The sequence below is a fragment of the Vitis vinifera genome, chromosome 10 (genome assembly GCF_030704535.1).
Source record: "Vitis vinifera cultivar Pinot Noir 40024 chromosome 10, ASM3070453v1".
In the NCBI taxonomy this organism is placed as follows: Eukaryota; Viridiplantae; Streptophyta; class Magnoliopsida; order Vitales; family Vitaceae; genus Vitis; species Vitis vinifera.
The window spans coordinates 16,886,527-16,958,420 of NC_081814.1; the positions used below are offsets into that span (position 1 = coordinate 16,886,527).

Consider the following 71,894-nt stretch of genomic DNA (forward strand, 5'->3'; position numbering starts at 1 on the left):
CTCAGAATCTTCTCCTACGCGTGTCATTGGCTTATTACATCTTCAACCCATTGTTGTGATTTCCTAATGGCCTCTCCAAAGATGACACGTGACCATCTAAAATCCTAACATCTAGCAAAAATAACCTGCAAAAATAAACCCCAAAATGGGGTTTACAATGATATAATTTTATCTTCATTTTTATTTTTATATCAATATTATTTAAATATATATAATAATAATTAAATATATAATAATATTTTTTAGTTTTTTATCACCCAATTAATAAAAAATTAATTCTTATGAATTAAGGGAGTTGGATTTATTTTGAATTCTAATTTTATAATATTAAATAACTAAAATTTAAGAAAAATCAATTTCAATATCCATCAATTAAAAATGCATTTTGATTTAATGCAATTATCAATTTTTTATACTTAAAATATTTGTTTATTATATAGAATAAATAAGGATAAAAAATTTAATTTAAAAAGATAAATTTCATAATAAAATTATTTAACAACAAGAGTCTTTATTTTATAAATTGGATAAATATGAAATAAAAAAAGTTATAAATTTTTTAAAATATAGGTGAAAGAAGGGCGAGCTAAGCAAAAAGATAGAAAGAGACTGAAAGAGTGAATGAGATAGAAAGAGACTGAAAGAGAGAATGAGAGAGGACTCGTCGGTTAGTTTTTCTAATTTAACAGCCAAGGGTATTTTGTGAAATTTTGAAAAGTAATATTCTTCATCACCTCAATTTGTGAGTTCAAGTATAAGTGAGAGGAGGATTTTGAGCCAATTATCAGTATCAACACAACTCAAAGCACAATTCTCCCATTAAATTTTGACCCGCAACTGAACCGGGGTGACGGTCGGTCCGAGTCGGATAACTATTCTGTCCACACACGTGCTCTATCATACTTAAGAACGTCAGATCCAAAACTCCATAATCAGAAGGAAGTTGATTTTGTTAAGCACCTTAAACGCAGCGTTTTGATGATCATTCGTGTAGATCTGGTGTGTCCCTTGCATACCAACTTATTCTCTCTCAGATCACATTGCGATCCAAATTGAGCTTGAGTGATTCTAGGGTTTTACAGAGCTGAGATTGATGCTGTATAGATCGTGAAAATGGATTCGCAGCCTTCCCAATCGGGAAGGTTCATGGCTGAAGCTGCAACCACCCTTGGCAATAGTGAAACCCGCTTTGGAAGAACCACTTCGTCGTCCACCAAATCTGTCCCGGACGGGAGTAGCCAGAGCTTGGCTTCCATTCTCAACAATCCTCTCGTCGGAAAATCCGGCGTTTACAGCTCCGATTCGTGGGTCGGGTGGTGGTCCTCGTCGACGGCGGTCAGTCCGCCGGAGTTCTCGCCGTTGGTGTCCGGCAAGGCCTCTTCGGAAGTTGCTCGATCCGATTTTCAGCCATACTTAGCCTCGATCTCGGAGCCGTATGGTCGTTTCGAGGACATTCGGAATCATAAGAGCAAAGAAAATGGAGAATTGGAAGGTTTTGGCATGTCGAAAAACGGGGAAATTCAAGGTCAGGGTGAGGCTCTCATGGCGTGTTTGAGAGAGGTACCGTCGCTGTATTTCAAAGAGGATTTTGCGCTGGAAGAGGGCGCGACGTTCCGGGCGGCTTGCCCGTTCACGACGGCGTCGGAGAATCTTGTTCTGCAGGAGAAGCTGTCGCAGTATTTGGATGTGGTTGAATTGCATTTGGTGAAGGAGATTTCTCTGCGGTCCAATTCGTTTTTTGAGGCGCAAGGGCAATTGCAAGACTTGAATGTGAAGATTGTGGAGGGGTGTAGTCGGATCCGAGAGCTAAAGGAGACTATAAGGCTCTTGGATTCGGATTTAGTAGATTCTGCAAAGCAAATTCAGGAGTTGAATGCGACTAGAAGCAATTTGCTGGCACTTCAACAGAAATTGAAGCTTATACTATATGTCAACCAAGCTCTCTCGGCTCTCAAACTGGTATTCTTCGTGCTGTCATTAACTATCTATATTACTGAGATATTAGTTATGAAAGCACGGATTACTTTATATTAGTAACAACTTATATGTAGAGCTTGCGTCCCGGACTTGGTTTACAATGCATGATTGAATTTAGGTCTGGAAAATGTGTAACTAATTCATGGAAGTTCAAAACTGAAAGATCAAGTTGCTAGAGGTTTTAAAAGTTTCCATTTGTTCATAGAACAAGTGGAATTAATTTTTCTAATTTGTGAAGTTGATAAAATTTCTGATCCGGGAAAGTATTTTCCATGACAGTCTAGTAAAGAATGTAGGTTAATTTCTTGGTATGTGAACAAAAATGATGTTAACAACCCCAATAAAAATGGCACACCAAAGTATTGGGACGAATTCACTGGCGCCAAACGACAAAAAAGAATAAAGAAATGTCGTTTTCGTACTCTCTACGTTTGTGCACTAAGAGGCCAATGGATGTGAATTCCATGTCTATTATAGATCTAGTTGAGTGGTTGGGATAACGACAACCTTCGTTAATGTCGTTGTGGAGGTGCACTGACGTGGGTGGAGAGAAACATTTGGCTTTTTGCCAATTGGCAATAGTGCTAACCATTCCTTTCTTTAGTATCTCAACAATGAACCATTCTTGACTATCTTTGGGTTGGAATCTTAGTGGAATTCCAATTCTAGCATTTGGAAATCCTAGGAATCAGTCCGTGGGAGCAAATTGCCATTCCCACTCTCATGTATGGCTATAACAAGGATTGATTCAAATTTTTTTAGCAGTTTTTCAATAATACCTTTTAAGCTTAATATGGATTTACTTGAAAATGTAAATGCATGATGAAATTGATTGTTAATAGAAAAGCTTAATATATATATATATATATATATATATATATATATATGGTATTATTTTTTAAAATTTTTAATATTCATAATGAATCATGCTAGTTGTTAATTTGAATTTTTAACATCATTATCCTTATTTTTAATAAAAGCATTTTTAAATACAATTTCTTGACATAAATTTCAATTGTATCTCAATAGTAATTACTTTTGCTTTTACTTCTAGTATTAAATGTGGAAGTTAAACACTATCCCAAACCGAGCTATAGTTTAAGTTAAAAAATTGAAAAAGCAAAAGATGAAAAATTGGAAGATTCCCAAAACTTTCATATAGACTAAATTCATGTACATGGATTCACAACATTCCTTCACTATAGCAATTACAAAATAATTGATACACTTCAAAAAGTTTAGTGATAGATAGATACAACTGATCAGGCTTTTAGTAATTTTTGAACCACAACTTATTCCTCAAACTAGTCTTATTAGAATGCTTACCAAACTGCAAATCACCATGGATATTGATCAATCACCATGGATATTGATCAATCACCAAAAGAAAAGCATACATAATTAAGACATTATACATTCCACTAATTCTATGATTAAGCCTCATTTATGGAAGAAAACACATACAAACATGTATATGTGTGTGCGTGTATATATATATATATATATATGTATGTATGTATGTATGTATGTACTAAGAGAAATTGTTTCATAAAAAGAAGTTCAAAATAAACATAAATTTTTTTGTATAATTTATAACAATTAATGCATTTGTAACTTCTACTATTCTAGGTACAAATAAGCAATCTCAAAGAAACTTTTTCATATCAGTTTTCTTTAAGCCTCCATTTATGTCCATAGATAGTTTACTAGGAAGCTTGAGTAAAATTCCCCATGTTCAATTACCTTTAGAAAAAGCTTTTACGTCATATTTAACTTTCTTGTGAAACCTTGCTAATCTTCTCAATCATTGAAGAGAGAGGTGAAGGGCCAATTCAAGGATCCAATTGGAGAAAGAAAAGCTAAAGGATTGGAATGGGCTTGTAGAAGGCAATTAGGAAAGTATGTGATGTTGTTAAAAGAAAATCTAGTTCCATATTGAGAGATGGAAGGTGATCAAGTTTGGAAGCATAAGTGGTGTGCTGAATTAACTTTTAATGGTTTTTTTTTCCGCATTTTTTGCTATTACTACTTTAAAGGACTCTTGGATGGTGCAGTTCTCATAGCCAATGAGATAGTGGATGAGAAAAGAAGATCAGGGGAGAAAGGAGTTGTATTCAAAATTGACTTTGAAAAGGCCTATGACCACGTGAGTTGGGATTTTTTGGATTATGTGTTGGAGATGAAAGGGTTTAGTCTTAGATGGAGCAAATGGATGAGAGGTTGCTTGTCCTTGGTTTCTTTTGCAGGCCTAGTGAACGGTAATGCGAAAGGGTGGGTTAAGGCATCTAGAGGTTTAAGACAAGACGACCCTTTATCACCTTTTTTGTTCACTATAGTGGCAGATGTTTTGAGTAGGATGTTATTGAAAGCTGAGGAGAGAAACGTCTTGGAGGGTTTCAGGGTGGGTAGGAACAGAACAAGGGTATCCCATTTACAATTTGCAGATGATACCATTTTCTTTTCCAGTACTCGAGAAGAGGATATGATGACCCTTAAGAATGTTCTGCTAGTGTTTGGGCATATTTCCGGTTTGAAAGTTAATCTTGACAAAAGCAATATCTATGGCATTAATCTTGAACAAAATCATCTTTCTAGGTTGGCCGAGATGCTTGACTGCAAGGCTTCTGGGTGACCTATACTTTACTTGGGTCTTCCTCTGGGAGGGAATCCTAAGGCATGTGGCTTTTGGGATCCTGTGATTGAGAGGATATCAAGGAGATTAGATGGGTGGCAGAAGGCGTATTTATCTTTTGGTGGCAGGATAACCCTCATTCAATCTTGTCTCACCCATATGCCATGTTACTTTCTCTCCTTGTTTATGATTTCCGCCTCAGTGGCAGCAAAAATTGAGAGAATGCAAAGAGATTTTTTATTGTCAGGCGTAGGGGAAGGCAAAAGAGACCATTTGGTTAATTGGGACGTAGTGTGTAAGCCGAAATCGAGAGGGGGATTGGGTTTTGGAAAGATTTCTATTAGGAATGTCGCTCTTTTAGGGAAGTGGTTGTGGAGATATCCTAGGGAGGGTTCAGCTCTGTGCATCAGGTTATCTTAAGCATTTGTGGATCACACTCCAATGGCTGGGATGTCAACAATATAGTTAGATGGTCTCATCGTTGTCCTTGGAATGCCATTGCACTAGTCTTCCAAGAGTTTTCCAAGTTTACTCGGTTTGTGGTAGGTGACGAGGATAGAATTCGGTTCTGGGATGACTTGTGGTGAGGGGATCAACCTTTGGGAGTCCAATATCCAAAATTACTTAGCGTAGTCACGGATAAAAATGCTCCTATTTCATCAATTATTGGATATTCCCGTCCTTTCTCTTGGAATTTCAATTTTTGTCGAAATCTTTTTGATTCTGAGATAGAAGATTTAGAAGGCCTTATGCGGTCTCTTGATCGTCTACACATATCACCTTCGGTTCCGGATAAGAGATCCTGGTCCTTATCTCCTTTAGGTCTTTTCACAGTCAAATCTTTCTTTCTGGCCTTATCCCAATATTCTGAGTCGCCTCCAGTTTTCCCTACCAAGTTTGTCTGGAATTCTCAAGTCCCCTTCAAAGTCAAGTCCTTTGTCTGGTTGGTGGCTCACAAGAAGGTTAATACTAATGACTTGCTACAATTGAGAAGACCCCACAAAGCACTTAGTCCCGACATATGTAAGTTGTGCATGAAGCATAGAGAAACAGTAGATCACCTTTTCCTCCATTGCTCTTTGACGATGGGGTTGTGGTACATATTATTTCAGTTAGCAAAGACGGATTGGGTTTCCTCAAGGAGTATCTCTGACATGTTATCTAATAATTTTAATGGTTTTGGATCTTCTAAGAGAGGGGTTGTTTTATGGCAAGACGCGTGCATCGCGTTAATGTGGGTGGTGTGGCGGGAAAGAAATGCAAGGATTTTTGAGGATAAAGTAAGGAATTCAGAGTATCTTTGGGATTCTATTCGTTTTCTTGCTTCTCTTTGGGCTTTTTGTTCTAAGGTTTTTAAGGGGATACCTCTTAACGTGTTACAACTTGATTGGTTAGCGGTGTGTAAATAGTGTGTTTGCTTATTCTCTCTTTGTAATTTCTTATATTTGATTACTTGTAGTCTTGTTTCTCTTTGGTGGGAGGATTCCTCATTCTTCTATTTGTACCTTCTTTTTTTCAATATATTCCTTTGTGGTTTCCTATCAAAAAAAAAAAAGGGACTCTTGGATGGTGTTGCTCCTTTTTGAGGCATTAGTCGCCTTATATACTCCCTGTATGCTTTGTGGCTTTTAGCCTCTTTTTAATGCATATCTTGTTTGCTTATCAAAAAAAAAAAAAAAAAAGGACTCTTGGATGGTGGATGTGTGGGAGCTGTGAGGGGAAATGGGATGTTGGAGCCCCTATTTTGTAAGATAACCACATGAGTGAGAGCTCAAAAGAATGGAGGAGTTGAGGATAGGGTGATCTAGTTAGAAACATAGATCAAAATGTCCTCAATAAAATCTCTATACTCCTTTTTGATGCCGAGGATATGCGATTCCCTTTCGAATGGTGTTATTTGGAACATGGGGCTGTGGGTGCCAATGAAAGGGAGATTATTTGTATGACAAACAACTTGAGATAGGATCCTCATCATAGATTAGCTTAAAAAGAGGGGTTAAGACCATGGTTAATAAATATCTATATATAGGTAAATAAGCAGGATATATTAAAGGCACTTGCCAAAAGGCACAACAAAGTACACATGGAGTATACAATTAAGACCAATAGGCAAACAGGAGAAGAGAAAAGAGAAACCCAAAACCCACCACCCTAACAACAAGCAACCACCAAAGGAACTGGGGTGTTAGATCAAAAACCACCCATTGCAACCCAAAATTGAACTACTAGACAATAGTGCTTCCTGAGCTCAACTCCAATCCCTTCCCTAAATCCCCAACACCCTTCCCCTTTTGCTTGATAGTGGATGGAGAGCTATTGTAGTTGACTGAACACTCTAACTTTCGGATTTCCCTGTCAAAACGGGAAGAAGACAAAAAAATTTTCTTTTCCCCTAACCTCTTTACCCCTCTCCTTTTTCTCGTTTCCAATTTCTTAAAAAGAGAACTGATTTCCTTCTCGAAACTCACAATTAACATCCTCAAACCGCTACTAAACTTGACAAAGCTACTGGGCAAGCTAACAACTTCTTCCTCATTTGCAGCACATTTGAAGCCCAAATAGGATTCATCTCCTCACCCTTGACCACCAACTCCTTACTTGAAGGGCCCTTCGCTGCCCTTCCTGGAAGCTCTGACAAACAGCCATCTTGAAGCAACGTCTTTAAGGGCTAGCATCCAGGACTCAAAAGTTCCAAAGGCGAGAGGGAAGGAGTCCTACCATGAGAATCCAACGTTGACCATGGGACTTGTCTCACATCGCTCCACCCCTTACGCCTCAGAGTCGCCACCTTTTACTTCATTTTACCAAACAAGAATCCTATGGACACTAGTTTTCTCTTTGTTTTGGTTGGATTGGATGTTGCTAACTTTAGTTAAATGAGCCCTCTTAAGTTGGTAGGGATCCTTTGTGGGGAAGAAACAAAAGAAAGCATGAAAGGACATCCCATTATTTATTTATTTTTGGATTGTTTAGAAGGAGAGAAATAGTAGGTCTTAGAAGATGTGGAACAAACAAGTCAAATGCTAAAACACTCCTTTTTACAATTCCTCTTGAAGTGGGTAAGGATGGACTCAATGATGTGAAAAAGTCTTTGGTAGACGTAGTTGATTGGATGGGTGTGTGTAAGTGGAGGGGTTATTGCTGCTCGTATATTGCTTTTTCTTTTTTTATGCTTTTACCTTTTGGTGCCCTTGCATACAATTTTTTGTATTCTAGTGCACCCTTTTTGATAGGCTTTGTTAATTTAATTTTTGCTTGCTTGTAAAAAAAAGAAAAAAAAAAAAAGAGGGCTAAGGGTAGTAGTTACCTATTAGGCTTTGGGGTAAGGGAGAGAGGACATGATGGGGAAGGAGGTGTTTCATTTGTTGTATATAGATGATACTCTTGTTTTTTGTGAGGCTTCTCGATATCAAATTGTTTATTTAAGTTGGTTGTTCATGTGGTTTGAAGTTATCTCAAGGTTGAAAATTAATCTTGAAAAGAGTTAATTAACCAGTGTTGGGAGATTGGACAATGTAGAAGAGTTGACCTTTGAAATGAGGTAGGCAATCTCCTAACTTCTTATTTGGGTGTTCCTTTAGGCACTCCTTTCAAATTAGTGGTGGCTTGGGATGGAGTGGAAGAGTCATTTAACAAAAGGTTGTTGTTGTGGGAAAGACAATATATTCCAAAATGAGGGAGGATTATTTTGATTCATGTCATTGTTTTTCACTTTGAGAAAAGTTAGATTAAGGCTTGTGAAGATTCAAAGAGACTTACTTTAGGGAAAAAAAAATATTTATTTAGTGAAATGGTCAATTGTTTGCATGAAGAACAGAAAGAGGGGTTTGAGGGTTAGAATTCTTGCTTTGCTCAATAAAGCACTTTTGTGTAAGTGGAGTTGACAATTTGCATTCGAAAGAGGAGCTTTTTGGAGAGAGGTTATAAGTGGGAAATAGGAGTAGGAAGAAGGGGGTTGGCGACCTTGTGATGTGAAAGATGAGTATGAGGTATGGTTATAGAAAGACATTAGGAAGAATTGGGCTACTTTTAATTATAGAATTTCCTTTCTTGTGGGAAGTGGGAGGAAGGTGGAGTTTAGGAAGGATATGTGGTGTGGGGAGGAGCCTTTGAGAGCATTTTGTAGAACTTAATACTTAATACTTAATACTTAATGACTTTAGATGACTTTAAGTTAAATTATGCTTATATAAAAAATAACTTTATGTCACATTAAGTCATTAAGTTGATTTACTAAAGTTAATTTTAACTTTAAGTTGCTATATTAAGTTATTTTACCAAGCATACTAAATATACTTAATAACTCAAATTAAGTCATTAAGTTGATTTACCAAACACCCTCTTCATGTGTTTCTTTTTCATCTTTGTTTTCTTTAGCCTTATCAAAGGTGGCTTAGGTGGTGGATTTGTGGGACTAGACGTGGGAGAGGGGTTATTAAAATCTTTGTTTTTGTAGTAGACATTTTAATAATTGGGAGCTTGGTAATGTTGAACAATTTTTTTTCTAGATTGCAAGGTAAGGTAGTGAAAAGAGAATCAGATTAGGAGTTGTTCTTGGGTCTTATAAGGCCTGGAAACTCATCTATTGAGTCCTAAGTTCAATTGCTTTGCTATCTCTTGTTATTTCTATTATTTTATTGCTGGAAATTTGTTAGGTTGATATTGCATTGATTGGAGCAACGACACTGCTGTCTTGAATCCTTTTTCATTAATAAATAAAATCATTTCTAGGATCTCAATAGACAGCATATTCTTATTTATGCAATTACGCCTTGGTTGCTTTGTTTTTATGCATGTTTTCCTCACTATTCAAACACTTTCTTTTCATGATTGGCTTGAATTTTGATCATTGCAAATTAGTTTATGTAATAGCTAGCAAGATTGGAACATTCTTATTGATGAAATTATGTGTAAATTGAGTTTGAAGAAATCAATTTAGTAGATTGAAGATCTAAATTGGTGGACTCTTGTTAGTAATTCAATAATTAGTTTTTAGGCAACTATTTCATTAATATCTGGGCATATATGTTGATCTATTTTTCTGTCATACAGCTTATTGCATCTGCAGATTGTGCTGGTGCTCTGGATGTCACTGATGATCTGCAACATTTGTTGGTATGTTCTAATTTTGCTCATGTCTTGGTGTAGTGCTTTAAAAAACTATCTGATTGTAGTATGTGAAAAAGTAAGAATGTTTAGAGAAAGAAATGTCCAAGGTGTTAATAAAGCAACTAATCAGTTGAAAAGAGATTCGAAGTCTAATGATTAACTAGAACAAAGAAAGGACCTTTATGAAACTTAATTGCAGAAGATCATGAAAGCAGAGTTGAATGATTTTGGCTTTCTTGGTATTCCAAGCTAGTCTCCTTTGTGGGAGGGAGAACGAAGATGTCTAGAGGAGGTAGAAGACGGTTTACTGTGGAATCTAAAGCTTATGATCTTGTGATTGATGAAGTAGGAGGAAAGCTGAGAGGATGCATTTGGGAGAGATGTAAAGGGCTATCATCTTGGATCAGATTTGGAGATGCAAGCCTCAGCAGTCTGCTGGTAGGTGTGGAGTCCTGCTGTAGAGATAGAGATGATAGTAATTGGTCCCTCGCATGGGAGGAGGAGAATAGGAAATATAGATTGGAGCGTCGTACAAATGAGGCGGGTAGATTCATTCTCTGTTCTGTTCGTGATTTGGAGGCAAAAAGGTTTTGCTTAATTTTTCCAGAAGGAAAGAGGCTATCTGGAGGATGGAACACCTTGGCTGAGAAGCTGAGAGAGGTTGGGGTAGCTCCATTTAGAGGGGTAAAGGACCCTCTTTCTCTTGAGGTGCTGAAGAAGGAAAAAGAGCCTGATCAAAGGACATATGCAGATGTAGTAAATCTGAGATTGGGGAGACTTGGGGACAAGGTTTGGCTGGAAGGGGGAGGGAGGGTGAAGCCTGGTAGATTAGAGCAGCTGGGTCGTTGCTTAGTGGGTAGATGGGATAAGGTGGAGAACCATCCTCCTGCGTTGGTTTTTCTGAAAAACTGGGCTGTCCACGCTTGGCTCCTCAAAGGAAAGCTGGACATAGCTGTAATGGGAGGTGGGCTATTGCTATTTGAGTTCGAATTGATGAGTGAGGCCGAGCGTGTTCTTGCTAGAGGGAAGAGAAAGGTTCTAGGCAGTGTTTTAATGATGGAAAGATGGCACCCGGAGGTGGGGTGTTTCAGCAATGGTGTTTTTGCTAGAGAGGTATGGGTGAGAGTGGTAGGTCTTCCCCTTCATTTATGGAATCGAGAGGTGTTTAAGTTGATAGGAGATGGTTGTGGTGGGTTCATTGCTGTGGACAACAAGACGGAATCAATGGCAGAGCTGCAATGGGCTAGATTGTTGGTGAAATCGGTGGGCAGGGACACACCTTCCTCCGTCCAGATTGCGGATGAGATGGGGTGCTTCTCAGTCCAGCTGTGGTGGGAATCCCCACCTTGGTTCTCTCAGGTGGTGCCGGAGGGAAGTGTTCTCGGGAAAGGGGATGCAGTGGCTGTAGAAGTTGCAGGGAGTGGGTCTCGTGAAGAGTGTAGAGGAGGCGTGATCGTGAAGGTTGGACAGCTGATGGAGCAGAGGGGAGCAGGTGAGCCGCCCTGTGGTAGTTCTTCAAAAGGGATTTCAGGCTGTCCACATGAGTTGGCTGGTAGGGGGCCTGGAAAGGAGGTGACTGATGGAGAAGACAGCTGCGGGATCAGCAGTCGAGGGGGAGGGAAGTTAGCAAACATGGGAGGTTTTAAATCTGGGCCAGCTGCTTGTGTTTTTGGGCCCGATTGGGAGGCCCAAGCCAGGAGCGGGCTTGGAGATGGTGGTCTTAAGTCAGAATTTGTGGGAGTCCAGACGTTTGGGCCAGATTGTGAGCCCAGGCCCATCACCTTAAAAGGGTGGGTAATGGGCTGCGAGGAAAGGCCTTTCCTCATAAAGGGGTTGATCGAGGGCTGCGAAGAGAGGGCCGACATAGGTTTTGAACCGGTGTTGGGGGGATTAAGAGAAAATAGGGCTTCTCCTCGTGCCGAGGTCGGGGGGATGGAGATTAGGGCTTCGATGGAAGCTTCGGGTGGCCAAGTTAAGGAAGACGGGGGGATCGCTTGCATCCTTGGAGGAGATTGGAGGGATTCCGAGTCTCTAATGGCGAAGGCGAGAGCGCGGATGTCCGAAGAAGCGCTGCTAGCTGAAGCATCCAGGTACGAGCCCGTCATCGATGTTCTTGGGGGGGTTCGGGTCCACTTCTCTTCTTCTTCTCTTTCTGGGTGCGATCGGGCTATGGTGGTGGGGGTTGTTAGGGATCCGGTAGTTATTGACGAAGAAGATGGGTATCATGCTCCGTTGCGAGCGTTGTTGACTGATGGCAGGCCGTGGGAGATGAGTACAGAGGGGGGAAAGAACAGGGGTGTCAGGTCAAAGGAGAGTGAGGATCTGGAGGAAGAAGAGGACCAGGGCAGCGGTTGGGATGACAGTAGCTTGGCTAAGTTCAGCAAGTCCTTGGGATTCTCGACAGTTGGTGTTGAGGGGGAAGTTCTTAAACTTCTGTTAAGGCTGAAATCAAGGAGGGATCAAGGCAAGAAGAAAGGAAGTTCAGGGATGACTAGGTTTGATAGGGAAGTGAAAAAATTGGAATGGTCGATTAATTATGAAGGAGAAAGCAGGAAGAAAGGCTCGGATAGAAGAAACGGGGACAGAGCCCTGTGCCTCAAATGAAGATTAAAATCCTATCTTGGAATGTCCGGGGGGTGAATGACAGAAATAAGAGGAGTTCAATTAAGGCCTTAATTAGAGCCCAAAAAGTGGATTTGGTATGCCTGCAGGAGACTAAAATGTCTCAGATGTCTCTAGGGGTGGTGAGAAGTCTTGGTGTGGGGAGATTTTTAGATTGGGGAGTTCTAAATGCGAGAGGGGCAGCTGGAGGGGTGTTGGTTTTTTGGGACAAAAGAGTGCTGGAGCTGGAAGGGATGGAGGTAGGTCTTTTCTCCGTCTCCTGCCGGTTCAAAAACTGTGAAGATGGTTTTAATTGGATTTTTTCAGGAGTGTATGGCCCTACAGTAAAGAGATATAGAGAGCTGTTTTGGGAAGAGTTAGGGGCCATCCGCGGGCTATGGAGCGATCCTTGGTGTATCGGAGGTGATTTCAATTTAATTAGATTCCCGAATGAGAGCAGAAGAGGGGGAAGATTGTCTTCTTCAATGAGAAGATTCTCGGAAGTGATTGATGAATTGGATTTGAGGGATCTTCCCCTTCAGGGGGGTCCTTTCACCTGGAGTGGAGGCCTGAATAATCAAGCTATGACCAGGTTAGACCGTTTCTTGGTGTCGGAGGATTGGGAGGATCACTTTAAGGGGGCGGTGCAGTGTTCCCTCCCTAGGCCTGTGTCCGACCACTTCCCTATTCTATTGGATGGGGGAGGGGTTAGAAGAGGTCCTGTTCCTTTTCGGTTTGAAAATATGTGGCTTAAGGAGGAGGGATTTAAGGATCTGTTGAAGGGGTGGTGGCAGAGTCTAAGCTTTAATGGCTCGTTTAGCTTCATCCTTGCTGAGAAGTTGAAGGCGTTGAAGGCTATTCTAAAGTCGTGGAATAAGGAGGTTTTTGGGCAGGTGGGTGTCAATAAGAAAGTGGCTCTGGACAAGGTAAATTTCTGGGATGGTCAGGAGAAGCTTCGTCCCTTATCTTTGGAGGAATTGGAAGCTAGAAAGGCAGCAAAGGGGGACTTCGAAAAATGGGCCCTAATGGAGGAGGTTTCTTGGAGACAAAAATCAAGAGAAGTTTGGCTTAGGGAGGGGGATAGAAACACAGGCTTTTTTCACAAAATGGCTAACTCCCATAGAAGGAGAAACTGCCTGTCCAAGATTAAAGTTGATGGTGTATGGCTAACTGAGGAGCAGGAGATAAAGAGGGGTGTGGTTAGAGCCTTCAAGGACCAGTTGACTGACCCGGGGGGCTGGCACCCCTCTATGGAAGGTCTGGATTTTAATAGAATTGGTGATGAGGATGCAGCTGGTCTGGAGGAGGTGTTTTCAGAGGAAGAGGTCCTCAAGGCTCTTTCAGACCTGAACGGGGACAAAGCTCCGGGTCCAGACGGCTTCCCCATTAGGTTTTGGCAATTTTGTTGGGATGTTGTCAAAGAAGAGATTATGGGTTTTCTGTTAGAGTTTCATGAGCGCGGCAGATTCGTTAGGAGCCTAAATTCGACCTTCCTGGTCCTAATCCCAAAAAAACCTGGAGCCGAGGACCTTAGAGACTTCAGACCGATCAGCTTGGTGGGCGGATTGTATAAACTGTTGGCAAAAGTGTTAGCCAACAGACTTAAGAAGGTAGTGGGCAAAGTGGTGTCTTCAGCTCAAAACGCTTTTGTTGAAGGAAGACAGATTCTTGATGCTGCCCTTATTGCCAATGAGGCAATAGATTCTCTGTTGAAACGAAACGAGTGTGGATTGTTATGTAAATTGGATTTAGAGAAGGCATACGATCACATAAATTGGAACTTTTTGATGGTTGTATTGCAAAGCATGGGATTTGGGGAGAAGTGGATTGGGTGGATATCCTGGTGCATCTCTACAGCAACGTTTTCAGTTTTGATCAATGGCACCCCGGAAGGCTTCTTCAACAGCTCAAGGGGGCTGCGGCAGGGGGACCCCATATCTCCTTACCTATTTGTGATAGGAATGGAGGCCCTTAGCAGGCTGATCCATAGAGCAGTGGAGGGAGGGTTCCTTTCAGGCTGTAGGGTTGATGGAAGGGGTGGGAATGGGGCCTTAGTCTCTCATTTGCTGTTTGCCGACGACACATTAGTGTTTTGTGAAGCTTCCGAAGATCAGATGGTCCATTTAAGCTGGTTGTTGATGTGGTTTGAAGCCATATCAGGTTTGAGAATCAACTTGGACAAAAGCGAAATTTTACCGGTTGGTAGAGTGGAGAATTTGGAAAATTTGGCTCTTGAGGCTGGCTGTAAAGTGGGTAAGCTGCCTTCTTCTTATTTGGGGATCCCTTTGGGGGCAAACCACAAGTCGGTGGCTGTTTGGGATGGAGTGGAAGAGCGATTTCGGAAACGACTGGCCTTGTGGAAGAGGCAATTTATTTCCAAAGGAGGGAGAATTACTCTAATTCGGAGTACATTGTCAAGCATGCCTATATACTTGATGTCCTTACTCCGAATGCCAAGAGTGGTGAGTCTAAGGTTGGAGAAAATTCAAAGGGACTTCTTGTGGGGAGGGGGTGCTTTGGAGAGGAAGCCTCACTTAGTTAACTGGGATACTGTTTGCATGGATAAGAGGAAGGGGGGTTTGGGAGTTAGACGTCTTTCCATCCTTAATAGGGCCCTTCTTTGCAAGTGGAATTGGAGGTTTGCGATTGAAAGGGAGAACTTTTGGAGGCATGTCATTAGTAGGAAGTTTGGGGAGGAAGAAGGGGGGTGGAGTTCTAGAGAAGTGAGGGAGAGTTATGGGGTAGGATTTTGGAAGGAAATAAGGAAGGAAGGTGCCCTTATGCAAAATAAAGTCGCTTTTTTAGTGGGGAATGGTAGAAGGGTAAAATTTTGGAAAGATATTTGGTGGGGGAATCTCCCCTTATGCAATTCTTTTCCCTCCTTGTATGCTTTTGCTTCCTCTAAGGAGGCTTGGGTAGAGGAGTTTTGGGACACTTCGGGAGTGGAAGGGGCTTGGTGTCCTAGATTTTCTAGGCCCTTCAATGATTGGGAGGTGGAGGAGGTGGAGAGGCTTCTTTTGACAATCCGAGGCGCAAGGCTTAGTCCTATTATGGAAGATAGAATGATGTGGAAAGTGACTTCGAATGAGAGTTTTTCAGTTAAATTGCTCTATAATGATCTATCTTCAAGAAGAGCTGGTCTTTTCCCTCATGGGTTGATATGGAACCCTAGTGTGCCGTCCAAAGTGAGTTTCTTTGCTTGGGAGGCTGCTTGGGGTAAGGTGCTTACTATGGACCAGCTTAAAAAGAGGGGTTGGGCTGTTGCTAACAGATGTTTTATGTGCTGTGAGGAAGAGGAGTCAATTGATCATATCCTTATTCATTGCTCTAAGGCAAGAGCCTTATGGGATTTATTGTTCGCCCTTTTTGGAGTGTGTTGGGTCCTCCCTTATTCGGCTAGAGAGACCCTTATTGAATGGAGGGGCTTTATGTTGGGCAAGAAGCATAGAAAGGTGTGGAAGGCAGCCCCGTTGTGCCTCTTTTGGGCGGTTTGGATGGAAAGAAACAGGATTGCTTTCGATAATGAGGACTTTTCGGTTCATAGGTTGAAGAATTCTTTTGTTTGTAATCTTTGGGTGTGGACAAAATCAATTGTAAATGTAGATCCTCTCACTTTACCTAGTTTTCTTGATTGGCTAGGCGCTAGATGAGGGTCGGGTTTGTTTTCCTTTCTCTTGGGTGTGCTTTAAGGGTCCTTTGTATACTCCCTGTATGCTTTGGGCTTTCCTTTTGGTGCCCTTTTCTAATATAATTCTGTTTTTGCCTATCAAAAAAAATGAAAGCAGAGTTGAATGAGTTTGTCATTTCTATAATTATCGCTTGAAATCTATGACAAAGTCATCATTGTTGAAATGATGGATAGAAGTGGAAATTCTGTATCTACTTGATAATGAACTAACACAAAAATTATAGAAGTGTTGTTATATATGCTGTCATTTATATTCAGATTTTGATATCTGTAAGTTTAAAATTGGAAATAAAATAAAAGTGGGTTCATTAAGGGGCTTTAGCACTATTTGTCAATTTGGATAACCTACATGTGCACTGTTTATTTGCACCTTCAGATTGGGTTTGCATCGAGATGGAGAATTGATAGGTGGAGAAGTTTTGAAATAGAAAATAAAGGGTACCGGTTTGAGTCGTTCTAGCTGTATTCAGATCAGCTGCTAGTATGTCACCTCTCTGCAATTGCAGTTTGGGTTTTCTTTCTCTATAGATTTTAAATATTGATACATTGTAAATAACCCATGGTGTAGGACATTTTTTCCTTGGATTTGGTTCACAGACTAGTTGTGAATATTATTTAGTCTCTCTCTCCATCTCCCCACTCTCTCTCTCCTCTTTGTGTATATATATATAATATATCTTTTGAATGATTGAAAGGTAGAAGTTAGCTTACTATTTTTCTTTCTGGAGATTTCAGAGTAGGCTGTTCATGATCAACTTTATTTGACTTTTCCTGTGAACACATGTATAAATTCAGTTTTCTGTAATGGTGGAATTTCTGTTACTACCATTACTATTGTCATCGCTCTTGATATTTGTTTCAGTAAGATATGTTATTGATATTACATTGCATGCGATTATGTTTTTTGGGTGAGCTAGACCTGTCTAGCTCTTTATACAGTTTGTGTTGACTTGTAAGAAATGATATCATGTGGAGGTACCAGGATGGAATATATTATATCCTTTTCTTTTGTGGACATGTCATTCTCCGTTTGGTTGGTTCTATCCAAATCTTATTGTTAATATGTAAAAGTATCCTTTTGGTTCTATCCAAAAGTATCATTCTTTTGTACTTCTTAATTCTATCAATATATTTCTTTGTTGTTTCCTATCAAAAAAAAAAAAAAAATGTATTTGTCTGCCTTGAAAGTTCTGTTATTTGAGATTTATTTCCAAATTTCTGTAAGATATCTTTTTTAGCAATTTTAAGCATACTTCAGCATGCAAGAGAGAGAGAGAGAGAGGCTCTATTAGAAATTATTTTCATAAAGGACTATAAATTTACTTTTTGACTTCTTTTATTTGGTAGGATGGTGATGAGCTTACTGGTTTGCATTGTTTTCGTCACCTTCGGGATCGTGTAGCAACTTCAATAGATTCTATAAACAGGTTTGTCTATTCAACTGAGGTGACATGATTTTTTATTTTATTTTATTTTTATTTTTTTAATATTTTAAAAAAATTCTGTGCTAACTTGAGCCTGTTAGGAGTCTCTGATATTTCTCTTTTACTTCATTTTTCCGTGGGATATTTTAATGCTATTTGCTAAAGGTAGGAAAGAGAATATTTGGTAGTGTTGGTAAGCAAAGTTTTGCATTATTATATTGAACCCTTGGGTTTTCTTTCTATTTATTTTTTATAAGAAACTTTGGTCAATAAGGATAAAATCTTGTCCAGTTTCTTGTTTTTCTTTAGAAAAAGCACTCTGTTTCTGTGTCAGGGAAATCAACCAGGGAAGCTATTTACTTGGTTGATGGCATGGAAAGGTTCATAAAGAAGAGAGGTCTTCATGTGGTTTTAAGTGCCCTGGAAAAGCCTTGTGATGGGGCCCCTAGGGAGATGATGCTGAAAATTTTATAAAAGGAAAATAGTAGTTGATCAATATATTGATGCAATCACTGTAGGCTTTTCTCAAGGTAAACATTGAGTCTTTTACACTTTGGTTACAGAAATGGGTGAACTTACTAGGCAATTTTCATGATGAAGTGTCTGTTGTTTGTTGACAACATTGTTTTAATTAATGACAGTTAAGAGAAATCATCAAGTATAAACTAGAACTACATAGGAACTTTCAAATCTGAAGTTTTAGGATAAGTAGGATAAAATGAAATGCATTGAATTTAAATTTAGTAAAATACAAGAAAAAAAGGGAAGATTCAAATTAATGGTTTGAGATCCAAAGAGTGAAGTTTTTTCTTTTATCTAGCACATGATCATTCATTATTGTGAGTGGGCCCGAAGGTAGTCATTGACCACAAACCTATCCTATCTATAGCAGATGAGCCATTCCTTCTTCTTCTGGCCCAGGATATCACCATTGTTACAAAGACCGTAGATGCTTCCTTGAAGTGAACAAGTTCCCCTCTATATGGGTTTTGACTTCGAAAAAAGAGTGGACTCCAACTCCTCTCTTTTATTTTCTTGGTTGGATGAGAAACTCCTTGCTATTGTGTACTTATCAAAAAAAAAAAAAAGAAAAAAAAAAGAACTCGCTATTGTGTAAAGAATTGAGATTATTTGGATCTAGAAAATAAAAAGGATCTCTCCTTTCTCAAAGCATAGGTTTGTCTCTTTTGATATTCAACCTAGTAAGTTAGCTTCTTGGTTTAACAACTCCTACTCTTGGACTGCTAGGAGAATATAATGTTTTTGGTAGGGGAGAGCAGGTTTCAAATAAGACCTTGGGATTAGATTGAAAACACATCATTTTTGTAAACTAGATGAGAGTAGAAAACATTAGGGGTTGTTCGAGAATATTTTCAAAAATAATTATTAAAAAAAAAAAAAGAGTTTTGAGAACAATTTTTTAAAAACAGTTCAATGAGGTTTTCTAGAACAAAAGTTTGTTTAAGATCCTGGAATGTTCTCAACTTGTTTTTTATGTTCTAAATAATTTTTAAAAATAATTTTTATATGTAGCGGTTTATTTTCAATCATTTTCTATATTTGCACAATTATTTTTGAAAGCAACTCCAAGAAAACAAGTGAAAACAAATAAATTATGTTATTAAAAACACCTTGTTTTTAGAACAATTCTCAAAAACTTGTGTTGGGAACAATTAACAGCTAAATGTATTTTCTTGTTTTTTTTTGTTCTAAAAACCAAAAAAACTATTCTTGAAAATTCATATAATTTTGTCCACAATTATAAGGTTTCTATTTGTGGAAAGTCTTTTAGAGGTTTTTAAACTAGTTGTAGCCTTGTAGGTCTTTTCATGTACATTATTTGAAAAAAAGTTTTTTTAAAGGTGATTTAAAGTCTTCTACTTTCAACATTATTAGGATTGACACTAAGAGTCTGTTTGTCATTGCTTTTAAAATGCACTTCTAGTGTAAAAAGCATTTCGGAAATCAGACATTTGACAAAATTTAGAAAACACTTTTAAAAGGTTGAAAAATCACTTGTAGTGCTTCTTGGAGAAGCACTTGGTAGGCAATTCTCCCAAAAACACTTCTACAGAAAACACTTCCGTTAAAAGCATTTTGATAGAAACATTGTCAAAAGCACTCTATATGTCCAGAAGAAACATTTGTTGGTCTATGGGTGGGTGCTCCACTGTTAGAATGAAAACATGAGTTCCAACTTGTACAACTTTTCATACATCTGGGTTGTGTTGATCATGTGAACAACCATGGTCAAATTTCATTTTCTTTCACTAATTCTTCTGTTCAATTATTTAATCTTCTTTCAAACCCAAATGCACCTTGAGCCCATTTAGTGAGAATTAAGAGAAATATATCATTGCATAAGTCTATATCGTAACTTATCAAATTCATTAGCCCATTTAGTGAGAATTAAGAGAAATATATCATTGCATAAGTCTATATCGTAACTTATCAAATTCATTCTTGTAGCATTCTTTCAGCAGAATTCATGCGTGCATCTATACATGATGCTGGAAATATGGATGCTGTAATTCTGTCAAATGCAAAAGCAGGGGCTTCTATTATGACAAATGGAAAGGATGAAGACGTAAGCATGTTTCTGCCTCTGATGCTGAATCTTTGTGGTTTTACTGTTCCCCTTTACACTCTTTGAATGTTTTGGTATGTTTGATTAGGCATAAGTGTATGTCACATGTTTAACACTCAAATTTTCCACATTAGTTGTACATGAGACTTGCCTAGGGTGGGTGTAACTTGCTAACCTTTTCTACTTGTCCTCTTTATTATCAGCCTTATTTTTTTTGAGCCATTTCTGAGATGGTAAAAACTTTTCTTATCAATTTGAATTAGTAAATAAAAATTTAAGATATTGATTGGCTGGTTTTCTCTATTTTATAGTTATGCTCTTCTTATCTTTATGATGAAGTTCCTAAGAGAAATACAACTATGGGAGGTATGAAATCCCTAGCAAACTCCTCTAACTATGAGGCACCACTTATAGCTAACTGATCCACTACCTAGTTGGCTTATCTAGGTGTCCAAGAGAAAGAGTAATCCAAACCCATGAAAGATGTCTAATTTTGCAAAACTATGCATCTAGGTTCTAGGACCTCCTCTTCCCCTGAAACACCTTAGAGAGAAGAACAGTTCAATCTCCTTCCACCTTGAAAATTTTCATGCCCAAAAAACTGCCTTAATCAGACCTTTCTGCAAGGCAAACATCTTAGCTTTGTTGGTGAAACCAGAACCAGCTTTATTAGGCAAAGATCTGACATGCTACCACAATGATCTTTGGTAAGGCCACCAATCTCTATCTGGGCAGGGGTCCCTAGAAAACAACTGTCAAAATTAAACATATAATGGAGGGGATTTCCATGCTGCTTTGATCCTAGTTCCCCACTTGTTAACTCTATACACCTCTCCCCAATCCTGCATATACTAAATCCCTCAGCCTTGAGTTTCTGATCTTTCCTGTTCTGATGTGTGTTGTGAGTGGTTTCCAGATTCCTGGTTTTCATGTGTAGCATCTTACCATGCAAATCTCATTCTCTGACTGAATTTTGTTTTTGTTTCTGTCTTCCCCATTTCTGTACTAGGCAGTCTGGTTGGTTTTGCGTACTTTTTATTTATTTTTATAAGTAAGAATATTGTATTACGAAAAGATGCTAAAATAGCGGCTTAAGATGTACAAGAAAGAGACACTCACCCCCTTATAGCTGAAACAAAAAAAGCTGTCCAACAAGATGTACAAAAACCAACCCCTCCTTGAACGGGAACCTACCCAATCAATGAAATCAATTAGTGTTGAAGGACCATCTTTTATAAATAATTTAGACTCCGACCAAAGTAAATATACAAAAAACGCTTTCAGCTTTTGCATGGACAAAACACCGCCTTCAAAGGCAATTCTGTTCCTTGCCTTCCAAACTGGCCAAAACAAGCATAAAAAGCCTGCATTCCAAACTGTTCTACGCTTTTTACCCATAAAAGACCCTTTCCACCCTAAGAAGGTTTCCCTAACCGAGGAAGAAAACACCCAAGACACTCCAAACAAAGTAAAAAACAACTTCCACACATCCCTTGTCTTTTAGCAATAGAGAAGAAGATGGTCAATGGACGACTCATGCGCTTGGCACTAATAACATCTATTTGCTAAAGCACAACCCCTCTTCTGAACTTGGTTCAAAGTTAGAACTTTTCCCCATGACGCTTCCCAAGCAAATAAGCTTACTTTTGGCTGCACACTAGAGTTCCATATTATCTTCATTGGGAAACACCTTGTTGAGTCCAACTCAAAGGCTTTGTAAAGAGACTTTACCGAAAAATTGCCATCCTTTGATTCCACCCACCTCACCCTATCCTCCTCATCCACAATCACTCTCTTCCCACTCAAACACAAAAACAAGTTTTCCACCTCATCCATCTTTCCTCACTTTCTGAAACAATCCAAACATCTTTCACCCAAGCCTCTTTAGAAGTAGCTAAGACAAATAAGGAGGGAAAAGATTTGCACAAAGGTGTAGATTCACACCACTTGTCCTTCCAAAAATTCACCCTCTGCCCATTTCTCACCACAAACCTAGCTACAATTCATAGAGGTATAAAATCTCCTATGAAAGAAACCATATGTCTAGCTCCACATTTTGCTAACAACACATCGACTGCATGATTGTTTAAGTGAGGATTCGAAGAGAATAACATCCCAACTCTGAAGAAATATCAATAATTTGGAAACTACCCATCAAACTTCCAGTGAATTCTTTCTGTCTTTGTTGTTGATGATATAACAATAGCAGAATCTAGGGGTAGAGCAAGAAACATTTTTCAGAGGGACAAAAAAAATAGTTTCATTCTAGGATTACAAAATCCAGAATGAGTGACCCATTGAGCCTAGTGGTAAAAGCAAATTGGAAAGGTTGAAAGCTTTTGCCTATGGCAGCCTTCCCAAAAAGGTTAGAATCTTTGCCTCAATGGCTAAAGCTTTGACTTGCAGATTTCGCAAATGCTCTTACCGCTGTTCCAAAATGGTCCATAAGCAAACTCCAATCCTTAGCTGCCCTGGGTTGCTGAAGGCACCCATCAAAATTTAGCTTAACAAAACCCATGGGATGTGGTAGCCATTCAAAAAGTGCCTTTTTAATCAACTTCATGGTTCTGCAAACTTGGTTCCAATCTAGCAAAATGATTCGGTACTTACAAGAGTTTCACTGATAGAAGCCCACAGGGAAGAAGAGAACTAAGACAAGTCCCAAACTATTTTTAGAAAACTCCACCTATCCTAAAAAATTCTTTCTTTCCTTTCCTGCCAAATAGGCCTAATTAGAATGAGGCTAACAATGTGCCAAAGAGAGGCTAACATTGGAACTGATATTGCGATTTTATTTTGACTACTTTGGTTTGTTTATTTCTATTTGAATATATATATATATATATTTTTTTTTTTTAATTTATTAAATGATTTTTAGGAGCAAATCTGCTAGGCAATTATCAAATTAATGACTGGATTTGCTATGTTATCAGGTTAAGTTGGATGAGGAAGAAACTTCTAATTTCCGAGATCGTCTTCTCCCTTTCATTATTGGATTGCTGAGAACTGTGAGTAAGCTATATGCAGTTATGACTACATGAACTGTCTATTATCTGTGAAAAACAAATTTTACACCTTTATTTCCTGGATGCTGAGGACTTGAACATGTGAATTATATCATACATCATGATCTTCCAATTTCTGTCAATAACTACACGGTTTCACTTAACTTTTGCCTTTTATGAATATATCTATTGAAACTAATTGTCATTGTGGATTATCCACTAAATTGCTTATGACTTCATTGTGGACTTGTCTTCATTCAGATCCTGAACATCTGCTGAGTAGTTAACTTTTTGAGGCTTTTGTTGGTCTTGCAAGCGTTGTGGGTTGCTTTTGTGGTTTTGGCTCTTCTTTGTTATGTTTTGAAGGATGTATCACCTTCCTTATTTTCTTTCTTCTCATTGTTTACATAAAAAATAAAAAAAAGAAAGAAAACTAAAGCATTGTAATATAAACAAGGTAGTAGGCATCATTATAATATATTTAAAGAGGTAGAAATTCTTAGCCCTCAAAGGGCTTTGTAGGAAGGATGTAATCACTGGGACATAATGTGATCATTAAAGTATTACCGAATATGTAGCATGAATAGGAAATAGTGCTTAAACAGGGAACTCAAAAATGCAGAAAGAGGAAATTAGGTTAGATTTGATAGCATAAAATTATTGATAAGAATTTCAAAATGATTTTCCTTATTTGTGAACCCATAATTGTCAACAATTATTTTGTTGTGTAAACATAGATAAAAAGTCAGGTGGAAGATGGGGCTTGCTACAAAATTGAAGGGTCGATGGTGTTGAGATGGTCATGTGTTGGTTGGATTTTAGGGTTAGCCATGAACTGCTAGATATTTGTAAGTTAGCAATTGTAACACTTGAAGGTCCATGTTTTGAGGTCTTAGGGTCACATGAGGAAAGAGGGTAAAGTACCAATGAGATGACTTGTTCCAGATTTGGAGGTCTTCTAAATCCTTGGCAGAATTGCTGTGTCTTATTCATACAGAGTGGTGGGACAACAGGTCACCCAAGGAAAGACAGTCATTACCAATGAGGTAATGACCTGTTCCAGATTAGGAGGCTTCTTAAACCCTTAGCCTCAAGTGATGTGTCCTATTGATAGAGTGGTGGGACGATAGATCCCCTTTCCCTTTACCATTGAGTTTTTTTTTTGTGGTTATGACATAATTTATTCGAGATGGTCCATATTTGTTCAATCCCCTCTATTGCTAAAGGTATTGGGAGGAATTTGGAGGAAGAATGCTTTGGCAGTGGGCTATGCTTTCCATCTAGGTGATTTTCTTGGAGAAGAATGCTGGAATTTTTGCCTCAAGTGGAGGTCTAGAGTTTATAGGGCACCATCCACTACCTCACTTCTTTTTGAGGTTAAATTTGAAGCAATTTTTACACTTTTTTTTGGTGCATGATTATGATGGATTGGAGAGAGGTAAGTTGTACTAACAGGAGGAGGTTGATGTTAGGGCAGTGTGGAAATCCCTTTCCATTAGGGTGCTTTATGTTTAACTTAATAGTGATTTGCTTGGGAAATGGAGGCAGGCAAAATAGGTGGCATTCTTTGAGCTCATTATGGTTGGGTGGTCAAACCTTTCTAAGACCAGCTGGTTTTGGTTTGATCATCAAGGCTGAGATCTTAAATTTGCTGGAAGGTTTGATTGAGGCGGTTGTTATGGTAGATAACTGATTCTCTCTCTAAAGCGATGTCTGTGGGCATACAGATTTCTGAATGGAAGGGGACCCCCCCCTAGAGACTAAATGGGTAGATTTGCAAAACTATAGTCTTTTAGGGGTTTGGATTGCTCCTCTCATTGGGACCATAGATCAGGTCATATAGGGTATCATTTGGTTAAGTGTGTAAACTGGTTGGTAGAGGTTCTGGCCTTGAGTTTTATCTCTCTCAGGATCCCTTGTTGGTTACGTGGGTCTTGGCTTATCATCACCTTTTTGAGGCTGCTTTTATTTTATTTTTGTACCTTTTCTTTTTGGTTCGACTAGAAGAATATCCTTCTTTCTATTATGGTTTCACCGTTAACGATTGTTTCTTGTTAAGAAAGAAGATCATCATCATATCCCCACCTCTTTTGCTCATGTGCTACATACATGCATATGTGTATGTATGTATATGTGTGTATATATATATATGTATGTATGTATGTATGCTTGTATATGAACAGTTTCTGATGTAGAAGAAGAAGAAGACGATGAAGGAACACCCTATATATATAAAGAAGAGATCATATACATGGCAGGATGAGAGATCCTTCAAAAGGAAGACTGCAAGAAGGGAAAACAGAGACAAAAATTAAAACCTCTGAAGGGGTTAAAGTTTGGAATTTTGGCATGTCGACTCTCCTACTGTAAAAGAATATAAAGAAGAAACAAAAATAAAAAAATAAAAAAATAAAAAAAGTAAAACAAAAAATCTGGTTCTGAGATTTGTCAGTTCTGCTTGACATTCAACATGTATCCTTCCTATTGTCGATCCCAATAATCACATTGTACAATAAATTCGTCCATCTCAATCTATTTGATGCATCAATTTTTTAATCTCTAAGAGGTGGAGGCAATCTGATGATATGATGGTCTTTTTCAGGCAAAACTCCCATCTGTGTTGAGGATATATCGTGATACACTTACAGCTGATATGAAAACTGCTATCAAGACTGCAGTTGCAGAGCTGCTTCCAGTTCTTGTTGCCCGACCATTGGATTCGGATTTTGCACCAGGAGAGCGAATGGTTGATGCTGATGGTGAGTAGTTATATAATAATTAGTCTTTAATGTGTCTTTCTGCAGCTCGAAATATCATAGGCAGCCATTGTGTATGTTCTAATATATTAGGCTCTATGCAACACTTAGCAGATGGAATAATTTTATTATGCTCCTGTTCCATTTGTTCCTGTTTTTTAAGACCTTATTTGGCTACTCAGGTGGAGGTTCATCACTTGCAAGCAAGTTGAGAAGCCTATCATCAGAAAGCTTTGTTCAACTTTTAGGTGCTATTTTCAAGATTGTCGAGGTAATGTATACTTGGAAATACTTGTATACATTCTAGATATTAATTTGTTGAGTTTGTTTGGCTTTAAGGGCCATAGTAGAGAAAGGTTCAAAAAGGTTTCTAGAGGATGTATTGCAATCTTGATAGGTTCTTGCATGAGGTTCTTCCATGATCTTTATGCCAAACTTTCTGACCCTAGTGCCAATCTACAGGGAAATGATCTTCAAATTCTCTTGGTCGCCATGGAAACTTGAAAGCTACAATTGTATAAGTTTTTTGAAATTTGTAATGTTATATCACCATATGTTTTATTGTAATTATGTTAAGTCAACTAACTCAACTAAACAAAAGCAAATATACCAGAAACTACTTAAGGCTACATGAACAATTTTTCCTTCATTCTTCTTTATCTAGGGTTGCATCCTCTATGGCAATCATGCCTTGTTTTTTTTTTAATAAGCAAATCTCCCCTATTCTTTTAGCCTTTCTCCTGTAGTTGTCGTGTCATCAATTTGGAACAAATAATTCCTTACTGGTGCTTACAGATCTTAACAACACTATCTTATACAACTATAAAATTTACATTAATGCATCATTTCATGTGTATTATTTTTTAAATTTACTTGTCCATTTTGTGAAGTATAGCTAGCCCAACCTAGTTCTACACCCAAGAGAGGAGGTAAATTTTTAAATAATACTAGAAATTAATACAAATTTAAAGGCTAAACGTAGTGCAATAAAGTAAAGAGCTAGTAAAAGAAAGAGAAAGAGAGAGAGAAGGGTGCAAACAAAGATTTATAGTGGTTCGACAATCTCCTACATCTTCGCCTGCTAGCTTCTTCTCAAGTTTGGATGCTTTTCCACTATTCCAAGAGCTTCTAGAACCAAAGCTCTTCAAGTCTTACACGCTTGGATTCCAATGTCCAATGGACCCTTTTTTTCCCTTTTTGGGTAGGTAAATATTTATTGTATTTATAGTGCCTAACAAAATAGTGCATTGAAGTATACATGGTGTGTACAAAGGTACCACATAGCCATATCAAGTAGCGAGGTATGCAAAAAATGACCCCTATCCACTACGTTGAGCTCAACCAGTCAATGAATTCCAACATGTAAAAGGAATCAACTCCTATGTACACTATAGGCCACTCCGAAAAATTATACATAAATGATTGTTTGAGTGCTTGATTTGCTTTTTCAGTATTCACAAATGCTTGCCTATTTCTCTTCTTCCATGTGGTTCAAAATAGTCATAAGGGAGCACTTCTTCAATGGCCCTTTACAACACTCTTAAGTGTTCTTCCAAACACTTTGAAACTCTTTCATAGAAAAGGCAACTAGGGTTTATTGAGAAATACACGAACTAGCTAGAAATTGAATACAATGAAGATGGTAGCTAGGCACAAGGTGCACTAAGTAAGATTTCTCTTCTTCCATGTGGTCCAAAATAGGCATAAGGGAGCACTTCTTCAATGGCCCTTTAGAACACTCTTAGGTGTTCTTCCAAACACTTTGAAACTTTCTTTCATGGAAAATGCAGCTAGGGTATATCTAGACATGCACGAGCTAGCTTGGAATTGAATACAATGAAGATGGTAGCTTGGCCCAAGGTGCACTAAGTAAGATTTGCAAATTTTGGAGTAAATGCACTTAAGAAGAATATAAGGCTCCTTTATGAGTGATGGAATTCATGTTCAAGAGTTGAAGTTTTCATAAAATGAAGCCCATGAGCTTTGTTTAGGTTTTTCTGGCACAAAGTTACAAATTAGTTGTTAAAAACAATTTCTTATGCAATCAATCGACTGTGCGATTGACTAGAAAACTAGCCATTAGGGTTTCATGTGACCATTGAGTGACTAACTGGTCAACCCAATCGGTTGACTGGATGGTCGACTGTTTTCTCAACTAGTAGCCACTGCCTGCCACACTATTCTATGCACCCTTTCAAGTGATGGACAGGTCGACCACCCATGCTGGGAAGCCTGCCTTGTGCAATTTTGTGTATCCAAGCACCCACTTTGAATTCTGACTAGCTGCGATTTTGCTGTTAAACTTGAAAACTTTTTTCTTTTTGGAAAAAATCTTGGAAAATAGTAATTTATCATCACCTTTCCTAATAGAATTGTTTCATCTAATTTTATGTTCCAGAGCCCTCTTGTACAAAAAATTTGGATGAAAATTCTTTTAAAATTTAGCATGGCCAAGACTTTTTTTTTTTTTTGATCAGAAACGAAGAAGATTATATTAATAAAAGAACAAATACATGAGAGAAAAAAGAGACAAAAGAAAGAGAAAAGAACCAAAGGAAGGATGAGAGTTCCTTCCTACACAAGAACCAAGGAAAAACACCCAACAATCTTCAAACTTTTGAAACGCAAACCCCAATCCAATTGAGTTGTAGAATGCTTAGAGGAACTCCTCTAAAAGCTTCAGTACAAGAAGCCCATAAAGAAGAGTAAAACTGTATCAAATCCCAAACCATCTCTTCCGTTCTCCCTTTATCCTCAAAGATTCTATTATTCCTTTCTTGCCACACCATCCAAATCAAAGTAAGGCAAGCAATTTGCCAAAGTGTCTTGCCTCTTACTGAGTTTCCCAAGCCTTTAAAAGAAATAACCAACATGTCCTCAATGCTCCTTGGAGGGACCCACATCACACCTACTAGATTGAACAACCTGTGCCAAAGTTCAATGGTGACGGGACAATGAAGAAAAAGGTGGTCAATCGACTCTCCATTTCCTTTGCAAAGAATGCACCATTGAGGACAGAGGGCTTTGTAGGGTCTTCTCAATTGCAACTTGTTATTAGTGTTTACCTTCCCATGTGCTACTAACCAAGCGAGGGCCTTAACCTTTGAAGGGACTTTTGAGCTCCATAAAAACTTGGCCGGAAGGAACATTAAAGGATTTGAATCTTTTGACAAGGCATAGAAAAAAGATTTCACAGAATACGAGCCTGACGAAGACAAAGACCACGCTCTTGAGTCTGATGAGGAAGGGGAAAGAAGCACAGAATGAAGGGAGGACATTAATCTCTGAAGGAGATCAATTTCTGAATCCGTTAGATTGTGGCGAAAGATAAAATTCCAAGACAATGGTAAGGAATTGCCAAGGACATTTGAGACAGTAAGGTTTTTCACAGAAATAACTCTGTAGAGATCAGCAAATTGAGAACACAAAGTTTGGTTTCCCCACCAAAGATCTTCCCAAAACCGAATTCTCTCCCCATTGCCCACCACTAGGCGAACAAAAGGGGAGAACTCTTGGAAAACTTGAGCAATAGCCTTCCAAGGACATCTGTGAGACCATCTAACCACCATGTTGGCGTCCCATCCATTAGGATGTGTCCCATATATACTCGCAATAACCTTATGCCAAAGACCGCTCCTTTCTCTAGGGAACCTCCAAAGCCATTTCCCTAAGAGGGCACTATTTCTCATAGAAGTCTTCCCAAAGCCCAAACCTCCCATCTCCCTTGGTCTACTGACAACCTCCCATCTGATTAGGTGATCTCTCTTCCCTTCCCCGGCCCCAGACCAAAGAAAATCCCTTTGCATCTTCTCAATCTTTGAAGCTATAGATACAAGGATTTTGAAGAGGGAGAGGAAGTAGCTAGGGATGTGAGACAGACAAGACTGAATTAAAGTAATCCTCCCTCCCAAAGACAAATAGGCCTTTTTCCACCCATCCAGCCTCCTCGAAATTCTCTCAACCACTGGATCCCAAAATCCTATTGTCTTTGGGTTCCCTCCCAAAGGAAGGCCTAAATAAGACAAAGGCCACTCTGACACTCTGCACTCCAAAACCAAAGCCAAACTAGACAACATTTCCTGCCTAGTGTTAATACCTGAGATGGTGCTTTTTTCTAAGTTGATTTTTAAACCAGATACTTGCCCAAAAACCAAAAGAATAATCTTAAGGTTTTGAAGAAAATCCAAAGAGGCTTTAGAGAAAAATATGGTATCATCAGCAAACTGTAACAAGGACACTCTAGTCCTATCCCTCCCCACAAGGAAACCCTCAGTTATCCTAGTTTCCTCAGCTCTAATCATCAACCTACTTAGAACATTTGCTACTAGAGTAAAAAGGAAAGGAGACAGAGGATCTCCTTGTCTCAAACCTCTAGAGGCCTTAACCCAACCCTTTGCATTCCCATTAACTAGGATAGCAAAACTAGAAGAAGATAAACAGCCCCTCATCCAAGATCTCCATTTCTGGCTGAACCCCTTCCTTTGAAGCACATGATCTAAAAAGCCCCACTCCACATGATCATAGGCCTTCTCAAAATCAATTTTGAAAACTACCCCTTCCTCTCCTGACCTTCTTTTCTCATCCACCACTTCATTGGCTATCAATACAGCATCCAATATTTGTCTCCCTTCCACAAAAGCTCCTTGAGAGCCAAAGATTGTTTCATGTAGAACTTTGCGTAAACGCCCTGATAAGACCTTAGCAATTATCTTATATAAACTTGTAACCAAACTAATAGGTCTATAATCTGATATTTTAAAAGTTTGGCTTTTCTTAGGCACCATAGCAATGAATGTCGCATTTGTACTTTGATTTATTACCCCTTTAGTGTGGAACTCAAAAAACACCCTCATAAGATCCTCTTTTATCACATCCCAACACTCTTGATAAACTGCTATAGTAAAGCCATCAGGGCCAGGGGCCTTTTCCTTATTCAATTGGAAAACTGCCATTCGAACCTCCTCTTCCGAAAACGGTCTATCCAACCAAACTGCACTCTCTTCAGAAATAGGGGCCCAATCAATCCCTTCAATCTTCCAAGAATCACCTTCGGGTTTGAAATAGAGATTCCTAAATAAATTTACAATCTCTTCAGAAATAACCTCAATGTTATTTAAAGTCTCCCCCCTCTCAGACATCAGAGACTTTATGAACTTCCTACTTCTTCTTCCAGTGGCCACTCTATGAAAAAACTTAGAGTTGCAATCCCCTTCTTTAATCCACTTAACCCTAGATTTTTGTCTCCATTGTACCTCTTCCTTCAATAACAAATCCTCTAACTCCTTCCTTCTTAAAGTCCTTTCCGAAACCAGATCAGAATTTAAATTCCCTTCTTGTTCAATTCTATCAATTCTGCCTAAGTCCGTAAGAATATGCTTTTTCCTCTTTCTTAAATCTCCAAAGACCCTTGTATTTCACTCTTTCAATTCCACTCTTTCAACTTTGATTTAATAAACTTTAGTTTCCTCATAAATTTGTGACCTTCCCAACCTTCAACCGTACACTCTTGCCACCAATCTCTAAACTTCTCTTTAAACTCAGGATGGAGCAACCACATATTCTCAAACCTAAAAGGAGTCGGCCCCCATATAAAAGGATTAGTTTCCAAACAAATTGGGCTATGGTCAGAGGTCCATCTAGGAAGGGCCTCTTGAATATTTTGAGAGAAAACAGAATCCCACTCAGAAGAGAACAAAAACCTATCTAACCTCTTGCAAATAGGATCGACTTGCATGTTTGACCATGTAAAAGCCGCATTCCTAAGAGGGGGATCCAACAAACCACTTTCCCTTATAAACTCGTCAAAACACCTCATGTTGACTGTTAACCTAGAGTCACCCATCTTCTCAGATATCCTTCTGATCACATTAAAATCCCCTCCGACGCACCACCTTGGGAAAGTCAGACCATGTAGGTCTTGAAGCTCCATCCAAAAGTCCTTCCTCCACACTGCCTTATTCGGGCCATACACTGAGGTTAACCAAAAAAACCCTTCCTCATCAGAGTTCAATTTTACAGTAACAGAGAAGGATCCTAACACCTTCTCTGAACAATTGAACTTAACTGAATCCCATAGGATCACAATCCCCCCCGACGCCCCACAAGCAGGAAGAGCAACCCAATCCAGACTTTTACCTTTCCAAACACTACTCACTGACCTCCTCTCCCAAGTTTCACGCTTTGTTTCCTGAAGCATCACCACATCTGGGTTTTGAGTACTTAAAAACCTTCTCACAGTTCTCCTTTTCTTCCTAGATCCTAAACCTCTTGTATTCCAACTTAAAATCTTCATGAGAACAATAACAACCCGACGCAACCCGCACCCAGAACTAATCCTCTCCTCGAATTCCAGAATCCTTTTTCTTCTTTCTTCTGGAATAAACCTTGTCCGCAGAGAGAGGATTCCTGTTCTCTCCTTCCACACCTTTCCCATTATCCCTGACAATTCTAACCCTCAAACTCTCCAGAATCGACTGAACCTTGACCATCTTCCGAGGCGTAAACCCCTCAACCTGAAAACCTTCCAACGGGAGAGTGGAAGGTTCTTGCACTGGGAACGAAGCCTCACCTGAGACACCACGCACCTCAAGGTTGCTGAAAGTTTCCCTAAGGAGAGGTCGGTCTTTAAATTTTTGGTTAAAGGTTTCTAGGGGAACCACCACACCTTCCGAACAGGACGCACCACCACGATGGTTGTCGTTCACCACAGGAGAGATAGAAACAGACCCACGCTGAAAAGCGTAGCTTGACTCCAACGGAAACGAAGAAGAAGAGTGACAGCAAAAAGGATGAACCAAAGAAACAGAGGTTTCGGGAATAAGATTTGGCTCAAAAGCCCCAGACAGAGGAAGATCTCGCTCAGCTACAGCAAAGAAAGAAGTACGCACCTCATTGATCAATTTGCTTTGTAGAATCCCCTCTTCTCCCTCTGTCTCGCCGGTGGAAACTTTAGATGTTTCCAAACCAGTGGAGAGATCACTCTTTCTGGAGTGAGATTTGCCCCGAGAAGTGTCTTGATTTATCTCCAATGAACCACCTCCTTCAAAGCTTCGCTTCGGGGAGGAAGACGCCTCCTCAAACCTCGGCGGTCCACTTCTTGCTCTGCGCCTTACGGAGACTGGAGATCCCTTCGTCTTTGACGACACTTGAAGAAGACCTTCCGACGCTTTATTCTTTGCAGTGAGCCCTGGTCTTTGGAGCTTTGAAGACGAAGATACAGCTGGGCCGCCATTCGAAGATCCTTTATGGGCAAGATTTTTAGAAAACACAAATGACACGAACTTAATGCACCTTGGCTTAACTTTACATTAAATCCCTAAATTCTATTTCTGCTTGGGGCTCTTCTTTGATATTTGAATGATGCCACTGTTTTGATTTTTGACCTTCCAATTTTTATTTATTTATTTATTTATTATTTATTTTTTTATTTTCTAACCTGCTCAAATAATCTCAAACACAAGGTTAAATCATAATCCTTCATTTTATCATCATCAAGATAGTTTTTATGCAACCTTGGACTAACACATTTCAATGTAGTAGCTATAATCACTTTTAAAGTCAAGTTTCTGTTGTTAAAGTTGTTGTTTCCAAAGTCAAGTAGCTAGTTGCAAACTTCATTTCTAACTTCTTGTTTTGCATTTCCTTTGCTCTAGTTTTGTGTTTAAATTTTTGTCTATGTATGATGTAATTTGATTTTATTTCTTTTAGTGAATGCAGGCACATTTACTGCGAGCTGCTGAAGTGAAAAGGGCCATTGAGTGGATTATGTGCAACCTTGATGATCACTATGCTGCTGATTCAGTTGCTGCTGCAATTGCACTTGGTGCAGCAGTTGCAGAAGCAGCTCAAGAAAGTGATACTCAAATTAGTTCTTTTCTGTCATATTCTCCTCAAAGGAATGCTGGGAAGATTAATATTCAGGGAAAGACAAATGATGCAGCAAGTCCATCAAATATGTCAAAAAATTTCCGGTGACCTCTTGTCCCTTCCTCCTTTTAATCTTTTTCATGTTGCTTATGTGGACCCAAAAGTATGGAGTTTCTATTTCTTCTTCTTCTGTGTTTTTTTTCCTAATTTGGTGCGTATAACATGATGATATAATAGTAATTTTTCTCTTCTTTTCCCCATCATCAAGCAGCAGTATGCATACACAGAGGATGTATGAGGTGGAAATGCATTATATTATGGATGCAACCATATGAAGGTCCTTTCTTAATAGCTTCCTATTTTTTTGATAGGCAAAGGCACAAAAGAAAGATATATTAAAAAGAACACATCACCCAACGGCCAACCCAAAACATACAGAAAGTATACAACAGGCGCCTATAGGCAAAAAACAAAAGAAAGAGGGGTACAAAAAACTCACCCACCTTCATCTAGAGCCCAACCAATCAAAAAAGTTGATTAAAGAATTAAGTCCATCTATACACAACTTAGTCCAAGACCAAAAATTACAAACAAAAGAATATTTCAACCTTCGGATAAAAAACTCCTCATTTTCAAAAGCAATCCTATTTCTTTCCTTCCAAATTGTCCAAAAGAGATACAAGGGGGCTGCTTTCCAAACCTTTCTTCGTTTCTTGCCCACAAACAAGCGATGCCACCCAAGAAGGACCTCTTTAACTAACAAAGGAAGAACCCACAGCACACCAAAAAGGGTAAACAACAAGTCCCACAAAACCTTAGCCTTGGGGTAGTGAATTAGAAGGTGATCAATAAACTCTTCAGCAGCACAACAAATGAAACATCTATTCGGGAGTGACTAGCCCCTCTTCTTTAGTTGATCCAAAGTTAAAGCTTTACCCAATGAAGCTTCCCAAGCACAAAAAACCAACCTTAGTAGGAGCATGAGCGCTCCAAATAATTCTGTTCGGGAACGGGACTGTACTGCTACCCTCCATAGCACTATAAAAGGATTTAACGGAAAAAATACCATCCTTAGCCTTTTTCCACTGTATCCTATCCTCCATGTTAGTAACCACCTTCTTCCCTTGTAAGGAGAAAAGGAATCTCTCCACTATCTCCATCTCCCAATCATTAAACGGCCTAGAAAGACATGGATTCCAACTCCCCTCCTCCCCCGAAGCATCCCAAACCTCTACCACCCATGCCTCTTTTGAGGCCACCAAAGCAAATAAAGAAGGGGAAGAAAGGCTTAGAGCATCATCACCACACCACCTATCCTCCCAAAATCTCACTCTTCTAGCATCCCCCATGGAGAAAACAAAATTGCTTTTCATTAAAGGCCATTCCTTTCTAATTTCCTTCCAAAACTCCACACCATACCCCTCCCTTACTTCTCGGGCACAACACCCCCCCTTCTATTTCATACTTCCTACTAATCGCTTGTTTCCAAAGAGTTCCCCTTTCTTCCGCAAAACGCCAACTCCTTTTACTCAAAAGGGCTTTATTGGCTTCTAACGCCCAAACCGCCCTTCCTTTTTGCAGACCCCCCCAACACACACACACACGCTTGCTCACTCAAAAGAAAGTCCCTTTGTATTTTCTCTAGTCTCAATCTAATCACTTGTGGCATATGCAACAATGACATGAAGTATATGGGCATACTTGACAAAGTACTCCGGATGAGGGTGATCCTTCCTCCTTTAGAAATAAATTGCCTTTTCCACATGGCAAGCCTCTTCCAGAACCTCTCATCCACCCCATCCCAAACCGCCACCGATTTATGAGCAGCCCCCAAGGGGAGCCCCAAATAAGAAGAGGGCAGCACTCCCACCTTGCAGCCAAGTTCAAGGATAGCGAGTGGACAGTCTATGATGCATGCATTTGTACAATACTGTATTAGGATAGTACAGAAGAGCAAAATTGGTTTTATCCATTCCTCTCCAAATAGCCAAAATCTCAATTGGATTGGCTAAATAGATCCTGTTTCTTCATTGAGCTCTATCTAGGGTCTCATCCTGCCAAATCTTTGGGAATCATTTGTTTGCTAAAGACCTTTGTTCACGTTTTTTGTTTTTTGGATTTTATTCTGTCCATTTCTTCCCTCTTCTTGAACCTTGCCACTAATCCATGATGGTGATTTGATCCATGTCCCTTGTAGCAACGATGTATTATAACTTGTCAACATTCTTTCTTCAAGTCAAAAAAAGGGAATAAAGAAATAAAGAAAAGACCCCATGTTCAAACAAGAACTCAGTTGATAGAAGTCATAAAACAAAATAATGCTTATTAATTTCAGTTTTCATATGATATTTATAGGATATATTTGTGGTTGATAGCATGAACTTGCCAGAAAGGATTTTTAAGTAGTGTTTCGAAGAACAAGTGAATTAATTACTTACAATTAAGATTGTGTCCTACATTATGCCTATTAGAAGAAAGGAAGAAGAAGAAGCAGATGATTGTTCGATATAATATAGATGTATGATTATTAGTTATTAAAGGACCTATTGGAATTAGATGCAAGAAAAGAAAGCTGCTGTTAAGTGCCATATGAGTTGGTATCTTGTTTTTCCAGGTTTCATTTTGATCATTTGTCCACCATTTGTATAATGAGTGTTACCAATACTCTGTAAAATTTGACAATGATACTTGGCAGAGCTGATGTATTGCGAGAGAACACAGAAGCTGTTTTTGCGGCTTGTGATGCTGCTCATGGAAGATGGGCAAAACTCCTTGGTGTTCGTGCTCTTCTTCATCCTAGGTTGAGATTGCAGGAGTTCTTAAGCATTTACAACATCACCCAGGAATTTATTAGTGCTACGGAGAAGGTAGCTTTTTTTTCTTTTTCCAAAATTTCACTTTAGATTTAATTAATGCTCGTGATCTTTTTGTGATTATGATGCCATATTATGCTAACATTAACAGATTGGTGGAAGGTTGGGTTATAGCATTCGGGGAACACTACAGTCACAGGCTAAAGCCTTTGTTGAGTTTCAGCATGAATCTCGAGTTAGGTTTTCACTGCTGAGTTTGATTTAGTCTTTGTTGGAACCTCTACATGTGGTTACTAGACTAACTGTTTTCCTTGTTCTAGATGGCAAAAATAAAGGCAGTGCTTGACCAAGAAACATGGGTTGAAGTAGATGTTCCTGATGAATTTCAGGCTATAGTCACTTCTCTATTTTCTTTGGAACCTTTGATCACTGGAAACCTAGTTGATGCTCAAGGTAATACGGCAACAAACTATGGTGAAGTGGTCTCAAGCAATGATGCATCAAGCATGGTGGACAGTGGACTGTCAAATAATCAGCCGCATATTGAGCAGAATGATTCTATTGAAACATCTGCTGATGTTAATGCGCAAGTGAAATCTTCATCATTGGATAGTGCAACTGAAAGAAGTAAAGCTGATGTTATAACTGCTTCGGCACAATATAATAGTAGTAACATGAAGGAGCGTGGAAAATCTACCTCTCATACCCTTATTTATGGAGGTGTTGGTTATCACATGGTAAACTGGTTAGTTATCTTGTTACACTTTTTTTTTGGGTTTTTTTCACACACACTCTCTCTCTCTCTCCCTCTCTTGTTTGAGCGCACAACATAGCTACATGTATTTAATTTTAATTATTACTATTATTATTATTGTTATTATTGTCAATGTTCTTAATACCATCTTTCTTATCATCATCGTCATCATCATCATCATTATCATCATCATCATCATCATCATCATCATCATCATCATCATCATTATCTTGCTTCCTAAATTTGTATTTCCAGTTTGGCTGATACTTTTGGTTCATGTTTCATATTGTGATGAAAAGTGAAAAGCTATGATAACTCCTGTCCAAGTAGACTACAACCAAGTTACTCCAAACAATGTCAGAGCCAAGATTTCTAAAGGAAAAATTTAGGAAAAACCCTTTGCTTAAGCAGAAACCAGAAAGTTCTAGTTGATCACTTCTTATATTTTTTCTGGATAATCATCAAAAGTCTTTACAATAAGTAAGTTCTTTATAATGATAACCCTCAACTACTTTCTGAAGGTTTCTAGGACACAATTAGTAGCCTTTAATAACAACAATCTGACCTTTTGACTTCTAATTTAATAATAGACTTTTCCCATGCAAACCTTTGATATTTTCGAACTTGCCATAAATTGTCTATTAATGACTGGCATCATATTGGCATTTACAAGTCTTCCATATAGATTTGTTCCCATCTTCTGAACCATTTTCTCTGGTCCATATCTAGTAATGCTTAAAGTAATGTGTTATGATGTTTGACTGATTTATACTTTTTTTTCTTTTTTCTTTTATTTTTTTTGACGGGTAAAACAAGAGAATATTATAAAAAGGAATCGCTAATAGAGCGCCCTAAAGTACGTAGGAAGTATATAATGGATGCCTTTATGAAACCTCTCTTCCACCCCATTCCACCCACCACATATTTAAAAGGGTTGCCTAGAGGAAAAACCCAAGTAAGAAGACTTTATCCACCTTGCAGCCAAACTTTAGAGCCAACTCTTCTAAATTCTATCCTCTCCATTGGAATTAGCTTGCTCTTATCGAGATTAATTCTATGCCTCGAAAGGGCCTCAAACCACTGCCCCTTACACCAACTCAAATAAGTCAATTGGTCCTAAAAGGCTCACAAAAGACAATAGTATCATAAGCAAATAGAAAATGAGAAACTTCCACCCCTACACCACCTCTGCCCCTTACCCTACAACCCAACAACCTGACAAGAAACCCCATCCTTAACCCCCTTGAGAAGGTAAATAAGAGCCTCCATAACAATCACAAATGAATAGGGTGACAGAGGGTCCCTCTACTTCAGTTCCCTAGAGCTTTGTAAAACTCCTGATAGGGTGCCATTAACAAGAACGTAGTACCTTGCTATAGATATGCACCATTTGATCTAGTTGATCTACTTTTCACCAAAACCCATTTTATCTAAAATCAAGAGCAGAAAGTGCCAATTAACATGATCAGAAGCCTTCCCAATTTCAAGCTTACAGAGAATTCCACATTCATTGCTTTTCATTATCGAGTCAATGGTCTCGTTAGCGATAAGCACGACATCTAGAATTTGTGCTATTGGAAATCTAATTTCATATTTGGTATTTTCATGTAGATTTTAATAAGTATAAAAATTACTAGTAACTAAAGTTGATGCCATTTGTTTCTTTTCAGTGGCTTAATCTTGCTGAAGATGTTGTCAGAGTACATTGATATGAATAACTTCTTTCCTGCACTGTCTTCAGAAGTTGTTCATCGTGTTGTTGAAATTTTAAAATTTTTCAATACACGAACTTGTCAACTTGTTCTCGGTGCTGGTGCCATGCAGGTAGTCTTTTCTATTAGCCATCAGTTGATATTTGGATTTCTATAAGTTATTGGTTAGATGTTAATATACTTCTGAAAGGGTCTAGGATATGCAACTTTTATAATCATATATGAAACATCTGATAAAAAAAGAAAAAAATCAGATATGAAATGCTATTATCTGGGCGTGTACTAATGATGTTAATTTATTTCTGTGGTTATTTTTGCACATCTATGTTGTTCAAAAGTCCTCAAATAAAATTTTTGAAGTCAACCTCTTTGTATTTATTATTAATTTATATTGGTCATCATGCATGTTATAATCAGGCCCTAAAATTGCACATCATGCATGCCTTGGATAGAGACTAAAAGTGGGGAGTTCTTTGTTAAGTCTCTCTACAAAGCCCTAAAATCAGTCCCTTCAGTCTCTTTCCCATTGAATGTCATTTGGAAATCCTGTGTGCAGCCCAAAGTGAGTTTTTTTTGGGTGGGAAGCAACTTGGGGGTAGGCTCTTACTTTGGACCAACTTCAGAAAAGAGGATGACCTTTAGCAAATAGATGCTACCTTTGCCAAATGCATGAGGAATTGATAGATCATATTCTCCTCCATTGTGCCAAGACAAGGACTCTTTGGGCGTTATTTTTCACTCTCTTTGGGGTGCAGTGGGTGTTGCCAGCCTCTGTTAAGATGACGCTCTTGGGCTGGGATGGGTCTTTTGTGAGAAAAAAGAGAAGGGAAGTTTGGAGAGTTGACCCTTTATGTATTTTTTTGATGGTTTGGAAGGCAAGAAACAGAATTGCGTTTGAAGATAATGTGCTGTCCATTCAAAGACTTAAGCGCTCTTTTGTTTATTTTCTATGGTCGGAGACAAAATTGTTCATAAAAGATGGTCCTTCGACTTTTTTGGTTTCATTGATTGGGTGGGATCTCGATGAGGGTGGTTTTTTTGGCTGCTCTGCTTTTGATGGCTGTTTTTTTGTCTCGGCCAGGGAGGGGGGTGCATCTCTTCTGTATTTTTTTGAGTCGCTATTTTAGCGTCTCTTTTCAATACAATTTCTTCTCTTTTACTTATAAAAATAAATAAATAAATAAAGTAAATCAACATGTTGCTGCCCTCGCTTTGTTCTGCACTCTGTTCAATTTACTTAACAGGCTTCCCTTGTCATTTAATTTTTAGACCTGCTTATCACCATTGTAGCCTTTAATTGGGTCACATGGCACTGCAGGTGTCTGGTTTGAAGTCCATCACTTCTAAACACTTGGCACTGGCAAGTCAGGTCATCAGTTTTACATTTGCTATTATTCCAGGTAGGTTATGATAAAATGCTTCTATTTCTTTAAAGTTGTTACTAGTGCACTTGTAGTGGGTCTGAGACTTGTTTGTGTGTATGTATGAGTGAAATAACAGTGTGTATCTTTGAGTGATGCAACTGTCTGTTTTGTGTGCATCAGTGACATAACAGTAAATCTTAAATGAATGCATCTCTGTGCAGTGCAATATATTGTTTGTAGATGCTCAACAATATTCAAGTAATGTCTCCACTTGAAAACAAACTATGAAAAAGTTAGGTACTTGTTAAGAATACAGTTGAAACATCCTAGTGCCTATTTCTGTATGCTACTTAAGGACAAGGTTAATTGTCATTAAATATTACACGATGAATAATTTGCTGTGCTTTTGTCTTATTTTGTAAGCTAAATTTCCATTGTCTAGAATGTTAAATCATATTAATAATTGTGCATGGAATTGAAAAACTAAACTGATCATATTATAGACTTCTTTTCCAATTTTTCTAGTGGAATTAGACTTTATCTCTTTCTACACTGGAAATACATGCTTTTATTGAGGGTTTATTTACCTCAAGTACCCACCCCCTTGCGTAACCCCTGGTTTAGGATCAATAATTGCACGTATAATCGAACCAGGCCAAATCTAGCCTACACTCCCTTACACAGCTGTGAGAATTTTGTCCTAGCTAGTAAAGACATGGATCTATATTCAATACGGAATCAAAGGATTTCCCCCAATGGGCCAATGACAATTGATTGCTATCCAAAAAAAGTAGGCAGGGGGCAAAGACTTAAGAGGTATATCGAAAGTCTATTATTAGTCCTGGCTGGGTGCACATGTTGTGTACTTTAAAACCGTATGCTTATCGTGCACTCCCACAATTAACGTTCCAGTTTCCTGAAAGAAGGAAGGCATGCTTTCCTGCTCCCATCTTTGAGAGTTACAAATTGAAAATGGACTAGATCCATTCAATAGGTCAACAATAGGCCTCTATCTATCTATCTATCTATATATCTATATACATATCCAAATTGGACTTCATTTCTTATATACATAAGTGAAGTCCAATCACAATAGCCTTACTTCAGGGATGAACATTGGGTCATTGTTGTTTTGCATTAGTTAATTCTTGAGCTTACTAGGCATATTGAAGAAGATGCACCAGGACTTATGCTCACATGAAAGAAACATAAGTTCGAGCGCTTGGGAAGATACTGTGGTGGGTTTTAGAAAAGCAAGAAATACTAATCATGGATATGGATCCCTCTTGCTGGATCCATCTTCTTTAACCATGTTGATTGATGAGTACTTTTGAACTATGACAATTGATGGGTGCTTGTAGGGAATCCATGTAATATGGCTTTGGGGCATCTTTTTGAATGGGAGAGGAGAGGTAATCATAGTCTTTTCAATGGGAATCCGAGTCATATGGGCTATGGGCTATGTGCTATGGGCTCACGTTAATTTGGTCTTTGGATGCCCTTGGGAAAGGGAGGGTGTTTATTCTTGATTCTGTAGATAAAGCTGGTTCGCAGTGGATGCTCATTGCTGTTCAGGTTTTTCTTTTTATCTATGCTGATTGGATGGTTCTCTATATACTTCCTGTGTGCTATGGGTTGCCAGAATGGTTGGGAGCATCATTAGAAATCACAAGGTTGAGCTGATAGGATCTTTTCTATGACAAAAAGGTTTCCTAATTGAAGCGGAATTCTTAGCTTACTTTAGGGTGTGAACATCCACTTTGATAGGGGTTACAAACCTAATGATGGAAGGGCACTACTTGGTGATGATTTTTTGGCATCCACATGATATATTCATTGGATGAGTCAAAGCCTTAATGTGGTAAGGATGCAATTCTGACTTATAGTTAAGTGGCTTTGGTAAGCTAATCTAGTAGTTAATTATCTCACCAAGTTGGGAGCCTCCTCCACTTTTGTTGAGTTGGTGGGGAGCTTATACCTCAAGGATGGTCTTCATTTTTTCCCTAAATTTGACTTAATTTTGTTTTTGGTAAGCAAAAGAGAAATATTAAAAACATGCTAAAAATGGTAGGGTCTAAGTGTGCAGAGAGTATACAAGTTAACACCTAGAAGGAAGCAAGAGGAAAAATAAAAACTACAATTCATGCTATTGATGAATTTTTAAAAGTTCTCCTATTTGCCAATGAACTCCTAAGAATGATCTCAAAACAAAATTCTTTGTAACTTCAAAACTAAAGCCTGTCACCAATCATAGATTCTTTTATTACACTCCCTTTCAATTCACCAAGCCACACAATGAAGGAGACTGTCTCTAGGATCAAAACTCTGTTTATTAAAATACATCCTTTAATTTGATCTAGACATTTCTATCCATCTGCCATACTTGAATGTAGATGTTGCAAGAATTCCTTTTGAACATGATCGTACATCTTTTGTGCATCTGATGCTTCACCTTGGCTCCATTTCTTTTTTTTTTGTTTTGTTTTGTTTTGTTTTGTTTGTTGGTTGGGTTGTTTTTTTTTTTTTTTTTTGGTTTTTGTTTGTTTGTTTTGTTTGTTTATTTTGAAATCTAGAATTGTTGGGTTCATTTGTCATCAAAGCCACATCCAAATCTAATGATCTTCCACAAAAGGAATTCTAAGTACCTGAGACCATTGCCCTTCTAAGTCTTTGTGCCAACACCTTAATGAGTAGTTTCTAGATGCCATTCACCAGACTGACCAATTGATTTAAAAGCTTTTAAATCCTGGACTCCCCCTTTTTAGGCATTAGAGCAATAAACATAGCATATGGTTTGTCTCGCATTCTCATTTCTCATATTAAACTTTTAATTCTATTGCTGCCTCTTCAACCGCCTCCCAGTTTTATTGCCAAAATGTCAGTCAAGCAAATCTGGCCTGGAGCCTCATCTTTGGGGTAGTGGTTTTGTTTAGTGTAGGTTTTTCACTTTTTATATGGCTGTACTTTTCTTTCTTTGTAAGATGTCTAAAACTTCCCTTTACTTTTTTCTCTTTTCAATAATACTTGTATTTCCTACATAAGCTTGCAGAAAAGGAATATATCCAATCACAAATAGAGGGGATTAAACTTTTATTTACTTAAGTTGAATTGAGTAAATTCTGAACAAGGTCAATTTTGGAGAATCATGAATTATTGGATAAAACGCACTGTTTTGGATGTCAGTTATACCACATGGTGGTTTATTATTATTAAGATTTATGTTGGAAAACAATAAGTTAACACTCTTGACCAAAAGGGTCTGCTTGTCTTCTTGGTTTTGTAGAATATTTATCATTATGGCAATGTTTATTTTAGTCCATTCCAACCTTTTGATTTTTCCAGCCTGTTGCTGTTCTTCATTTATGCATTGGCTAAGCATGCTAAAAGTGGAGTTCCTAAAGTAAAATCATATTTAATTGTTACCTACACTTATAAAGAGGACTCTGTACATATGGTAAAAGTGGAGTTAAAAGAATTATATTTAATTGTCACCAACAATTATAAAGAGTAGATACACTCTCCCTCTCTCTGTCTATCTCACCCTCTCATGGTCAAAGCAGTTACAAAAATGGAAATATTATTTAATTGTTACCTACAATTATAAGAGGAAAATAATTTAATGAAATACATATAAGTATGCCTCACTGAAGCAAAAGAAATGAAAGATCTCATTTGAGCCTTCCTCTCTCTCTCTCTCTCTCTCTCTCTCTCTCTCTCTCTCTCCCACCACATAAACAGTTTATCTGTCATTCTATGGCTTAATCATTGTTACATCCCTTTTATTCAGTTATCAAATTGTCATATTCTGAATCCTTTTTTCTAAATGCTGAGAGATATTTTCTGTTCTTTGGAGAACAGAAATATGGTACATTTGCTTAGAGAAGGCCATTTTCTGCATAAATTGTCACAATATAATTTCAAAGTTTCTTGAATCCTAAATTTTACATTTTGACATTGTTATTTGTATGGGGAACACAGAAATCAGGAGGATTCTTTTTCTCAAAGTACCTGAAACACGAAGACCATTATTGCTCTCTGAGATTGATCGAGTAGCTCAGGTACATGATTTTCATGCTGCTGTATCATAAATCTTCTTTTGCATTTCTCAGATATTGTCAGTGTTGAGTCATTGGCATTACCAAGTGTCTGAAATTCAATTGGGATATTTGCATTTTGATATATATAAGACGTTTTTTTAAAAAAAAAAAATTTTGATAGGCTTTATGTATAAGACTTAGTGGCAGTTAGCATCAGTTCTTAATATAGATGACAAAGTCTTGCCCTTAATTGATGCATAATTGACATGTGTGCACACACAAATTAAAACTGATGGCAACATCTCTCTTCATGCTTAAGTGTCAATACATTGATAGAAAGGGCCATAGACTATAATGATGCTCAAATATGGTTAATAATAGTTAGGATAACTCTATGTATGTTTTTATTGGGCCAACATATCTGCAACACCTTTGGCCCAGCCCACTCTAACACCATTTGGTGAGAATGATTTTAACCATAAGTCCAATACCAAGGGGGTGGTTGAGAGAAAGATGGTCAGACAACTCTTTCGCAGTGGAGGAAAGGATAGTCAGCTCCTGCTTCTTAAGCATAAGAACACAGCAATATGAAGGCTAATAATTTTTCTGAACTGAGTAAAAAAAGTGATTAATAATTATTGTTGTTGTCCTACCAATGATATTTTCTTTAGCGATATGACCCTCCAGTTAAAAACTTTTGAGCTATATACCATTAATTTGTTTGCCTCATAAATTCTTTTATTTCTTACCTTGAAATTTTTTTAGCAAAGATGGTGTATTTGTCATGCAGTTCTATAACCAGCCTTTTGCTTTTGAAGTGATGCATATTTTTTCCAATGTTTGTGTTTATAATATGAATTCTCTAATGAAAGGTCAAAATGTACATGTTAGTTTACACATTCATTTCTTTAAAATCTAGGATTATAAGGTTCACAGGGAAGAGATACATACAAAGCTAGTTCAGATAATGAGAGAAAGGTTATTGGTCCATCTGCGTGGGTTGCCTCAAATTGTTGAGAGTTGGAACAGACCTGAAGATAATGATCCACAGCCTAGTCAGTTTGCTCGATCCCTAACGAAGGTGATAAAATTGAATAATATCCATCTATCTTCCCTTCATTTATGTGGTGTTTTTGCATCATTGTATTTGTACATGGTTATCTTATTGGAGTATCTGTCTATATGCTATGCTAGCATTTGATTTCTTTTTCTAAATTATACGTATAAAATAATTAAATAAATAAATTCCTATAAATATGTTTATTTATTTTTTGCATAAGCTCTTTCTTTTTCATATAATTTTTTTTTTCTCACCATTTTGCTCTAATGTAAAGCCAAGTTTTTGTATCAACTTTTAAAAGTTGTTCAATTGGAAATCTATTGAAAGATTTTCTATTTGATCATTTCATGCTGAAATTTCTGGTTCTGGGATAAGAGAGAGAGAGAGAAAGACTTGCATTCCTTGGATTCTTTTGAATGGGTCCAAACCATCTCAAACACTTCTCGCTAATCTTGTCTCGCTTTGGTTCTACTGCTTTCCTTGAGCAGATACATTCAATTCTTGTTCTATCTTTTCCCATTTAATCATCATGCCTTAATTCTATGTGCTAGGGCTGTAGCCCAAATCATCTGGATACAGATTGTTAGCCTATCATTTCTTTACAACTTAAGTTTTTAGGTCTATGATAACTTAACTGTGCCTGAAAAAGGTCTGTTTTTGGCCTATCATTTTCTAACAGTTTTAAGATTTTTGGTTAATTGTAACTTGACATTATGAGTAATGTCTGTCTCATTTAGTTTTCCCTTTGTGCTGAAAAATAGTTGTGTTAAGTTGTCTCCTGATTTCCAATTTCAACTATTCCCTCATTTCTTTTCCTATTTTTACTACATTTACATTCCATATACATTTGTGTTTGTCTACTTGTCGTATATTTAGACTGTAAATCTTTTTCTTCATAATTTTAATGTAGTAATAGTTACTCTAATTCATTTTTGACTAAAACTGTGTTGTGAGGAGAACAATAAGCCTCCTAATTTTTTCCTAGACACATGGTTTAGAGTTTCAGATGCTACCAAATCCAATACGTTCAAACATTTGAAAAATTTGAAAATCTTTCTTGGTACCGTTTAATTGATGAGTTCTCACTAGCTACTGTGTACCCCTTTGCCCTTAGAGGAATGGCCATCACATTTTTTATGGCACCTTACACTAGTGTGGAAAATGTAGCTCCTGTGACATCTACCTTAAGATTTTATGAAAAACTTTCACTTAGTGCCAGTGATTTCTGAGTTTGATCGATCACTTCCTCAAATGCTTTTCTTAAGTCGTGTTGACATTTGTGTACTTCAATTCAAGTGAAGAGAAAAAGGATTCTATAAATTATAGCTTTCTAGATCTTTGAGTACAATGTGATTTCTAGTTCTGCATATATTTATCTATCCAAGTGATAGTTTATCTTCTAGATATTGCTTAAATTAAATTTCCATTTTTTAAAATAGACCTCATTGGCTATTAACATTGTTACCAGGAAGTTGGGTATCTTCAGCGTGTCTTATCTCGAACTCTGCATGAGGTAGATGTTCAAGCAATTTTCAGGTGAGGCTTGATATATATGGGTGTGTGTGTGTATGTGTTCTTTATGACAAGGTGGGGCCTAAAAATTGTTCATTTTTTTCATTGTACTAAATCGTTTTGTTAATAAAAGAAGAGCATTTTAGCATGGATATATTTTCTTGGAATATTCACTTACAGAGGTATAATAATAACAAATTTAGGAGGCTTTGACATCTCCTTACAGTTGTGATAGACCTTTGTAAAAGATCCTTTTGGTTATTCCCATAGTTGTGAAAGGCGTGCCTTAGGTGGTGCGATGCCACCCACTGGTGCCTCGCCTGACTGTAGGCGTCACCCCTTCATGGAGGTGCTGACCTCCGGCCAGGCGCGATGCCCCTAACAGGTGCGCCTCTATCCTCTGTCATCTTCTTCTTCTTCTTCGTTTGGTCTGTTCTTTTAAAAAAAGCAGGCCAAAAAACAACGCCGTTTTGGCCTGTTCTTCTTCTAGAACCCAATATATGCTCATTTTGGACCTGTGAAACACAAAAAAAAAAAATGCCCCAGCCTCCCGAACAGCATGAAGAAGAGAAGAAGACGAAGAAGGGGAAAAATAGAGGAAAATTTTCAGGCACTTGATTATATTATATAAAAATATATATGTAAAATAGGATGTGTCTCACTTCACTAAAGCCTACGCCTTAAGTGTGCCTTGCGCCTCAAGCTCTAGGAGGACTTTGCACCCTGGTGCGCCTTGAGCGTTTTAAAACTATGGTTATTCCTTTTGTAGGGTTGACTGGAAATGACATAATATATCTTTGATCCACCATGATGCCAATATTTGCGTTGTGCTTTGGAACTGTATCTAGTAGATACATTTGGCACTTGTATCAACAATATTTGGCATGAAACTAGGTGTTACTTTGCAGTGTACTGTAATTTGAGAAACCTTGTTTCAATTGTGAGGTGCAGTTTACTTTGTTAAGATTCCTGAGCCAACAATGTTCAGTTGAAACTCACATGAACAAGTGTTAGTGTATTATCTACATATTTTTGTGCGATTCCCAATGTTGAGGTTACAATCTTGTTGGAGATGTGCTGGAAATAATTGCAGATTTCTATTGACTTAGCTTGCTAAGGTCCTTCTCAAGCATATTTATTGAGGCACTCCATTGGATGATCCTCTCTTCCCAGGGAATCTTTGTTGAGGTTTAGATGAATTCCCATTGCTGTTCTGATTACTTAGAAATGGAAAAGAAGTTGGTATATTAAAATCCATCTAGCACAACCTCTTAATGTATTCTTCTTAGTACTTGCTCCAAAGGAATTACTTTTTAAATTTGGTTCTTGTGTATTATTAGATAACTGAATGTCTGACTCATCCCGGCAAAGTAATGACATCACGTTTTCTACTTGTAGGCAAGTGGTTATAATTTTCCATTCTCAAATTTCAGAAGCATTTTCACACTTAGAGATCAATACCCCACAAGCAAGGAACAGGTACTTTTTCAATTTGGTACTTGTATGAACATCAAATATCATGGTGGTTTTTGTTTTTCTTTAGGATTGATTTCCAGTATTTTATTTATGGAACACCTTTTTAATCTTTATGTCAGGCTGTATCGGGATGTTCAACACATTCTTGGCTGCATCCGATCATTACCTTCTGATAGTTTGGGTAAATCTGGTACCCCAAACTCAGGGCAGCTTGATGAATTCTTGGTGAAGAGATTTGGTACTGAAGCTGGTTGATGGATGTTAGTTTAGAGGAGCAATTTAGATATTCCTCTGATGAAGACTAACCTGATTTAAAGAGACCATTTGAGGATCGAGAACCAATATTCACCATATTCATTGGAGTGATTGCTTTGGGTTAACAAGGTTAGAGACACAGTGTCACTCTTTGAAGTGAAAATATTCCTGAACTGCTATTTGCATTTATCATATCTACTATAATCTCGGCCTCTCATGACAAATCAAATTGTTGAAGTTTAAACTTGATTAATAAAAGTTATTCAAAAAAATATAATATTTCAGCCCTAATGCAGATGAAACAAATATGTAATATATGCAGTCTATTAATTATTGCCCAATATTCCTTAATTGTATACATTCTTTCTTGTGGATAAAACATAATTTGCTGTTTTTTTTTTTTTTGCCCTGTTACTATGCTCAATACTTTCACATCAAAGACAAGTGGCCTCGTTGGATTGTTTCATTTTGAGTTTTGATGTTATGGGCCTCAAACTTCCTAACGATGAACTTTTGAGTTTTCAATTTCTCTGAATATGTATTCTAGTGAGCACAGAGAATTTTTTTTTTATCTTTCTGCTTAATGGTTTTTCTGTACATGTAATGAAAATCATGTGAGTCAGAGAAAACTTTGAGTTTGTAACTCTTATTAGTTGCTAATTGCTGGAAAATCACTTCTTTTTTCCAGGTGTTTGATATGCGGCAGAGGGAGGGTCTTCAACCAGAGTTTTTGTAGCAGTCCATAATCAATATACAATTTGTAATGATAGGACCCTTGACATTTTGTTCCCTTTGATTGTATCTTTGGGTTTAGATATAAAGGGAACAAGAAAATAGCTTTGGTTTTCAAGTTTTTTTTTTTTTTTTTTTTTCTTCGTTTTCATGGGGCTTAATTTATTTGCAAATTCAGAGCAATTGTATCAGTATTGGATTTCTACAAAATATGCTTTCCGAAATCATAAATAAGAGGTGTCTTTCTTTTGGTTCTTTGTGGGCCTGTGATTTGTCTTACTGCCCCTCAAATCTCAGCTCCATCATAGCTATAGATGTGATATATACCCATATTGAAGAGAAGATCACACAAATATCACCAAGTCAATGCTAAAACCAACATTTGGAAATCAGTCTCAGATGCAAAATTTTAAGGTTCAAATGTAAATTTTAAGGGCGCTTGGATACCACCACATTTCTTCCTACCTTATACACCGCAAGGGTAGTTGCAACCAAAACCATCTGCATAATGACTTTTGACTTCCTACCTTAATTTTCATGTGAAAGCATTTTTTAGAGTTTTCAATTTTTACAAGAAAAAAAAAAACATAGAGAAATTTAAAAAAAATGCAAAAAAAAAAAAAAAAAAAAAAAAAAAAAACAAATAAAATTGAATATTTCACATTCTAATATTGATATCATAAATCTTTAAATATGATATTATTTTAAATTACATGTGTTTTTCTAATTTTTTTTTTGACACATTAAATTTATTCATTTTTTAAAATAATTTGAAATTGAAGAATTGATTTAATTAATACTAAAAAATAAATCATGAAAGTCAATAACATTAAAAAATTATAGACCAAAATTTATTTTAAATGACTTGATTTTACAAATTTTTTTCACTAAGTAAATCAACTCTAAATTAAGATTTGATGCTCTAGATTTATTAAGAAGCCTAATAATTTTTTTAAATAACTTAAAACTCAAATAGTGATCTAATTAATAAAAGAAAATTCTTAGCAAAAATTGGTTTAGAACAACTCTGGTTTTTTCTTTTACATAGAATTGCTATTTTTCAATTTTTTTTATTAAGCAAATAAACTCCAAATGAAGTCAAACTTAATGAATTGGATTCATTAAAGAGTCTAGTAAATTTTAGAAATAACTTAAATAGTGATCAAATTAGTATTATAAACTTATAGACAAAAATTGGTTGGTAACAACTCTATTGTTTCTTTTCAACATAGAATTATTAATTTTTGATTTTTTTTCACTGGACAAATAAACATCAAATTAAGAATTAATGTGTTGGATTCATTAGCAAGTCTAATAATTTTTAAAATCTCAAATAATGATCTAATTAATATAAAAAATTTGTAGACAAAAATTATTCTAAACAATTCTATTGTTTCTCTACCATGGAAAATCATTATTTGCCCCATTTTTTTTCATTAGGCAAATAAACTTTAAATTAAATAAATTTAAAGTTTTAGATTCAATAACGAGTCTAGTAATTTAAAAAAAATAACTTAAAACTCGAATATCTAATTAATACAAAAAATTATTCATAATGACTATTATTTCTTTTATACACATAATTTTAATAAATCTAATCACTTAAAAAATAAAACAAATTGATATATTTTTTGAATTTTTTTATTAGTTAAAAATTGATTCTAAATTAATTAATAATTTAAATTCTTTAATATAATTTTAATTTTTTGAATTTTGTCACTAGAATTCAAATCCAATTAATTTTGTAAATAAATGATTAATTTTTATTTTTATTTTTTTTACTAAAACTATTTATTTTTTAATTTATTTGTGAAACTATTTTTTCATTTTTTAATTAAATTAAATTTAATTAATATATAAATTGGATTTATAAAATTATTTTTAAAATCAACTTGTCCAAACAATTTTTTTGTTTTTTATTGTCAAAAACTGTTTTTATTCTTTTAACTTAACAAATAGTTTTTAAAAACAAGCATGATAAACATCGCCAACTGGGCCTAACGCCTGGAACTAGGAAGTCAGGAGAAAACAAACACACCCACAAACTTGGCTGCATCAGCCAAAATTAATCTAAATGAGATGAAAAGAGGCCAAACCATGCTTCGAGAAAAGTTTGTAACATCCTTCTATATATATATCCACCATAATTGGCGATTAAAAATAGTATCTGTCTGCATCGGAAGGAAAAATCCACACCCATTTTGCTTCGTTTTCCACTGGACAATATTTACAAAGGAAAAAAAAAAAACAAGGCTACTTTGCTGAGCAGGAGCCAATCACTATGCTTTTCAGGTCAGATACGTCGCAGAGAGGCCAACCTCTTTTCGAGTTCCTCAACATCGGGAGATTCAGAGCTGCACCATCAAGTTCAGGTGAGTATCTTAACATGTGCACTAGAGAGTAAAATTAACTACCTTACTGCAATAATATATATGAATCATTGGTTGGTTTTATTCTGAGAATAAAGGTATCATCTTCATGCCTAATAGAATTTCTTATTTTCCCAACAAAGTTCATGCTATATAATACGGACATTATCCAAAAGTCATGAAGCACATACCTCGGAACAACATTTTCGACCTTCTTTGATCCAATCCGGCCTTTTGGAGCTGATGATAACTGTTGGAAACATGTACCAGGATCAGACACTTGATAACATTGTTGAAAATAAAAACCAATTTTACGAGGAAATTCATGTGGTGTGTTTGCTCTCAAAGGAACTAACCTGTGATGCAATGTCCACGCCAATCTCATCCAGAACCTATAGATCAACCATACAAAGGTAGAAGTTAAGGGAGAGAAAGAAGAAAGACTCAAAGAAGAAACCGAATGACACAATGTTCCACCTGGTTCGTGAGCTCCTCTGTTTCCTCTTCGGCCTCATCTTTGTCTAAAGTTTCATCAATGGATTCTGACATCATCTCAATCTACATGGGAGGAAAATGACAAATTATACACCTCATAAGCAGACAGACAGACAGATCATCTAGGGAGGCACATATCTCAGCAAATTTTGCACAATTCAGCCCAGCGACTATGTGATTCTATGTAATTTTAAATTATCTGTAAAGAAAGGAAGGTCTGAAAAGTGCAGAGTGAAACACACCCCAGAGCCAACTAATGGTGATTGTCCATCTTGTATTATTGGTGAGATGACCAAGTTTTTAGCAGGTAAACATTTTCATCATCCTTGAAACCAATTTTATTCAGTCTCACCCATTATGCAATTGTTCCAAACTTATCTTGCCTAGAAACTTTTTTAGCTAGACAAGTTGACAGACCAGCAAGTTTAACTAGGTGGTGGAAAAAATATATGAAACTGTTCTGCAGTAACCATAAGAATTAATTAGTTTTACCGTCATATCCATTTGTGCTGACTGCTTCTGGAATTCTTTGATCACTTTAACTTGTTTTGCAGGTGCCATTTGCTGAAATTAAAAACCAAATGAACTGTTAATTACACTGTGTCAACTATAAAAAAAACTTCTTAGAACATACTTAAACCTTGTGGAATCTTATTCAATTGCTGGAAAATCCATTTTAACGAGAGTCAAGAAATGCCAAGGTAAAAAAGTGGGTGTGAACAGATCCAATTTATGTATAAAATTTTCTTTTAGGCTATCCAAACTTGTCAACTGAACTGCACACCTTCTAATGCAAAAACCATTTTTTTGATGGACAGAGTCAATCTACAATGCAGGATATTTGTCCAATTAGGATTCATACCTTGTTCATGGCCACCATTGCTTTAGTTGCGCCTTTCATCCCAGTGGAAATTGAGGTACTGGCATACAGTGCCTAGAAAAGTTGCAACCAAAGGGCTGATACTTAGAAGAATGAAATGGTATAGATTATAATCATCACCGACAAGATTCTTCTAGTACTGACCTGTGTATGAGTTGCTACACCCCTGATTTGGGCACGACTCCCCTGCAAATTAGTTATTTGTTGCCGTAGCCGAACAAGTTGACGAGCTAAGATTCTGGTGGCAGCCTAGATAGTAGATATAGATGGTTAACAATTAACATCAGAAGATGATGAAGCTTCTATAGAAGTAAAGCAACTGGCTTCAAAGCCCTTGAGGCCTGGCTTAAGTGGTAAAGGGTTTATGTGTAAGAGTTGCTACACCCCTGGTTTGGGCATGACGCCCCTGCAAATTAGTTATTTGTTGCCGTAGCCGAACAAGTTGACAAGCTAAGATTCTGGTGGCAGCCTAGGTGGTAGATATAGATGGTTAAGAATTAACATCAGAAGATGATGAAGCTTCTATAGAAGTAAAGCAACTGGCTTCAAAACCCCTTGAGGCCTGGCTCAAGTGGTAAAGGGTTGGCACGTTTACACGTTTATGGGAGGTTCTAGGTTCAAAGTCCCAATGGTAAACCAAGGAAAATAATTCGTAATAGCAACTGGCTTCAAAGTTAAGATTAGTGAGATGATAAGCCCCCCCCCCCCCCCCCCCCCCCCCCCGTTTATGGGAGGTTCTAGGTTCAAAGTCCCAATGGTAAACCAAGGAAAATAATTCGTAATAGCAACTGGCTTCAAAGTTAAGATTAGTGAGATGATAAGGCGCCCCCCCCCCCCCCCCCCCCCCCCTTTGGAAGTAACCAAAGTCTAATAGATTCTAAGATGACAAAGTTCCAAGCAACTCACTTCAAAATTAAGATAAGTTCAGGCAGGACCCAAATAAAGTTTTGCCACCATGCATTTGGCTTTGGTTGTTAAATCTACAATGTAAGTGACAACCCAGAAATATTTTTGCAAGGGGCATGTTTAGTATTGGGTCTATTTCAACGGTAGTGGGAGATCACCACTACTGTTTGATATTTCTCTTGCAGATATCTAGATGACTTGACAAAGAACCATTACCAAAGGTGGTAGCTCAGTTATAGCTTAGCATAATGATAATGAAACAAGTTTTCTACATGATTTGGTGAACCAATAAGATCTAAGGGAATTCACTCTTATATAGTGAATCAACTCATATTGGTGAACCAATAGGGTTACTGGTTGACTATTGTTCATCCAACTCATATAGCCAACATTTTTAAAATCTAAGGTAATTCACTTGCCCAAAGTCTGTCACATGCCTGACAAGCGCACTCTTGGAAAAGGACAAAATCCTAAAATATGATAAGTTAATTGGGGATAACCCAACTTGGTAAATGAAAATTGAAAATGAGTTAGCCAGTTATTTCTAATCTGTGATGAAAGACATGCTTGTCAATAAAGGTTTATGCCTCATATATAGATGCTGAAGCTCATCTGGCCCGAATTTGTGCCATTCAGCTTTCTTCAAGTGGACTGCCTCATGTTTATGTTGCAGGATTTGAGGTGCTTTGCCTTGATGTGTTCATCAATCACTTAAGCCTAAAAAACTTCCTATTTACACTGTTTCATTGAAATGAATGGCAGACATTTTGGCTTTGCATGATATCAAGAGTGCGGTAGGTGAGACTTATTTCTTGAGGTCAAGGCTCCATGCTGACCTATAGCATGCAGTGTCCAACTTTATTATACCTAATTGAGCAAACATGAAGTTGTTTTTGCAATGCTTTTCACTGATCAATACTTAAGCCATAAAACTAGTGATACACAGTTATACACTACTCTGACAAAAGAGAAAAAACAAAAGAAAAGAACACTGTTATATGCCATACAATTGCAGAACATGAAAGAAGAATGATGCACCAACAGGTAAAAACCAATTTATGAGAGAACAAACTTGCCTCATTCCCAGTTTTAGCCGTTTTCTTGATCTCGGCCACCAATTTCTTCTCCTGAAAACAGCATGTCAGCAAGATCTTAGAAAAAGAAATATGACTAAGTTTATCAAAACATTAACATTGCCTGGCATTAGTAGAATACCTCCAATTGCAGGGATGAAATCTCTCGTTCAATACCTACAAAATGAGTAAAGCAAATGACAGTAAAATGAAAACTAACAGCAACATAGAAATTAGAGCTGGAGCATCATTACCACTCTTCAATGCACATGTACCACTAATAACTCAAGCATTTCCAAGGCATGATTTGATAAATGTCTGCAATCCTCTCTTGGAGAAGTTTGACCATTTTTTATTTAAGGTCTATCTGCATCTCAATATTCTCAGTTTCCTGTCTTTTGAAGTATCTTTGCATATTTATATACGATTTTCATTGTTTGGCCCTTAATTTTCATGTGGCTTTTTCAAAAGGTTGCAAAATCGAAATGTTTTTCCCTGTCTTCCTGTTTTCTTTCTCTTTTAAGACCAGAAATCATGGGCTAAAAATTTTACCCAAACAGTACTTGGCGTTCCATGGACTAAAATCTTAAAATGGGCTTTCTGATTCAAGAAATGTACTAAAAATTGCATCTTTTTAAACTATTTTTCTAAATGACAATTTCAGGCCACCCTGAAAATATTTTTATCTTCTTTTTTAAATAAAAAAGAAATTAAAATTGAAGTTTGAGTTGTATCAAACTATTTTTCAAAATAGGTCTTTTAGACAAATGCTGACAATATTCATTTTCCTTTTCCTTTTTTAAAGCTTAAGTTATGATGAAATTGTGGTTTTAGTATTTTATATGAAGCTACATGATGAAGATGCTGTCTCCCCCTAAAATGTAAGCTTTGTATCGATAAGATGAAATCGCATCTCAACCTATTACTTTATATACAATATGTGGCTTAGCTCTAAAGATTTTTATTTTTATTTTTCTCATTTTTAAGAAAAATCTTGCTAGAATAGAATGGTCAAAAAGGGCTATTTTCAAAATAGTTTGAAGAGAGCCTTTTTAATGTGTGTGTATATATATATATATACAAAGCCCATTTTTTTTTAACTTGAAGCTATGATCCATGTGAACACTGAAACCATACTCATATGTACCAGACAGTAGAGAGGCCAAGAATTTGGCAAAAGCATGATGTATATATATTTGCAAGTACTTGAAAAATGAAGTTCATATATTTTCTTTATCTATTAGGTCATTTGCTCTAGAAGTGTAATTGGTTCCATTTCATGTATCATGCATAAGGGAATGTTTGCTTATATTTCAAATTTCATAATTTCAAAAAACACAAATTCAATTCGTTATTATTTAACTTAAAGAATTCAAACTATGATCCCATCCTCAGCCAAGATGTTTGTTTTTATCCAATCAAATCCTAAGAAATTCTAAGAGAAATCTATAAGAACTCTTTTTTAGGGGAAAAAAATGCATACCTCTTGTTGCAACAGACATTTCTCGTTTGCTTGTCCGGAGTGCATCTGTTAAGGTAAACACGATCATTTATTTTTCAGCCCAAATCAAATTTCCAAAGATGCCCAAAAAGGAAAAAAAAAAAATCATGCTCTCATTTTCATTGCCCAGATAGCGAGAAAAAAAATTCAGCATTAACTTCAAAGAATCAAATGGTTGTAAATAAGTCCAATTGAGTGAAGTATCTTTTTCTCAGGCCCGAAATAACAGAGGAACTAACTCACACTTTCAATTTCCTTCATCTCCCCAAATTTTCCCAGCAAACAGGCAAGAGATGGAAAAACAAAATGACATGAAAAGAAAACCTTTCTCCAAACTGGACCCAAATTCGGGTCAGAAAAAGAAAACAAAACAAAACGTTTCGGGCTGAGAGGCAAAATCACAATTCACAGGTAAGTGAAACAACGAAGAATCCAGAAGGAAATTCCTATGTTCCAAAAAACGCCCATTTTCATTTCTTCGTTTCTAAGGAAAGCATAAAAATTTCCCGAGAAAAAACAAAAGAGAACAAATAAATTTAATTTTAAAAATAAAGAGCCACGAAATCTCAAAAAAAAGGAAAAAAAGAAGAAAAGTAGCAACCTAGAAACTCCTGAAGACACAAACTCACCCTGTAAGTAAAACCCTAGTGAAACAACAGTAGCTCCGTTTGTTTTGGTAGAGAAAACAGGTGTGAGAATTGAAGAAAAAATATCAGAAAAATTGTAGAAATGAATGTTGATGAGTGGAAAAGAAAAAACCCTAGAGCATAGAAAAGCATTCACCTTTAGGTGAGGTTTTCTTCCTGAAGATGTTCATGGCTGTGATCTCCGAACTGGGACTTGGTGCCGCCGAGGTGAGGATAAGGAACCCCTCCGAATGTGTCAGCTAAACGCGGCCACCTTGCTCTATATTATTTGCCTCGGACTTTGGAGCCTCTAAGAGCCCTCATTTCCAACGGTCGTCTTCCAAGTAGCCGTTACAATTTTTCATATTCCTAAAATACCCTCCCTTTTCAATTCATATTTCCAAGCAGCTCATCAAGGTCATAATTTTTATTTTTTATTTTTGCTAAACTTGATATTCTTGCTTTTAAGTCATGTTCAGATTTAATAGATGCAACAAAAGCTAAAAAATAATTGTGTCATACCTTTTATTCTCAAATGTTGTGGAATCACTCTCATTAGAGCTAGTGTCACTCCAAGAAGCATACATGGGTTTATTTAATGCCCTTAGGAGTAGGACAATCGATAAAAGCATATCCCAAACCTCCATAATTAAAACACTTAGGTGACGTTTGTTTTTTTGGTTTTCTGATGAAAGCAATTTGCTTTCAAAATTTAAGTTGTTTGTTTTTTTAGTTTTTGATGACTTATTACTGAATTTTTAAAATTTTTGGCTAAATAAAAAAAACCAGTTTTTTAAACCTCCCCCAAATACGATTGCAACTCTAGCCCAATCCTAGCCCACCCATCCCTTGTAGCTCTCTACAACCGGCGATCCTCAACCCTCACCTCATCCTCAAAGCGATAATTTCTTCATTCTCCTCCTCCATCGCTCTCCATCCGAGATTACATAGTTGGAAAGATGCTCTACTTTCACGAATTGGTTGAAGATGTTGTGAGATTGACCTAGGACTATGATTCGATCTTTCTCGACGACGATCGCGCCGTTGTAGAACACTCGAGTCTCAGAATCCTTTGTCACAATCAAAGCATTGTGGAGCAACGTGACTGAGCTGCTCTTCGTCTCCATCACTTCCTCTGCTTGCTGCTTCTGCACAAATGACAGAAAATAGGTCGTTTTGACCCAACTCTGACTGACGACCAGAACTCAAAATGCACTGTTTTGGCATGAAGCTCACTGCTCACTCCAGGCCAAACCGCAACTGAGGTGGTGCAAGTAAAACGCAACGTTTTAATGAATTATTATGTTTTTTCTTTAATTTGATTTAGGTTTTATTAATCCATTATTTTTCAGATTATTAAGTTTAAATATTTTATTTTAATTATATAAAAAATAAATATATTAATTATTTTTTGTAAGAATGATAATGATAAATTATTTATTATAACAATTTTATTGTTTTGAACTTTTTAGAAATACGTTAAATTATATTTTTTTTAATACATTAAAATATTAAGATATCGGTTTTTAGTATATAAAAAAACAAACAGCTTAATACTTAATAGAAATAAAATATTGAAAAAACAAACAACTTAATTCTTAATACTATTAAGCATTATTTAGTATTAAGTTAAATATAAGTTTTATTTAGAATAAAGCCAAAAAAACAAACGCCACCTTAACCTTTTTCCATTTAGAATGTCTTTTTCCATTTAAAACATTATTTACAATAAAAGCATAATTGTTGTAAAATAAGAAAGTGGAAGGAGAAGAAAATGAAAAAGAGAAATTAAAATGTAGGAAGAAAACGAATGAATTTTCATTAGAGGTCTCACCATTTTATAGGTAGTCACAAAGAAATATGCATCAATATGGATGATCATCTATAAATTCCCATAATTTGATAAATTTTCATATTTTATAACACTCACCATTGGATGATTATAAGAATATGTCTCATTAAAACCTTACTAGGAAAAACCTTATGGAAAAAACCCTAGTGAAAGAAAAAGAGTACAATATTATTTTGAATTACTACAATTGCCTTGTTAAAAACCTTGTTAGAAAAACCTAGTGAGACAAAGCCTAGATGAAGGAAAAAAGAGTACAATGTAGTGATATTCTTATTAATTAGCTCTCCCTCATGTTGATATGATTATATTTTCTCTAATAGCGGAGTATGGAGATCTTTGATTCGACATATTCTAATGAGTTTTTTGAGTATTGCAGTTGAAAATGCCTTTGTGAATAGATCTGGTAAATTATCACTTGATCTTACTCATTGAATAGCATTTTGATAACTCTTTTGGAGGTGATGAATGTAAAAGAACTTGGGTCATATATGCTTAATTTTATCACCCTTAATACATCCTTCTTTAATATGTGCAATGCATACAACATTATCTTCATATAACTTGGTAACATTACCTTTAATGGAGGGTAGTTCACCATTGAGATTAAACCCCTAAAAGCAAAACATAATGTAACAAAGTTAGACTTAATTATCCCTTTGTTATCCCTTTGGTATATTAACATTGATTTGAGCATTCAGCCCCATGTCTCTTACATTGTACATGATTTGGGTGCATTAGGAGTTGCATTCATGGGTTCCTTATAAGTAGATAAGTTGTTCACAATTGGTTTATAGATTTGGGCAATCTAGTAGAGACTGTAGGGCACCACTTTTTAATTAGAGGGATGACTTGTCTTGACCATTAGAATGAGTTTCCCATGGTGATTGTACTAGTGTATGTGATGCACACTAGATAGAACCTATGGTGAATCACTAAGCTACAATATTGCATGGACTCTCAACCTTGAGAGGATATTGAGTTTATACCAAAATCAACAGGAGGATTTGACCTATGGGTGAGACTCTAAAGTGGTCACATATCCCTATGGATTGGGTCATTGTTGATGGAGACTAGTGGCAATAACCATTCCCAATAAAGGCACTATGATATCTCATGGGATTGAGACAGTGTGTCCTCTTAAGTGATCCAAAGGACATGTGATCATGAAATATGTGGCCACAATAATTCCTTAAGCGGAGTTTGACATTTGCTATTTGGAGTTAGAGTACGTCAATTGATCACATAATAAGTGAGATCTATAACTCAAGGATTTGAGAGGTAATCCTAATAGGTGATAACACTACCTTGTTAGATTATGGACATTAGATCATAAGGAGTATGCATGTAGTGGATAGTAGGTCACGGACCTGAGCACTTGATGTCTCGTTATAATATACATAGGGTACTGGAGTGCAGTTAACTTTCTGTAGTGAGATATTGAGTCAATTTCAGAATTTGATTATGAGGTAGCTAGTACTCCTATGGGTCCTAATGGTCCCCGCTTTGATTTTATATTCCTTGTTGGCATAAGTTATGAGGGTTGGATGGGTTTTTAGTTCACTTTTGTGCATAAAAGTGTTTGGATAATTATGCAAGGTTGAGTAGGGATAAGTGAGTGGTATATCTAGACTGGGCTAATCGATTAATTAGACCTTTTATTGTTAATTAATCAATTAGCAACCTTTTTAGGCTAGATTAAGTGACCCAAGCTCAAAGTGGGCTTAAGTCACTTAAGCCTAGTAAGAAGCCTATAAATACCCCTTTAGGGGTCAAAGTTTCCAAGTCTTGCCATTCTCCCCTTCAGTCTAAAGAGAGAACCTTAGCCTCCACCCTTGAGATCTCCACCATCTCAGTGCCTAGACACAAGGAAGAGTCATTAGGCGGAAAATCATAGTATTTACGAGGTCTATTATGACTTTGGAGTTATCTACATCGATTGGAATTGATCCGAGAATATTTAGATCAAAGGTATGTGACTTTATTCTCTAGATCTATGTTTTCTATGGTATCAATATTAGTTTTTGAATACCTATTTATCCGCTGTGATAGATTAATTGGAGAGCCTAGGATAGATTTGCATGCACCTTACACGACCCGAGGCATGGGAACAGAGTAATCCAAGGTTTTCAACAACTGGTATCAAAGTTCTAGGGTAGGTTCTAGCATGTTAGATCTATTCTACGGTATGTTAACTCTATTTTGTAAGGTTGTTTTATTCATCCCATGACCTAAAGGGATGAATGAATGAAATGTTTTTATTTGTTCAATTGAATTATTACAGTGATTATAATTGTGATTGATTGTTATTTGTTCTTTTGAATGAATATAAATGAATATGATCTATGCCTTATTGTTCTCTAGATTGGGTTGTACACCCTGTGAAACCAAGGTTTGGTTAATCTTGATTTTGATGATAACAAAACAAGGTTTAGAACTAATGATCATATTTCAAGTGTGATTAGGCAAGACGACTTCCAAAGTGGCAATCCAAAGACAAATCAAGTCAAGGAGAAATCATGAAAAAAAAGACCACCTCAAAGAGAAGAGTTTTTCAAGACCAAAGCTTCTTAAGATCTCTTTGTAAGGTTGTTGGTGCATTAGGACTTTCATGTATTTCATTCTTTATTTATGCACCAAAATCATCCAAGAGTAATATTGTTTTAAATATCTTAAGAATTCGATGATTTCATGTTTTCAACTAAAACCTTGTGTTAAATGATTTTCAAACTTGTGTTAAAAGGTTTTAAGTTGAAAAAGGTTGAGTGTTGAGCCAAAAAATGACTCAACCAATTCAACCGGTCGACCGGTTGTGCTCGTTCGGTCGAGGACCGGTTGAGGGAGGCCAAAAAGTTTCTCTCTCTCCTAGTGGCCTTCTTTTCCCGGTCAAGGTTGAACCTTAACCGATTGAGGTCTGGTCGAGGACCAGTTGAGTTCCGGTTAAGGCCCAACGGTCACTTTTCCTAACGGCTAGTCAACCAGTCGACTCCTAGCTCGACCGGTCAAACCCCCAATGACTAGTTTGACTTTTTTCTTCTATAAAAATACTCCAATCTTCATTGTTTCATAAGCTTAACCTTCCCAAATCATTCTTGATTATATTTGAGCCTTGGAAGAGTGTTTTTTTTAGTGCACCATTATTTCATAACTTGCATATCTTTAGTGCACCATTCAATCCTAGTTTTTCTTGTATCTTTGAGCCTAAAGTTCTATTACTAGGATTTTGAGAGATCATTATTTGTATATCTTTGTGAGAAATTTTCTCAAGTGTGGGGTATCACTTGAGGGGTTGTTCAAGAGTGGGATAACTCTTTAGAAGTGTATAGGGTGCTTGGAGTCAAAAGTCCAAGAGGGTGAATTGGAACTATAATCCAATTGTAAAGAGATTGGAAGCTTGGTTGAAGCTTCAAGATAGTGGAACCCTCACTCGGTTAGGAGGTTGAGGAGAGTGGACGTAGGCAAGGAAGTGCCAAACCACTATAAACTCTCGTGTTTGCACTCTCTCTTCCCTAACTCTTTTAAATTATATGCAATTATGTTTATTTTGATTATTACATATTTGCATATAATTGTCTCTTATTTTTGCATAGTTTAAATTTGTGAAAAAGAGACCATCACCCTATTTACCCCCCCCCCCCCCCCTCCTCTAGGGTGATTACCATAGTTTGGATTAGCCTCAAATTCCTAACACACCCCATAAGGAGTATAGGTTTTTTATTTGGTTGTAAAAATCTTTGTTTTTCTATAAATGGATTGTAAGCTCCATTAAAGGAGCATAGAAATTTTTATTGTTGTAAAAATTTCAGTTTTTTATATCCATCTATGGTGACCCAAGAGAAAATAAGGAATCTTAAAAGTTCTTTTTGAGATTCTATGGTGGTTAAAGAAAAAAGAAGTATTCTTGAAAGTTATTGATTCGAGATCCTTGGTAGCACAGTGACGTTGACTTGAACTCAAAATAGGAACTACCTCTTAATAGTTTCTTGGGGCAAGCGACATATTGATTTGAAGCTTAGGAAGTCACGAATTTAATGGTTCAAGCAGGTTGCAATCCAGAGTTGAAATGAGGGAGATATGGTCGAATGAAGCAAGGTTGTGCAAAGTGGATGGCGACATAGTGATGTCAACTTTGAGCCAAAATCGGGGCTACTTCTATTTATTTGATCAAGTCAAATCATATATGGTTTTGAAGCTTAGGAATTCAAGAATTCAACGCTTTAAATGGATCACAATTCGGAGTTGAAACAAGTGAGATATGGTCAATCAAAGCAATGCTGCACAAAAAGCATTAATATTATTATTCATGTTTTACTAAAAAGATATTTATTTTTTAATTACAAAATTATCTTCATTTTTAATAAGACTTGAATTAAATTTAATTTGTATTATATAAACTGAATTTTCAATGTTTTAACAAAACCAAAACAAAAATATTGTTTTTAAAAACAACTTATTCATACAAGTTTTTTATTTTTTATTTTTAAAAACAATTTGTTAAACACTCTTACTTTTATAGAAATACTAGAAAGCTATTTTTTTCTTTTACTTACAAATGTTTTTTAAAAACAAGTTGTACAAAACATGGCTAAACGGCCTAAGATACAAAATAATGGGATATAAGTATAAAGTGATGAAACTAAGGTACAAAACAATAAAATCTAGGTACAAAATAATAAGATTAATTATAAAACAATAAAAGCAAGGTACATAACTAATGATACAAAGCAATAAGTACAAAGCAATGAGATACAAAGCAATAAGTACAAAGCAATGAGATCAAAGATACAAATGAATTAGACCCCTGATGGTTTTTTAATTTCACTTGGATTAAAATTACAAATTTATGGAAAGGAAGGATTAATCTTGATCGTGTTAGTTGTAATATTGGGAGCACTTACTTATTTTATGAGCGCTTTTAATGATTTTGGGAATGGAAAAACAGTATTTAGCAGTGAAATTATGTTAAAAATTTGCCACCAAAAAAACTTAATTATGTGAACAAAATTTCAAATTTCCTATGATATCAGTAAATTTTATTTTTCAACTGATAGTATTGTCTTCTACATGAAATAAATATTTTTCTAATTTTTCTTTAAGATAACATGATAGAAATATTTTTTATAATTTGTTTACTTTTTAACATAATATTTGATTTGGCTATTTTATTTTATTCTTATCTAAATAATTAATGATTATTATAAAACTATTTGTTGCATGGTAAATAAATTTTATTTTAAATAAATCCCATTCTTATCTAAATAATTATTGATTATGGTAAACAAATTTTATTGTAAATAAATCTTATATAATCTATTTTTACTATTATTAGAATAATATATGGAGTGCGTATTTAAAAAAAATTATTTATTAGTGATAATGTTAATAAATCTATATGAATATATTTTGTTCAAATTTGTTTTCTTTAAGTTATTTTTCTATCTCACTATTTTATTTTATAATATTTTAAGTAAATAATTTTTTGATATATAACTTTTTATAAGAATATATTTTTAACTAAAATATATGGTAGATGGAAAATGATAAAGATGAAAAAGGAAAAAAAGAATATGAAAAAGAAAGAGGTAGAAACCGATGGGAGGAAGCATCGGTTTTTTTCTTTAGATTGAATTACTAGTGCATATTTTCCTCATTCATAAATGGTCAATTTTTTTGGCAGATGTCTGTGTGTCATGTCTTTTCATTCTAAAGCAATAGCCTATAAACCTATTCATGTGGATGACAGTTGGACATTTACTATTTTATTATTTTATGTGCCACACAAGTAGATCTACATCCACACAAGGGCATGTGGATGAAAATGCCATTGATGAATTAAAATTCTTAAAAGCAGTAGTGAAGGAAACCTTGAGGCTGCATCCTCCTTTTCCTATACTACTTCCAAGGGAATGTAGGGAAATGCGTAAGATTAATGGATACCGGATACCCGAGAAGACTAGAATCATTGTTAATGCATGGGCAATTGGCTGAGATTCTGATTATTGGGTTGAAGCTGAGAGATTTTACCCAGAGAGATTCCTGGATAGTTCAATCGATTACAAGGGTGCTGATTTTGGATATATTCCATTTGGTGCTGGAAGAAGGATATGTCCAGGCATACTGTTTGCTATGCCTAACATTGAGCTGCCACTGGCATATTTGCTCTACCATTTTGACTGGAAACTCCCGAATGGAATGAAGGCAGAGGATCTAGACATGACTGAAGCATTCGGCCTAGCAGTTCGCAGAAAACAAGATTTGCACTTAATTCCCATTCCTTATAAGCCGTCGCATGCTGATTGATGGGTGTTTTGTGTTTGGATCAATTCAAACTTGCTGCAACATGTATTATGACTATTATCTATTTCAACTATATATTAATAATTAATACAATAAAAGTTGCTACAAGATAGGTTAGTTGTAAAAAAACATGTTGTAAAAGTGATTCTGAGAGGCCTAAAATCAAATCCTAAATGGGCTTCAATGTCTTGGTTCTAGGCTCGTTAGGTCTGGTTCGGGCGAGAGCCAATCAATCAATGCCAAGGTTTTCAATCTGAAGTTTGGCAATTGCCCTGATTCAAGATTCTTTGCTAGCTTCCAATTCTCTAAGCCATACAATTGGTGCTAACAACCAAAATTTGTAGTTCTCCAACTTTTATGAATCATTGTGTTTGGCCCAAGAAGATAACAAGGAGGTACCACAAAGGAGATGATCCTATTTCATGCATAAAATGCCTTCAGTTTTTTGTTTTGTGCACACATGATCATCATATCCCAACAATTTACACAACCATAAGCCATCTAACCTCATATCACTTGAGATGCCATATAGAGAAACCAACAGAGCAAGCTTGGATTGAATGAACCTTAGGCAGTCGATCCAACCCTTAAGGTTAGGCTTATGCAGGAGTATAGCCCAACCTGACCCTTCCAAGTTATGACACTAATTAGGCCACAAACATAATCAAGTAGCATCTTTTTATTGTCATAAGAAATATTTTTCTTTTTGTCTATTCTTTCAGTGTATTCTTTCAAATTAAGAGTATGTTTGGCAATGATTTTAAGAAATATTTATAATATTTTTAACACTTAAAATCTTTTATCTTTTAAGTATTAAAAAAAAAAAAAAACACTTCTTCAAATCGCTACAAAATTTATTGTAAATCTCTTACAACTGTTCAAACATCGAAGTCTTGCAGTTGTCTAATGATGGAGAATGCTTCCAACACTCTTTCTATTATCTTAGTCTATATGCATATATCACTGTACTCTCTAGAACTAAAAATACCAACTACTGATAGAAGAAGGGAACACTATAAGAAGATAAATGGAGTAAGTTAATGCTCATTCCTTTGGGGCTTCTTATTCCAGGAGTGCTTCCTCACCTAGTTCCCTAAGACTAAATTGTTTGGAAGTCACAGCCTAAAAGCCATTACATAAGCCAAATATGAATGATTACTTAGATAACAAGAACTCAAGTACCCAACTTAGGACATAACTCAGCAACATTAAAACTAGGGAGCAATCCAGATTAACACTAGAGATGTCCATGGAAGTCCTCGAAGATATGCCAAGTTAATCAAGAAAATGTGAAGGCTCACTTGAACTTCATTTTATGAACTAACGCGGGTGTCTAGGACAATTAACATATAGTCTAAAAATAAATTATATTTAACATTAAGGTAAAAAAACAAACACCATTTTAATTTGTTTATGGGAAATTTTTACACATTTAGACTAATATTTTTAAGATACATTATATAAAATATACGAGTGAATTTAATGGTTCTTATTGATCATTAAATTCTAAGTATGGGATACTTATGTAGTATCCCTTTGCAATTATTTTTTGAATATGATTTTAAACCTTCAGAGTAATATTTTTTTAAGATAAATTATAAAAAATATTTGAGTGATGATTTTAATGACAATAGGTTTGTGATATTTATGTACTATCCCTTCACAATTATTTTTTGAATCTGACATTTTTACACATTTAGACTAATATTTTTAAGATATATTATATTAAATATTTGAGTAATTTTAATGGTTGCTATTGATAATTGGATTCTAGGTGTGAGATATTTTTGTACTATCAATTCACAATTATTTTTTGAATCCTTTGTCTTTTTAAAATATATTGTATAAAATATTTGAGTGATTTTAATGGTTGCTATTGATGGTTGGATTCTAGGTGACATATTTTTGTACTATCCATTCACAATTATTTTTTGAATCCTGTACACATTTAGACTAGTATTTTTAAAATATATTATATAAAATATTTGAGTGATTTTAATGGTTGCTATTGATGGTTGGATTCTAGGTGAGATATTTTTGTACTATCCATTCACAATTATTTTTTGAATCCTATACACATTTAGACTAGTATTTTTAAAATATATTATATAAAATATTTGAGTGATTTTAATGGTTGCTATTGATGGTTGGATTTTAAGTCAGAGATATTTTTGTACTATCCATTCACAATTATTGTTTACGCATTTAGACTAGTATTTTTAAAATATATTGTATAAAATATTTGAGTGATTTTAATGGTTGTCATTGATGATTGGATCTTAGGAGTGAGATATTTTTGTACCATGCATTTACAATTATTTTTTGAATCATTTATCTTTATACTTTTCGACTAATATTTTTAAGATATATTATATAAAATATTTGAGTGATTTTAATGGTTGCCAATTATCATTGACTTTTAGTTGTGAGACATTTATGTTCTATTCCTTCATAATTATGTTTTTTTGAGTTACTTGAATGGTTACTTATGATCATTGAATTGTAGCTGTGGGAGTACTATCCCTCAAAAATTATCTTTTGAATTGAGTGCAAATATTTTTAGCACATGTTTGAGAATGAATTCATTTCAATTCATCTATCACCTTTCTTATCATCCAACTATGAAAGTTTGCAAACTCACCATCATTACATACCTTTCTTATCATTCAACTAAACAACATTTAAGCTTTATAATATATATGTAATATGGGTTGGGCTACATTGTATGGTACTTTTTTTTTTTTATCCCTAAAAAATATATCATCAATTTGATGTTGTCATGTACATAATTTTGTATTTTATTATTTATATTGTAATTCCATTTATTTATATCTTTATACTTTAATCTCATTTATTTTTACCATACATTGTCTAATGACTTATATTTGATCAAGCATTTTCAATGATTCGGATTTTTTATTTAATAGTTCCATTATGGTACCTTAGTATTAAAAAAAAAAAAAAAACCTTGGAAAGTACAATGACTTAGATTTAACCGTTGCCCACAAAATTAAATTGAAGGCATCTTTTCTAAGAAACTGTGACATCTATACATAGTATTTACAGATATATGGGTAATTTGGATATTAATTTAATTCCTTTTTTTTAAAAAAAAAAAAGAAAGAAAATAAGTGAGATATTTTTGGAATGTTGAATTAATGAAATATATTAATCAAAGAAAATTAAAAACACAAGTAGCCAAGTAGTTAACTGGACTGTGGGATTTGTTGAAATCTCCAGAGTGTTTGACCTTGGAACAAGGCCTCTGGGGGAGCCTGCAGGTAGAAACGAGTGAAGAGGCTAAATTAATAAAAAGGGCTATGGGTTACTGGATGAAGTGAGGAAAAAGCAAGGGAAATAGGAAATTAATAATGAGACAGGAAAATAATAAAGTATTAATGAGATCTTGGGTTGTGGGCCAGCAGGGAAAAGTAAAAGTAATTAATCAAATGAAAACTTGTGGCCAATATGATGCGATAGGACATGCATCAGACATGAGCCTCATGTTCATCCATACGAAGTTAGCAGCCAGAATGACTTATTTTTTGAAGTTGCCAGCGTGCTTAAATTGAAGGCATCTCTAGCAAGAAATCAACCCGTCACATTCTATCTTCACAGCTACTTTCTTTCTCTTTCTGCTCATGGACGTCCTTTTCTCTTCTATCCTCTTTGCCTCTCTTCTCTTTCTGTATATGCTGTACAAGATAGGGAAGAGATGGAGAGGCAACATCTCCTCACAAAAGCTGCCCCCAGGGCCATGGAAACTACCTCTTATTGGAAACATGCATCAACTGATTGATGGCTCACTTCCTCACCACTCCCTAAGCCGCCTGGCCAAGCAATACGGGCCTCTCATGAGCCTCCAACTTGGTGAAATTTCCACACTCATTATTTCATCACCAGAGATGGCCAAACAAATTCTGAAAACCCATGACATCAATTTTGCTCAAAGGGCTTCTTTTTTAGCTACCAACACTGTATCTTATCATTCTACCGACATTGTTTTCTCTCCATATGGCGACTATTGGAGACAACTTCGAAAAATTTGTGTAGTTGAACTTCTAACTTCCAAGCGTGTCAAATCCTTCCAATTAATTAGGGAAGAGGAGCTTTCAAATCTCATTACAACGCTCGCTTCTTGTTCAAGATTGCCCATCAATCTTACTGACAAACTTTCCTCTTGTACATTTGCCATTATAGCAAGAGCTGCTTTTGGTGAAAAATGCAAAGAACAAGATGCCTTCATATCTGTCTTGAAGGAAACGTTAGAGCTGGTTTCTGGTCCCTGTGTTGCTGATATGTATCCTTCTGTTAAATGGCTTGACCTGATTAGTGGAATGAGACATAAAATTGAGAAGGTATTTAAGAGGACTGATAGGATACTCCAAAACATTGTTGATGAGCATAGAGAGAAAATGAAAACAGAAGCAGGCAAGCTACAAGGGGAGGAAGATCTAGTTGATGTTCTTTTGAAACTTCAACAGCATGGTGATCTCGAATTTCCCTTAACTGACAACAACATCAAAGCAGTCATACTGGTTAGTATCCCATGTTTTAATTCAATTTTGCTAAAATTTAGTTTTCTTGTTTTTTTTTTTTTTCTTTTATCCACAACAAATATTTTCAACATCAAAGATCCCTTCATGTTTTACAGTAAATGGAAAATATAGGCCTGATTAATATTTTCAACAATCAACAATCATGAGCTACAGTCTCATATTGTAAATGTTTGTAGTTCCCATTAAAACCATAATTAAAAAAAGATTCTTCCTTTGAGTGATATATTGTACCTATAGTTTTTTCTCATCACTTTGATCTGTCCTCTTCCAGGACATTTTCGCTGGTGGAGGCGAGACAACATCTATTTCTGTGGAGTGGGCAATGTCCGAAATGCTGAAAAACCCAAGAGTGATGGACAAGGCACAAGCTGAGGTAAGGCGGGTGTTTGATGGAAAAGGGAATGCGGATGAGGAATTAAAATTCTTAAAAGTAGTAGTGAAAGAAACCTTAAGGCTACACCCTCCTTTTCCTCTACTAATTCCAAGGGAATGTAGGGAGATGTGTGAGATTAATGGATATGAGATACCCAAGAAAACTTTAATCATTGTTAATGCATGGGCCATTGGCCGGGATTCTGATCATTGGGTTGAAGCTGAGAGATTTTACCCAGAGAGATTCCTTGACAGTTCAATTGATTACAAGGGTACTGATTTTGGATATATCCCATTTGGTGCTGGAAGAAGGATGTGTCCAGGCATACTGTTTTCTTTGCCTATCATTGAACTGTCACTGGCACATTTACTCTACAATTTTGACTGGAAACTCCCAAATGGAATGAAGGCAGATGATCTAGACATGACTGAAGCATTGGGTATAGCAGTTCGCAGAAAACAAGATCTGCACTTGATTCCCATTCCTTATAATCCATCGCATGTTCAGTAATACTACCCCGAAGAAGCGTTAGATTGATGGATGTTTTTTATTTGGATTACTGCTCTATGTATATCATCTTAAACGATGTTATCTATTTCTACCATATATTGTAATTAATGCAATATAAGTTGCTACCATATAATAAAAAATTATAACCTCGCATTGCTTGAGATGCCTTATAGAGAGGCCAACTTAGCAAGCTTGGATTGAACCTCAGGCAACCTATCCAACCATTAAGGTTAGGCTAATGCAGGTATGTAACCAGATGTAAGTAATACTTACCTTCTTGTCATCTTTTCAAAAATCTACCTGTTAGCTTGCAGGAGTTCTCAATTTGAGTTGGTGAAGCTCCAATTCAAGGGTTACATAGTGCAAATGTTCTCCATGAATCTACTATAAAATTGACATGATACATTCAAGTGTGATGGTGTTCAAACATTAACTTCATAACACTTAGCAAGCTTGGACTGAAACTCAGCTAACCTATCCAACCATTAAGGTTAGGCTAATGCAGGTGTATAACCCATCCAACAATTTGAATCTTATCTAACAAATATAGCAAATAAAAAGCTGCAAAAATCAAGATTTATCTGACAAATATTGCAAATAACTGTCTTAGTCCCATTAGGGAACTTTAGAATAGGAGATCTTTTCAACAAGAATCTCTATTGTTGGAGTTGGGTTTGGGTGCCCCCTACCCGACCCAATAATAAAAAAAATGGGAACAGTTTTTGAGTTTAAAAACTATCCAAAAATTGTCACTATCATATATATATATATATATATATATATGTATTTCTCCATTTGTGAAAAGACTTCCTCTCCCTCCCTAAGAACCAGAAAAAACATGATTTTTCTTCTTTTTATGAAAATGAAGCTCAGAGTACTTGTGCTGTGGAAATAGAGTGATTATTGTATTTGTAGCCCCATTCATAACTTGAAATGAGAAAATTTGTTAGTGAAACAACCAATGCCTAGAATTCCTTCCTTTAAAGAAGTTTATTGGAGATATATCTACTAACTATTGTTTCAGTTTGAACAGAGGAATTGATATTTCATTTATAAAAGAAATGCAGAAGTGTCTCAGAAGTTGCAACACTGTTAG

General features: G+C 36.4%; 3 protein-coding genes and 1 pseudogene across 4 annotated transcripts; 3 read left to right on the forward strand and 1 right to left on the reverse strand.

Annotated features, from left to right (window-relative positions):
- The first annotated feature begins 767 nt into the window (after positions 1-767).
- LOC100264854 (vacuolar protein sorting-associated protein 54, chloroplastic) lies at positions 768-49,615 on the forward strand. 2 transcript variants are annotated; one of them, XR_009466804.1, is made up of 19 exons: positions 768-1,959; positions 9,662-9,724; positions 17,355-17,434; positions 19,901-20,018; positions 22,952-23,026; positions 25,626-25,782; positions 25,962-26,050; positions 33,496-33,749; positions 36,341-36,512; positions 36,610-36,693; positions 36,779-37,203; positions 38,883-39,036; positions 40,243-40,324; positions 44,267-44,346; positions 45,245-45,406; positions 46,854-46,921; positions 48,296-48,376; positions 48,493-48,757; positions 49,317-49,615. XR_009466804.1 is itself a non-coding variant. In XM_059740302.1 (18 exons), the coding sequence occupies exons 1-18, from the start codon at positions 1,114-1,116 to the stop codon at positions 48,626-48,628; spliced, it is 3,126 nt and encodes a 1,041-aa protein (XP_059596285.1). In that variant the 5' UTR covers positions 792-1,113; the 3' UTR covers positions 48,629-48,986. The 2 variants fall into 2 exon arrangements, 1 of the variants encoding a protein (XP_059596285.1); XM_059740302.1 differs by lacking the exon at positions 49,317-49,615 and having other exon boundaries at positions 792-1,959; positions 48,493-48,986.
- Positions 49,616-51,461: 1,846 nt separating this feature from the next.
- LOC100259680 (vacuolar protein sorting-associated protein 2 homolog 2) lies at positions 51,462-57,990 on the reverse strand. Its single transcript, XM_002277523.4, has 11 exons — positions 57,368-57,990; positions 56,567-56,611; positions 55,226-55,260; positions 55,087-55,137; positions 53,249-53,353; positions 53,087-53,158; positions 52,717-52,788; positions 52,207-52,287; positions 52,086-52,121; positions 51,921-51,979; positions 51,462-51,714 (listed from the first exon to the last, which is right to left on the reverse strand). Exons 1-11 carry the CDS (start codon positions 57,399-57,401, stop codon positions 51,654-51,656), a joined length of 651 nt encoding a protein of 216 aa, XP_002277559.1. The 5' UTR covers positions 57,402-57,990; the 3' UTR covers positions 51,462-51,653.
- A 6,838-nt stretch (positions 57,991-64,828) lies between these two features.
- Positions 64,829-65,359, forward strand: LOC132254562 (cytochrome P450 71D10-like; annotated as a pseudogene).
- A 3,567-nt stretch (positions 65,360-68,926) lies between these two features.
- Positions 68,927-71,010, forward strand: LOC100254557 (desmethyl-deoxy-podophyllotoxin synthase). The gene is made up of 2 exons (XM_010657568.3): positions 68,927-69,894; positions 70,187-71,010. Exons 1-2 carry the CDS (start codon positions 68,998-69,000, stop codon positions 70,796-70,798), a joined length of 1,509 nt encoding a protein of 502 aa, XP_010655870.1. The 5' UTR covers positions 68,927-68,997; the 3' UTR covers positions 70,799-71,010.
- The last annotated feature ends 884 nt before the right edge of the window (positions 71,011-71,894 follow it).

Excerpts from the sequence above, each read along its gene's own strand:
- LOC100259680 (XM_002277523.4), bottom strand. The coding sequence starts at position 57,401 with ATGAACATCTTCAGGAAGAAAACCTCACCTAAAG. Across the intron at positions 52,288-52,716 it reads CAGCACAAATGGATATGACG|ATTGAGATGATGTCAGAATC; the intron begins GTAAAACTAATT and ends CCTCCCATGTAG. Across the intron at positions 51,980-52,085 it reads GCGTGGACATTGCATCACAG|TTATCATCAGCTCCAAAAGG; the intron begins GTTAGTTCCTTT and ends TGTTTCCAACAG.
- LOC100254557 (XM_010657568.3), top strand. The coding sequence starts at position 68,998 with ATGGACGTCCTTTTCTCTTCTATCCTCTTTGCCTCTCTTCTCTTTCTG. Across the intron at positions 69,895-70,186 it reads ACATCAAAGCAGTCATACTG|GACATTTTCGCTGGTGGAGG; the intron begins GTTAGTATCCCA and ends GTCCTCTTCCAG.
- LOC100264854 (XM_059740302.1), top strand. The coding sequence starts at position 1,114 with ATGGATTCGCAGCCTTCCCAATCGGGAAGGTTCATGGCTGAAGCTGCA. Across the intron at positions 26,051-33,495 it reads CTATTTTCAAGATTGTCGAG|GCACATTTACTGCGAGCTGC; the intron begins GTAATGTATACT and ends TAGTGAATGCAG. Across the intron at positions 37,204-38,882 it reads GGTTATCACATGGTAAACTG|TGGCTTAATCTTGCTGAAGA; the intron begins GTTAGTTATCTT and ends GTTTCTTTTCAG.